Here is a 64,696-nt window from a genome sequence, read left to right as displayed (position 1 = left end):
CAGAGGCAAAAGGGACAAGGTGACCAGAGTAAGCATCCTGGAGGCCACTCGGGGCAGTGGTCAGCCTCCAGGAGGTAATTTTACCTCAGCAGGTCCCCAACCTGCCCTGTCCCCGCACCTGCTCTTCTGTCCCCACACCTGCTCTGTCCCCACAAATGTCGGAAGCCCCAGAGTCAGCTCTTGGTCCTACAGCCCATGCGTGCTTATCAGCACGTGTGCCTCTGGTGCTCTGTGTTCCCACCTAGATTTCCCTGTTTCTGTCTGTGGTCATTTTCCCAAAGACCTCCCTTTTGTTTGTTCTCAAAGGAATTTTCCTCTGATGAGATCTCTCCATTTCTTAGACTTGGGGTCAGGGTGAAAATGTTTTTGTTTTGTCTTTTCCTTTCCCTGCTCTAAGGGTCTAAGTGGGCAGGTGCTGCCTTTTTTGTCTTTTCCTTTCCCTGCTCTAAGTGTCTAAGTGGGCAGGTGCTGTCTTTGGCACTTAGGAAACACCCTTCCATTGTCTTCCAGGCCTCTTTGCTTTTGTGCAGGAATCAAAGGATTCCCGTGTGCCTCTGAGGCAGAGTCTTGTCTCCCGACTATTTTAGACGTTCCCTTTGTTATTCATTTTTCAGTGGCTTCACTCCAGAGTGCTCAGGAATGGATTCGTATTTATCTGTGCCTGGAGTCATGAAACTCCTTAGCGTGTCCTGGTTTGTCTGTCTGTCGTCAGTTTTAGAGGAGCCTCGCCGGCGCCTCGCGGCTCGGCCTGCCCCGTCCCAGCCTCGCTCTCTCGGACTCTGTGCGTCTGTAAGGCCTTTGCGCCGCGTCCTGTGTCGCGCGCCTTTTTCTGTCCTGTGCCGCGCGCCTTTTTCTGTCCTGTGCGTCTTTTCTTTCCTGGCTTCAGTCTTTCATTTCTGCTGCCCTAAGTCACAGTTCAGGTATCCCAGGTGGCACCAGTGGTAAAGAACCCACCTGCCAGTGGAGGAGGCAAGACACATGGGCTCCACCCCTGGCTCGGGAAGGTCTGGAGGAGGGAATGGCAACCCACTCGTGTTCTTGCCTGGAGAATCCCATGGACGGAGGAGCCTGGTGGGCTACAGACCACAGGGTCACAGAGAGTCATATGACTGAAGTGACAGCACAGGTTCACCCAGTCCTCTCTTCATTTCTGTCCAGCAGCCCAGCTCTTGCAATATTTAGTTATTTTATTTTGCGTTCTAGAATTTCTAAGTAAAAATTCCTGACTTGCCATTTACTGTTCTGAACATGTTAGTCGTGTTTCTCTCAGAGGTTGTGTTCAATAGCTCCAGAATCTGGATCCCCTGCTTTTAAGCTTGGTTCTATTTCTTGATGTGCCTGGTGACTCTTGACATAAGGGAAATAAAATAATGAAATAAGTGGCAGATGTTGTGAGTGAAAAAGCAAGTGCAGAGGACTTCCCTTGTGGTCTAGCGGCTCCATGGTCCTAATGAAGCTTCGATCCCTGGTCGGGGAATTAGACCCCACACGCCACCAGGAAAGACCCTGTGTGCGGCCAGTAAGACTCAGTTCAGTCATGTAAATGTATTAATGAAAGTAAATAGGGACTTCCCTGGTGGGCCAGGTGTTGAGAGTCTGCCTGCCAATGCGGAGGATACTGATTTGATCCCCAGTCCGGGAAGACTCCACGCGCTGCGGGGCAACTAAGCCTGGATGCACAGCTACTGAAGCCCACGTGCCCTGGAGCCCGCGCACCGCACCTGGAGGGTGGTCCCCGCTCACAGCTAGAGAGCGCCCTCGTGCGGCAGCAAAGAACCTATGCACCACCGCAAACACCCAGCGCCGCCCAACTTGTTTTGTTAATTTAAAAATAAAGATTTTTTGAGGAAAGTGCAGACTCTAGACAATGCTATATATATATCATTGGTGAGGATCACCCTGCCCTCTGCTGGAGGGACTGGGCTGGCCTGAAGCTGGTTTGAGATGCCCTCGGGCTGGTCCACCTCCTGATGGCCGGTGGTTCTGGGCTCAGCCCTCCTGGGATCCCAGGGGACAGTCAGGTGGGCTGACCAGCTTTCTCCTCCTCTGACAAAGATTCCGAACTCAGCTTTGTCTTCCTGGAACCATAATATTACTGTGCTTGGTTCAACTTTCCATCCACTCCATGCTCAGCCTCTGAGCCCTGTCAGCAAATGCCCCAAGAGGACACTGCACAGAGCGCCGGCTCTCTCTCCAGCTCCCCCTGCTCCTATGAGCCTTGGCCCGACAAGCCCCGGCGGCCCTGGCAGGCCTGAAGGCTCGTGCCCCTCCGCCTGCCAGTTTGGGGAGTTTGCCCAGACCCAGCCTGTCCACGCTGAGTCTTTGCAGCCACCCTCGCCCAACTGCTCCGCCTCTGCCTCACAGCTTCGTCTCTGCCAACTGGGAAGCCCAGAAGTGCTGCTGAAGATAAAATGAAAATTAGACACGACGCTGAGATAAGAAGACAGAACGGGGAGCCCCGTGCACCAGAAGGTAGGCGGGAAACGAAGCGCAGAGCGGAGGAGGAAACGGATTGTGCGCCACTTCCACGGGCAGTTAAGGTCCAGAAAAACCGCTAATGTCGAGGCGGGTGATGTTTTCTGTCCATACAGAGTCAGAAGGTAAGGCTTGTGCCCGGTCAGAGGAGAGCTGATATTAAGACTCCTGTTCAGAGCTGGGTGTTCAAAAGTTTGTACACAGAGGGAAAGGGGCCAGAAAAACTCTCCCCATGGCCCCAGTGACAGGGCAAGGAGGCTTGTCTGTGCCCAGGTTCTGGGTGAGAGGGGGGAAAAGTCCGCAGTAAGAAACTGAGAACTTGGGGCAAGTTGACCAGGAGAAAAACAGCTGTAGAAATAAACAGTAAATGGGAAGGTTGATCACAGAATCAGCCAGATGCAGAAGAGGAGAAGGATCCATGTAGATGTAACAGGATTGTGAGGTGTGGAGGCTACAGTGTAAAGCTTCTGCATACAGTTAATCTGAGTTTCAGTGGAGGATAAAGAAAATGCAGAGCAGGGATATTCAAAGAGACAGTAGCTGAGACCTTTCCAGAAATGATCAAAGGCATAAATTCTCACAAGTCCCAAGAGGGGTGTATAAACGTTGGTGGCTTCCCTGGTGGTCTAGTGGTCAAGAATCTGCCTTCCAATGCAGGGGACATGGTTTGACCCCGGTCAGGGAAGATTCCACATTCCACGGGGCAACTAAGCCTGTGGGCCACAAATACTGAAGCCACACGCTGCAACGACCGAAGCTCGTGGGCCTGGAGCCTGTGCTCCACGGGAGAAGTCAGAGTCATGAGAAGCCCAAGCACTGCACCTGGAGAGAAGCCCCCTGCTCTCCACGACTAGAGAAAGCCCTTGAAGCAATGAAGGCCCAGTTAGTAAAAGATACGTGTATGTATTTAAAAAAAAAATTAAAGCCAACATATTCAAACTATTGAAAGAAAAGAATTGTCAGCCAACAAGTTTGTACCCAGAGAAACTACCCTGTGAGAGTGAGGAAGACGTGATTTCTGAGAATAAAGCTTGAAGCTCGATGACGCTTAGAGCCACAGCAAGAGGATGATTTAAGGATGATCGGGAAGAAAACACTGAGTCCAGAAGGAAGATGTGGCGTACAGGAAAGAAGAGCAAATAAACTGGCAAATACGCAGTAAATCTAAGTAATTGTTGACAGCTAAAAAATTAGTGATTGTGAGGGATTACCCTCAAAAAGACAAAACTAAAATACTAGAAAATAAGTAAAATAGAATCCTTGAAGAAATAGTTGGAAGAAAAAAAATCCCAATCTCATTTTCTTGTTCAAAAGGGTGGAGGGATCAATGAATTCTAGACTTTGGAGTCAAGTACCCTGTCACCCTGCTTATTTAACTTATACGCAGAGTACATCATGAGGAACGCTGGGCTGGAAGAAGCACAAGCTGGAATCAAGACTGCCGGGAGAAATATCAATAACCTCAGATATGCAGATGACACCACCCTAATGGCAGAAAGTGAAGAAGAACTAAAAAGCCTCTTGAGGAAAGTGAAAGAGCAGAGTGAAAAAGTTGGTTTGAAGCTCAACATTCAGAAAACAAAGATCATGGCATCTGGTCCCATAACTTCATGGGAAATAGATGGGGAAACGGTGGAAACAGTGTCAGACTTTATTTTGGGGGGCTCCAAAATCACTGTGGATACTGATTGCAGCCATGAAATTAAAAGACACTTACTCCTTGGAAGGAAAGTTATGACCAACCTAGATAGCATATTAAAAAGCAGAGACATAACTTTGCCAACCAAGGTCCGTCTAGTCAAGGCAATGGTTTTTCCAGTGGTCATGTATGGATGTGAGAGTTGGACTGTGAAGAAAGCTGATCGCCGAAGAATTGATGCTTTTGAACTGTGGTGCTGGAGAAGACTCTTGAGAGTCCCTTGGACTGCAAGGAGATCCAACCAGTCCATTCTAAAAGAGATCAATCCTGGGTGTTCATTGGAAGGACTGATGCTAAAGCTGAGACTCCAATACTTTGGCCACCTCATGCGACGAGTTGACTCACTGGAAAAGACTCTGATGCTGGGAAGGATTGGGGGCAGGAGGAGAAGGGGACGACAGAGAATGAGATGGCTGGATGGCATCACCGACTCTGTGGACATGAGTTTGAGTGAACTCCGGGAGTTGGTGATGGACACGGAGGCCTGGCGTGCTGTGATTCATGGGGTCACAGAGTCGGACACGACTGAGTGACTGAACTGAACTGAACTGAACTCTGAAATATTTAAGGTAACCACAAGAAGGATGGGGCTTCCCAGGTGGCGCTGGGGGTAAAGGACGTGCCTGCCATGCGGGAGATGCAGGAGACTCAGGCATGGTCTCTGGGCCGAAGACGCCCTGGAGGAGGCGTGACAGCCCACTCCAGTATTCTTGCGTGGAGAATCCCACGGACAGAGGAGCCTGGGGTTGCAAAGAGTCAGGCACGACTGAGTGTCTGAGCACGCACAGAAGGATAGGGCGGTAGGGAGTTTCTCTCTCAGCTCCTTGGTGGATTAAGAAAGTGGAAGCCAAGATGTTGGATCAATGACAACAAAAACATGTTTAAATATTTTGCTGCACGCCAAGGAACATACTCAGCTGGAGTTGGTCCAAGGTTTGATGACCTCTGGCCCAGGCCCTGGCCCACCCAAGTGGGGTGGGGGTGCACAAAGCTGGGCCCTCTGTAGGGCCTACGTGCTCTGTGTCAGGCTACAAAGGCAGAAATCCACCTGTCTTCAAAGTTGAAGAAACCTGTCTGTCTCTGCCCCAGCTTTGGATGGAAAAAAAAAGAGACCCCCCCAAACTCTCTTGTGCAAAGGGAGTCAGACAGAAAGTCTCAGGCCCTGCCTGGTACATGTGGATGATGGTGGAGAATGGGACAAACACATATAAGGAGGAACACGGCACCCCGTCCTGCAGGCACTCACAGACCTGTGGAGAGGTGAGCTCAGGTGAGCACTGCTGGGCTGGTGTGAGCCTGGGGAGGGTGTTAGCCACGCTTTGCTGTCTGTGAGTTGATGCTCTATCATCCCCTTGAGGGCCTATCAGCCATCTCTGAGCAAAGGAAGACTCACCTGTGGGTACCTGGGACCCTCACATGGGTTCAAAGTGTACACTCATCTCACTCTCATGAACCCGTTTCCGGGCTGGGCCCTTATGGACAGGACGGGCCTGAACCTCAGCCCTCCTTCCTGCAGAAGCTGCAGTCACGGCTGCTCCTCACAGTTCACCCTGCCCATGCCTGACCGGGTGCCTCCTGTGTGCCCTCTGCGCACGCCTTCCTTGCCCCAGGGAGCTGGGGGCATAGGTGCGAGCTGCCAGGTATAAAATGAGTAAGTTATGAGACTTCCTGGTGGTCCAGTAGTTAAGACCCAGCGCTCCCAACGCAGGCGGCCCAGGTTGAATCCCCGGTCAGAGACCTAGATCCCATACGCTGCAACTAAAAGTTCACAAGCCGCAAAGACCCGGCACAGCCAAAGAAATAGATGTTTCAACAGAAATATAATAAAATGAATAAGTTACAGGGAGGTTACTACAGCACAGAGAATTATGTTCCATTGTAGTGACTTCATATGGAGTGTAATCTATAAACTCACTGAGTCACTATGCCGTATGCCTAAAATTAAGGCAACATTGCAAGTCAGCCACACTTCAGCTGAAAGCTGACTTCAGCCGTGAAATTAAAAGACGCTGCTCCTTGGAAGAAAATCTATGACAAACCTAGACAATGTATTAAAAAGCAGAGACATTACTTTGCTGACAAAGGTCTGAAGAGTCAAAGCTATGGTTTTTCCAGTAGTCCTGTATGGATGTGAGAGCTGGGCCGTAAAAAAGGCTGAATGCAGAAGAACTGATGCCTTCAGACTGTGGTGCTGGAGAAGACTCTTGAGAGTCCCTTGGGCTGCAAGGAGATCCAACCAGTCCATCCTAACGGAGATCAGTCCTGGGTGTTCATTGGAAGGACTGATGCTGAGCTGAAACTCCAATACTTTGGCCACTTCATGGGAAGAGGTGACTCATTGGAAAACACCCTGATGCTGGGAAAGATTGAAGACAGGAAGAGAAGGGGATGACAGAGGATGAGATGGTTGGATGGCGTCACCGACTCAGTGGAGATGAGTTTGAGCAAGTCTGGGAGATGGTGAAGCCTGGAGCGCTGTCGCACATGGGGTTGCAAAGCGTCAGACACGACTGAGCGACTATATGAGTTGGGAATAATCAATAGGAACTTCCTTACAGAAGACTGGCAGGAATGATGTAGAAGGATAATAAAATCAGGAGACCAAAGGGTCTGAAGCCGTTTGACACCAGTTGAAGCATAAGAAAATTGTGGGGCACCCAAGTGTTTACCCTCAGGTTGCTCACCAAGCATGAGGAAGGAAATCCAGTTTGATAACCACCAGGCTTTGTGTCACTGACAGAGTGGGAGCTGGACCCCAAGGGGACCCTGAGCTCGGGGGCGTGCATCACGCAGCCCCTCCCGCTGGCATCCTCCCCAGGGCTCTGTCCGCCTGAGGCTGAAAGTGGGAGATGAGAAGTGACTTAATGAATAGGACACTTCTGCAGCTGACGAGCAGGAGGGCGAGAAGCGCCGTGCCCTGAGCTCTCACTGAGCTACAGTTTTATGATCAGAGGAGGAGCGCGGAGGGGAGAAGGCCGGCTTTGCCTGTTTGGGGTAGGCGCCGTGCTTCCGTCATTGGCTTTGCCTCCAGGTTGAGCAGGGCAGTTTTCCTGTCCCTACGTGGTCAAGCGAGGTCCACAAATTACCAGTTTTCACAGGTGGAGAGAGCACGTCCTAGGGCTCATTAACTTACTGGGCTCCCTGGCAGGATGTGGGCCTCATGCCACCTTGCTTTATTGTGTGAGGGCACCTCCCGGGCTTCTGCTGAATGGTTTTGCTGCTAAGCCAGCCTGCTTGGTTTTGTGGTTAAGCAACCCTGCTTTCTCAGTTATCATTAACTTACAGGGGTCTCTCAAATTTTCTGTTTACACTGCCCCAGTGGGAGTAACTATTCAATCACCCATTCTGTTCCTTCATTCTATCCCTGTCATAACCAGGCTTCACGGCTCACTTCTCGGTCCAGGAGCCCGGGCAAGAGGAACAGGGACCCCGTGAGCGGAAGGGGAGGCGGCGGAAGGGTGTCTCGGGGGGTGAGCGCGAGGAAGTGACTTAAGAGGCGTAAAAACCAAGCTCAGCGTGGGGGCCTCAGATGGATGCAATGACAAGTCAGCTGTAAACGACAACTTGGTGGGGGCCTCAGATGGATGCAATGACAAGTCAGCTGTAAACGACGACTTATGACAATTAGTGAAAGTGGGTGAAAGTTTCAACATCACTATAGACTGATGTCTAGTGTCCCCCCAAATTCTTATCTTTAAAACCTAACCCGCAACGTGATGCTATTAGGAAGTTGGGCCTTGGGGAGGTGATTAGGTCATGAGGCTGGAGCCCCTGGGAATGGGATTAGTGCCCTCACAAAGAAACCCCAGGTAGCTCCCGGGCCCCTCCCACCAGGAAGGAGGAAGACAGTGAGAAGGTCCAGTCGTGCACCATGATGCAGCCAGAACAAGACACCAAGTCGGCCAGTGTCTTGACATTGGACTTTTAGCCCCCAGAACTTTATAAGCCCCTCAATCTGTTACAGCAGCCGGGACAGATGAAGACAAGAATGCACCATGAAACTGACACAATTAAGGAATTGTTGATTTTGTTAGGAGTGATCCTGTAGGAAATTTGTTTATTTAGAAAGGCACACTGAAGTATTTAGAAGTGAAATGTTCCCCATGTCCTCTGTTCATTTATTTATTTTTTATTGAAGTATAGTTGATTTATAATACAATATTATATAAGTCGTGGGCTTCCCTGATAGCTCAGTTGGTAAAGAATCTGCCTGCAATGCAGGAGACACCAGTTCAATTCCTGGGTCAGGAAGATCTGATGGAAAAAGGAATACATTATTTTTAGGCTTCCCCTGAGAAGGAAATGGCAACCCACTCCAGTGTTCTTGCCTGGAGAATCCCAGGGTTGGCAAAGCCTGGTGGGCTGCCGTCTATGGGGTCGCAGAGTCGGACACGACTAAAGCGACTTAGCAGCAGCAGCAGCAGTGGCTCAGCTGGTAAAGAATCCACCTGCAGTGTGGGAGACCTGGGTTCGATCCCTGGGTTGGGAAGATCCCCTGGAGAAGGGAAAGGCTACCCACTCCAGTATTCTGGCCTGGAGAATGCCATGGACTGGATAGTCCATGAGGTCGCAAAGAGTCGGACACGACTGAGCGGGTTTCACTTTGTTACATGAGTTGCAGGTGAACAATACTCTGACTCACAGTTGATGGTTCTGCTCCACTTGCTGTTTTTATGAAAATCTGGCTACAGTCCCTGTGTTGTCTGCTGCTGCTGCTGCTAAGTCGCTTCAGTCGTGTCCAACTCTGTGCGACCCCATAGACGGCAGCCGACCAGGCTCCACTGTCCCTGGGATTCTCCAGGCAAGAGCACTGGAGTGGGTTGCCATTTTCTTCTCCGATGTGTGAAAGTGAAAAGTGAAAGTGAAGTCGCTCAGTCGTGTCCGACTCTGTGCGACCCCATGGACTGCAGCCGACCAGGCTCCTCTGTCCATGCGATTTTCCAGGCAAGAGCACTGGAGTGGCCTGCCACTGCGTCTAATTCCTCTTTAATTTAAAATTCCTTCCTGGGAGCTTCCCTGGTGGCTCAGTGGTAAAGAGTCTGCCCGCCAACACAGGAGACGTGGGTTTGATTCACGGGAGGATCCCACATGCCGTGGAGCAGCTTAGCCATGCTCCACAACTCCTGAGACCGTGCTCCAGAGCCTGGAGCTGCAGCCACCGAAGCCCGCACACCCGAGAGCCCCTGCTCCACAAGAAGAGAGGCCACGCACTGCAGCGCGAGGAGCCCCACTCGCTGCAGCTGGAGAAAGGCCCGGCACAGCCTCAAATAAAAAGTAAAAAACAAGCAAATAAAATGAAAACTCCTTCCTGAAGCACAGGCAGTGCATGTCAGCAGCTGTGGAGTCTAAGCTGCATGTGATGGCTGCTCGTTATGCTCTCCCCTGCAGTCTGCATGTCTGAGACTTTCTGCAGAGGAAACGTCTAATGAAGCAGCAGAGCAAGAGAAGATGCTGCTACACTTATAAAACTATGGCTTGGAAAATACGGCAAGCCCTTCAAACCTATGAGAAAAAGTCAACAAATCTTCACTAAAAACAGCAAAAATACAAACAGGGCTTCACAGAGGAGGCCCTGTGACCGGCAAGCATGCTTTGTCGTCAGGGGCCTGCAAGCTGCAGCCACACTTGACACGACTCTGTGTCTCCAGATGCAAAAATCACAGAGCATGATGGGAAAGTCTTCTGAAAATACCCAGCACGGTCTTGGAAAAATGAAGGAAAACGGGCCAGTAGACTCAGGTGTCCAGTGACCCTACCCGGGAGCATAGGCCATCTCGGCTGCGGTCTGGAGAGGAGGGCAGACCCCCAGGCTGAACTGGGACAGGGTGTCTGGAAGAAAGTGCAGGGGTCTGGGGGTAGCCAGTGGCATCTTCCCCTTTCACCTCTCAGCACACTCACACCAGCCCCAGGACTCTGCCTGGGAACCGATAACCTGTCCCTGGTCACCCGAAGGTCAGCACCCTGGACAGGGCCCCTGCAGCCCTGTCCTGCTGGGGTCTCGCAGGCAGGGCCTGGGAACACATCCTCTTTGAATGAAGGAGTGGGAAAGGGTCCTGTCCTCAGAGAGTCCCAGGCAGACAGGAGAGGGGGTGGGGCTAGGGAGGCAGAGACCCACACGGGGAACCCAGGCTGAGCAAATACAGCCAGCCTGCCTTTTCAGACAGCCCGGTGAGTGGCCGACCTGCATTCTCCAGGTCCCAGCTGCCTCCATTTCCCAGACTCCCTTGCAGCTAGATGCAACCATGTGACTAAGTTCTGAATCATGAGACATGAGTGGAAGTGCCCTGTGAGACTTTCAGGATGTCTTCCAGGATGTCTGCCCTTGTATCCTGTTCTGCTAGGAACAGGAGGCAATGACTGAGCTCCAGCAGTCATTGTGTGGCCATAAGGCTGCCAGTTAACCCTAGGGATTGGGAACTGAGAGTTGGACAGGCCTGGTTCCCAATGGTTGCAAAGCCAATACCATCCCTAGGTTGCCAGTATTATGGAGAAAAATAAACAGTGTTGCTCAAGATCTGGTTCTTTGAGTCTCGATGTATGCATGCATGCTAAGTCACTTCAGTCATGTCCAAGTCTGTGCAACCCATGGGCTGTAGCCTGCCAGACTCCTCTGTCCATAGGATTCTCCAGGCAAGAATACTGGAGTGGGTTGCCATTCCCTTCTCCAGGAGATCTTCCCGATCCAGGGATCAAACTCACATCTCTTAAGCCTCTGGCATCAGCAGGCAGAACATTAGCGCCACATGGTTTCACCAAACCTAACTCGGATGCACAGGCCTGTGACTTGGGGGTGGGGGTGGGGAGGGATTTTCTCTGGCCGTGAACGTTCTCAGCCCCACCCTCTGGAGGCTCACCCGGCCCCAGATGTCTGTCAAGGGTGCAGAGGGAGGTGCACAGGATGACGAGGAAGTGGCCAGAAGGGGAAGCAGCAGCTGCAGAGGGGAGGCAGGCGGTCACGATGATGGCCTGCAAGCTGAGGGCCTGCCCCTGTGGCGAAGCCAAGACGGATGCCACGGCGGGACCCTCGGAGGTAAGAGCCAGCGAGGCCAGGTGGGGGGGCCCTGGACTGAGGGTCCTGAGAAGGGGGCTTCGGTCCACTGCCTCCTGACCGGTGCTGCTAGCAGCCCTAGGCCCAAAGGGTCACGAAGCTCCAGTGGGGCCTGCGGACCATCCATTCCTCCGCTGGATGTGGAGCCAGGACCACAGGGCCTAGGGTCTCCTGGCGAGCTCAGCCTGGGGTGGGCAGCTGCACCCCAGGCCCTGCAGGACAGCAAGTCCCATCCTTTCAGCTGGGACCTGCCCAGCACAGGGTGGGGGGAGCTCGGAGCTGCCCCCCGGGGGCCTCCCAGCCCAACACAGCCTTGAGATGCTGGCGCTGGTGGGTCACCCTCTCCCAACAGCCAGTCCTACCCCTGGACACACAGGGTCCTCAGGGCTGAGCTTCCCAGAGCCCCCTGGCTGGTGGGCCTCCCCAGGCTCTTGTAGTTCACAAGGGAGTAGGTGGCCTGGCAGGCGCCTCAGCTGGGTGGCCCCCCTGGTGGGGCTGTGGGGGCAGGGCACTCCCACCCTCTCGTGAGCCTGGCCCAGGGCCCCGTGCAGGGCTGCACCCCAATCGCCTCTCCCAAGCATCAGTGAAGGGTCTGGGGAGCCCTCCCTGGGGCGGGGAGGGGATTGGCAGGCCCCCCAAACTCCCCTCTTCAGGATGTGGAACCCCTGTAGGGGCTCCTGGTGGGGAGGGGTGCCAGGCCTCGGGCTCTGAGTCCCCTCTCTCATTCTGGGGCTCCCCACCCCCCAGGCCCAGTTCCCATGGCTGCCCCTCCCCGATGGAGGCGGGCTGGGGGCCCTGCGGGAGGATACCCCCAGAGCCTGGGGCCTGTGCAACAGCCTGGCTCCCTGGGCCCCGGTGTCCAGCCGAGCTGCCTCACAGACAGGCAGTATGACCCCCAGGCCCAGGCTCTAGGCAGCGGCGGGCACTCGCTGTCAAGGCCAGGAGGGAGAGCTGCACCCGCCCCTCACAGCAGCCCCGGAAGGTGGCTGGTGGTGGGCGCGGGGGAGTGGGGCTGGGGAGACCATGCCACTGTGCACGGGCCCCGCCCTGCACTCCAGGGAGGGCAGCCTCAGCTCAGAGCTGGGGAGCATCCCGCTTGGGGTGGCATTTGAGGCTGCTTTGGGGAAGGGAACAACTCCAACTGGGATCCAGTCCGCCTGGCTTCCAGCTCCTCATGAGAGTGACCACTCTGAGGGGACAAGACCTCCGTCCCCAGCTGGCTACAGAGCCTTGGGGCAGAGGGAGACCCCCACCAGCATCAAGGGGTCCCGACTCAGCCCCTAGCCCCTGGCCCCCAGAAAACAACCCTCTCTCTGTGCCAGGTCCCCCATCCAGGACCAGGGTCACTGCCCAGCTCTCAGGAGGGGCCAGCACCAGGCCAGGATGGGGGGCCCAGCCCAGGGAGGGAAGCAGCTATTTATGAACCAGCATCGAGGGGACCCAGCCTGAAAGCAGAAATGGCGCAGACTTGCTGTGGCTGAAACAAGGAACTGAGATTCAGACACCCACACGGCCCTGGGGGGCGCCGAGGGGGAAACCAGCAGGTCATACGCGCCCTGGGCACACACAGGACACACACGCACACACACGCACACGTGCGCACACGCACATGCGCACACACAGACACGCGCACACACAGACACACACACACACGCACACGCAGACACACGCACACACATGCGCACACACACACGCAGGCACACGCGCGCACACGCACATGCGCACACACAGACACACACATGCGCACACACGCACACACAAGGCACACACATGCACACGCGCGCACACACAAACACATGCACACAGGCACACGCAGACACATGCACACACATGCAGGCACACGCACACACATGCGCACACACAGACACACGCGCACACGTGCACACGCGCACACACGCACATGCGCACACACAGACACGCACACGCACACACACGCAGGCACACGCACACACAGACACATGCGCACACATGCACACGCAGACACGCACACGCACACACACACACGCACACACGCACACACAAGGCACACACGCACACACATGCGCACACACAGACACATGCACACACACGCACACGCAGACACGTGCACACGCACACACACGCAGACACGTGCACACGCACACACACGCACACACACGCACACACGCAGACACATGCGCACACACAGACACACACACGCACACGCAGACACACGCACACACATGCGCACACACAAACACACACGCACACGTGCACACGCGCACACACACACATGCGCACACACAGACACATGCGCACACATGCACACGCAGACACGTGCGCACACACGCACACGCACACACGCACACACACAAGGCACACACGCACACACATGCGCACACGCAGACACATGCGCACACGCAGACACATGCGCACACACGCTCACGCAGACACGCACACGCACACACAAGGCACACACGCACACACATGCGCACACACAGACACACACGCACACGTGCACACACGCACACACACACATGCGCACACACAGACACGCACACACACGCAGGCACACGCACACACATGCGCACACACAGACACATGCGCACACATGCACACGCAGACACGTGCGCACACACGCACATGCACACACGCACACACACAAGGCACACACGCACACACATGCGCACACGCAGACACATGCGCACACACGCTCACGCAGACACGCACACGCACACACAAGGCACACACGCACACACATGCGCACACACAGACACATGCGCACACATGCACACGCAGACACGTGCGCACACACGCACACGCACACACGCACACACACAAGGCACACACGCACACACATGCGCACACGCAGACACATGCGCACACACGCTCACGCAGACACGCACACGCACACACAAGGCACACACGCACACACATGCGCACACACAGACACACACGCACACGTGCACACGCGCACACACACACATGCGCACACACAGACACGCACACACACGCAGGCACACGCACACACATGCGCACACACAGACACATGCACACACACGCACACGCAGACACGTGCACACGCACACACACGCACACACATGCGCACACGCAGACACATGCAGGCACGCAGGCACACACACACACGCAGGCACACGCACACACATGCGCACACACAGACACATGCACACACATGCACACGCAGACACGTGCGCACACACGCACACGCACACACGCACACACACAAGGCACACACGCACACACATGCGCACACGCAGACACATGTGCACACGCAGACACATGCGCACACACGCTCACGCAGACACGCACACGCACACACAAGGCACACACGCACACACATGCGCACACACAGACACATGCACACACACGCACACGCAGACACGTGCACACGCACACACATGCACACACATGCGCACACGCAGACACATGCAGGCACGCAGGCACACACACACACGCACATGCACACACACTCAGGCACACGCAGGCATAGGGCACACGTGTGCACACAGACGCATGCATGCACACACACACGTGCACACAAGGCACACGCGCACACACGCACACACAGGACACACGCACACACAGGACACATGCACTAATGGTGGGCAACGGACTCAACAGCTCCGGGCCAGGCCAGGGTGAGGGTCCACCTGGGCCAGGAATGGGGTCTGCAGGGTCCCCGCGACGTGGCCTCCCTGGTGCCCTGCTGCCCAGGAGCGTGGGGTCACAGCGCCCGGGCCCGGAGCTGCGGGTGATGCCTGTCACGCCACCCAGGGGCTGAGGCAGGGCCGGGCAGCCAGCACTGCAAGACTGGGGGCCCACAGGAGGGGCTGAGCCACCATAGAGCCCCTGGGCCAGAGCGCCTGGGGCAGAAGGAGCCACGAGGGGCCAGGACTCCCCGCCCAGGGGCTGCTGGCACCTGTCTGGAGGACCCAGAAACACGGCCAGTCCTCAGGCCATGGCCTCAGGCCTGCCCTGAGCAGCCCCACCTGGCGGCAGCAGAGTGGCCGGGACCTGCTCAGGAGAGTGTGGCCCCGAGGACCCGGGTGATGTCTTCCTCCAGGTGCAGGTGTGGGGGCCGCTCGTGCTGCTGTGCCTGGGTGCCGTGACCCTCACCTGCCTTCTGGGGCTGGGGTCCTCCCCTTCTGCCTGGAGCCAGGGCTGCCTTGAGGAAGGTCCCGCCAGACCCGGGGGCCTTGGCTCCCATGTGGACTGGGATCCTCCGGGAGGGGAGGCCCGGCGTTGGCATCAGCAGAACGACTCCTGCCGGTGAGCAAGCTATGGGCTCTGCGGGGCGGCGGCGGGCAGGCAAGCCCGCGAGGCTCTGCCCCAGGCGCCCCCTGCCTTCCCAGCCTGGGTCTCCCCAGAGAGACAAGCACCGCCCTTCGTCCCCTCCTCTGGGAAGAGGCAGGCTCCAGGAGGGTGGGCTGGAGGCAGGGGGAGTGGTCTGGGAGGGGGCGGCCCTCATTGTAAGGGCGGGATGGGGAGTGCTCTTGGCAGGAAACACAGGCTGTCACCTGGGACTTGGACTAGGGGGCCATCGCAGCCCAGGGCCCGCCCCTCACGCCCCCCGCAGGGTCGTGGAACCTCAGAACCCCCCAGCACACCCACTGACCAATCCTCTCCCTCTGGGTCAGCCTTGCCAACTCCAAGGGCCTCCACACCCGCAGATGCCCAGACCCAACAGCTCCAAGGGGAGCACACGGGGCTTGGGTGGGGGTGGGGACTGGCACCAGTCTCCCACTCGGGCAGGCCCCCCTGGGGCACTCCTGGTGTTAGGCCCACCCTGCCCCATTCAGCCTGCGGCCCGGCCCCCTCGGCCTGGGCTCTGCCTCCCGCTTTCTAACAGGGATGGAGCAGGTGACGCAAGGCTGGCCGGCCACTCCTACGCTCACACCTGGCGCCTCCTCTGCAGGCTCGTCCTCGTGGAGAGCATCCCCCAGGACCTGTGGTCTGCAGCAGGCAGCCCAGCTGCCCAGCCCCTGGCCCAGGCCTGGATGCAGCTGCTAGACACCGCCCGAGAGAGCATCCACGTGGCCTCCTTCTACTGGTCCCTCACGGGGCCCGACATCGGGGTCAACGACTCGTCTTCCCAGCCGGTGTGTGGCCCTCGCCCCGACTCGGAGCCTGCGGGCTGTGCCAGGGCCAGGCACACAGCAAGGCCAGCAGGCTGTCCGTCTGTCTGACTGAGCTGTGGGCAGTCGGGGACACCTTGGGGGAGATCTGGGCCCCTCCCCGTGGGATGGAGTGGTCTCTCTCTCACCCTGTCCTGCTGTCACAGGGCGAGGCCCTCCTGCAAAAGCTGCAGCAGCTGCTGGACAGAAATGTGTCCCTGGCCGTGGCCACCAGCGCCCCAACCCCGGCCAAGAACTCCACCGACCTGCAGGTCCTGGAAACCCGCGGTGGGTGCCCGCCGTCCTGGGCCCAGGGATCAGCAAGAGCTCTGGGGCTGCCTGGGGGGAAGCTGGGAGCCTGGGGCTGCAAGCAGCTCCAAGTGGGCTTCCCCGGAGGCTGGTTCCAGGGGCCGGACGTGTCGTTTCCCACGGGGCGGAGCACAGAGTGGCCTCAGGGGCCTACTGAGTCCAGCTGCTCTGAGCTGTGGGTGGAGGCTCAGCTGGGAGCCAGAGGCCACGGGGACAATCCCCACAGAGCCAGGCCGCCTGGGGGGACCCCGGGCCGACCAGTGCCTCTGTCTTCCCACCTGTGAAGTGGGGGTGAGGACGCCATCCGTGAGGAGGAAGGAACCGGGCTCAGCACAAGGTGGGCTCACCCCACCGCCCTGCGCCCTCGTCAGGTGCCCAGGTACGACACGTGCCCATGGGAAGGCTCACCAGCGGCGTTTTGCACTCCAAGTTCTGGGTGGTGGACGGGAGGCACATCTACGTGGGCAGTGCCAACATGGACTGGCGGTCCCTAACACAGGTGAGTCCCCGAGCCCCGGGAGCGGAGGCCCTCTGGAACTCGTCTGCCCTGGCACCCCTGACGTTCCCGAGTGGGCAGTCATCCCGGGGGACGCAGGCAGGTCTGTAACACCCCTGCGGTAGAAACACCTGGAGGCTGGTTACAGGACTCTAAAGGCACTGCTGTGGAAGGTCGCTTACCCGCCTGGAAACATGGTCAGGTCACCTTGTCCAAGGGGCCATGCGGACAAAGCAGGAACCCTTTCGGGAAAAGCAGCGCCTCAGCCATCAGTCAAAAGGCTGGCAGGGGTTGTCAATAGCAGTGAAGAACGAGTTGTTTTTCTGTAGGCGCTGATGCTTTCTATTGTTTCTCGGCAATGAACATTTATTGCCCTTGGATCATAATGTCTGAGAAAAGCAGGGACCCGCTGGGCTCCGCTCCCTGTAGCTCCCCCTGCACACGGGGTTTCCACGATGGTGCTGCAGACCGGCCACCCAGTGGGGGTGTGCACCTGCCGGGCAGCCTTGGCCCGTTTGTGGGGGTCCGCCCAGCCCCACAGAGGGCCCCTCCCGCAGCCCTGCCCGGGTGCCCACAGGTGAAGGAGCTCGGGGCCATCATCTACAACTGCAGCCGCCTGGCCCAGGACCTGGAGAAGACCTTCCAGACTTACTGGGTGCTGGGGGCGCCCAGGGCCGTCCTCCCCAAGCCCTGGCCTCGGAACTTCTCCTCCCACATCAACCGCTTCCAGCCGCTCCGGGATCGCTTTGACGGGGTGCCCACCACCGCCTACTTCTCGGTAAGGGCGGACAGGCCCGGAGGCCCTTCTGAGCCCCTGCTCTCTGGCCGGCCACGCCCACCGGAAGTCCCGCCCACCCCGGGCCTGCCCTGCAGACCACGGCATCTGCGAGGTCCGGGGCTGTGGTCCTGGGGTGACCCCAGCAGAGGACGTGGCCATCGACATCCACGGGAGACAGGCGGCCTGGGTGGCGGGGGATGCCCTGTGGCCCTGGGAACCTCCACGCACATCGCTGGGTGGGGTCTGACTCAGGACCAGGAAGGTCCGACGGGGAGGACCAGAGCACCAGCGCTGCTGTCGCTCCGCAGGAGAGGAGAGGGACCTGGGGGGCCGGCAGCCACAGCTACCAGCCAGGAACCTCCCTGGGGTACACGGCAGCTACCCCAGTACTCGGCTGCAGTGGAGACCTGGCCTCAGAGGCAGGGATGCGTCCCCAAATGTGGGAATCCGGCCGAGCTGCCCAGGGAGCTTCCTCCAGGGTCAGGCCAGCCCAGGGCCCCACCCCTGTGGGCCGCGCCTCCTGCCTTCTTCCTGGTTCCCAGGGCTGGAGGGTGGGTGTGTGGTGGGGTTGTGGGCCCAGTAACCGAGCGGTTCAGAACTAGGACCCTCAGGGACCTCTCTGGCCCACAGGCATCGCCGCCCGCTCTCTGCCCCCATGGCCGCACCCGTGACCTGGATGCACTGCTGGCAGTCATGGGGGCTGCCCGGGACTTCATCTACGCCTCGGTGATGGAGTACTTCCCCACCACGCGCTTCAGACACCCTGCCAGGTGGGCCAGCTGGGGGCCGGGCTGCCCTGTCTTCTCACCTGTAGGAACCCCCTCGGGGCAGTCCAGCAGGGCCCCGCCGGCCTGAGGGCCCTGACCCTGCCGTGCCCTTCCCCCAGGTACTGGCCAGTGCTGGACACGGCGCTACGGGTGGCGGCCTTCAGCAGGGGGGTGCGCGTGCGCCTGCTGGTCAGCTGCTGGCTCAACACAGACCCCAGTATGTTCCCCTTCCTGCGGTCCTTGCAGGAGCTCAGCAACCCCGCGGCCAATGTGTCGGTGGACGTGGTGAGAACCCGCCCCTGGGCCGGGCAGGGCAGCGGCCTCTCCGCCCCCTGACATGCCCTCTTTGTTTCCCCAAGAAAGTCTTCATCGTGCCCGTGGGGAACCATTCCAACATCCCCTTCAGCAGGGTGAACCACAGCAAGTTCATGGTCACGGAGAAGGCGGCCTACATAGGTGAGCCGGGCGGCAGCCTGCGTCCTCCAAGGCTCCATGCGAGGCCACCCCAGCCTGCATGAGGCTCATGTCCCCCAGGAAGGGGGCCTGCATGTGGAAGGGCTCAGGGCTCTCCATGGAGGTGGCCAGCCCGGTGGTCAGCTGGCCCCCTGGGCAGGTGGGTAATCCCCGCATGGAGCTCCCCGAGCCCCAAGTTTGCCGGTGGGCAGGGGTGGGGCCCCTCAGGTGAAGAGCTGGCTGCACTCCTCAGTGGCCGCAGAGGCCTCCGGGCTGGGCGGGGCAGCAGAGGGACCTGTGGGGCCCTGGCCCCAGCCTCCTGCACCCACCGCCCGCAGGCACGTCCAACTGGTCGGAAGATTACTTCAGCAGCACCTCGGGGGTGGGCCTGGTGGTCAGCCAGAGGGCCGCCGGCACCCAGCTGGGGGTGAGCAGTGTGCAGGAGCAGCTGCGGCAGATCTTCGAGCGAGACTGGAGCTCCCGCTACGCCGTGGGCCTGGATGGACAAGCCCAGGGCCAGGACTGTGTTTGGCAGGGCTGAGGTTCGGCCCTTCCTGGCAGTGGGGTGGGGCCTCCTTGCCTTGCCTGGCCCCCAGCCTGGACTCTAAGCAGCTTCACCTGCACAAGCCCTGGTCAGGGGCGAGACTGCCCAACGCAGGGCGGACACAACCCCCCCCCCCCGCCTCCTCCAGGGAGCCCTCCGGGATGCCCCTCCCTGACTCCCACAGAGCCGCCATTCCTGTCCACAAGTGGGGCCTCTAGAAAATGTGTGTGCCTCTCTGACTCTCGTGTGTGTCTGCTCTGAGGCCACGCCCGCTTTTGCTCAGCCTCGATCCACCTGCGAGGGGCCTGTGTCTATGAGGCCACACCAAGGCGAGGCTAGGCATCTACCGTGGGAGCCCTACTCTCTCTGGTGTCCAGTCCCGGGCCCACAGGAACCCGGGGACAGATCAGGGAACGGGTTCAGCAAGGAGAGGGGTCAGAGTCCTGTGGAGGCCACGCTGCTGTGGCAGCCTGTCCGGTGCGTGGGACCAGGAGCGGGGAGTGACACCAGGCAGGGTGCGGCCTGATGCAGCCCCACAGAGCTCACCCTCCCCGAGCCTCACCCGCACCTGCCCTGCAGAAGCGGGACCGGAATCCTGGCCCAATGACTCGTGTCTGCCCTTCTGCTAGAAGTGTGGGTCAGAGGCCTGTCTCAGCCCCGGCTCACCACCTCCTGGTTTGTGATCTTTGCTTCAGAGCCTGCCTGCCCTGGCAGAGGCCCCCAGGCCACCTGAGGCTAGAGCTCTGGGCTGGTTCAATGTCCAAGAGACCCTGGCAGCTGAGGGAGCCATTGAGTGGATGCCAGGTCCACCCCGAGCCGCCACCACTGGGTCCCAAGTCCTCGCAACCTCAGAGAGAGCCAGCGAAGCGGCTGTCAGACAGCTTGGATATGAGCATCCTTGCCTGCCAGGACAGTCCCCAAACCCCGCCAGACCCGTGGGGGTCAGGAGAGGATGCCACGGCTCCATGTGGGCCTCCCAGGCGTCCAGCGTGTCTGGGAGCTGGTCTGTGCGTGAGCTGCCCCCCGTGCCCACCCCCCTGCTGCCCCGCCCCAGCTGTGCCCCAGGAGCAGCGGAACCCTAGACCGCTCTGCTCCTCCGGCCGCTCGGCCACGGTCCAGCTGCGACAGGGAGATGGTGAGGGCCCACAGCCAGGGCAAGCCCTGCCCCACACGTGGTTGGTCTGGTGGCCAGCCGTGGAGGCCTGCTCCAAAGCAGAACACCCTGTCCCCCTTCTAGATGAGGCTCAAGAGGCCTGGTGGCTCCTTCTGGGGTGTGGGGGACAGAGCCTGCCCCCGAGGACCCTGGACCCAGGCCCTTGTGTGGACAGCTCCGCTGCCTGGACGGGGGGCACTGGCCGCCTCACTTGGGACGGGTGGGAGGAACAGGCGGTTAGTGGCACAGGGCTCACAGCTCTCGCCGGGGGCTGACCCCCGCTGCGGGACGCAGGAAGGTGCTGTGAGCTGTCCATCAGCCAAGCCCGAGGCAGGGCCCCTCGAGCAGCCTCCAGCCGGCAAGGAACTGACCACCGCCGGCAGCTCCATGAGTTTGGAGGCGGCTCCTTCCCAGGTTGTATCTGGAGATGAGACAGGGGCCTTCTGGGACGCGGCTGAGCCTGGACTCCCGACCCACAGGGACGGGCGTGGAGAGGTACACGGTGTGTAGCCCCTCACGTGTGGTAACATCACACAGCGCAGGCGACACGCACATGTAGTCACAGAACGGGGGCCACCTGGACAGCGGAGGGCGCCCCAGGGCCTCCAGCACCTCGGCCCCGATAAGTCAGACGTGACTCTGTGTGCAGAGGGGCGTGGAGCCCACGAACCAGGCTGACCCCGCTACGGTGTTCCCGGGGGGCTGGGCTCCCTGCTTCTCTCCCAGGGCCGGGAGAGGCTCCTGTAGCCTCCTGGACTGCAGGACCAAGTCCCCACTGAGTACCCGCCCCCAGCTTCCAGAGGGCTCCACATCCCTGACTGGGGGCCCCTTCCCCGCCAGCTCCCATGGGAGATGTGACCTCCCTCAGGAGGGAGGGCGGGGGAGGGGAGCGGGCTGCCCTCTGGGCCCAGAGTCCCCCAGCATCCCCGCCCTGCCCTTAGTGCTGAGAGCAGCTGCCTCTCTCTGAGCAGAAGGAGGCAGCTCCAGGAACCTTCCCCGGGCAGCAGGGAGGTGCCCAGGTCTCCAGGAAGCCTCTCCGGGCAGCAGGGAGGGGACCAGACTCCAGGAACCTTCCCCAGGCAGCAGGGAGGTGCCCAGGTCTCCAGAAACCTTCCCCAGGCAGCAGGTATGGGGCCAGGCTCCAAGAACCTTCCCTGAGCAGGAGGGAGGGGGCCAGGCTCCAGAAACTTTCCCAGGGCAGCAGGGAGGGGACCAGCCTCCAGGTTCCCCCATGGAGAGTTGCACGCCTACAGGCCCAGAAAGGGCATCTGAAGGCCACGGGGAGGAGTTGTGATCCTGAAGGGCTCTAGGACACTCACTTGACCTTGTTCTGAGTCTGCTCCCATGGGCAGCTGGCGAGAATGGCCACCATGGTGCAGGGAACCCTGAGCTGGGCCGCTGTGGTGGGCGAAGACCCAGCAAAGCCTCCGGGCCAGGGCCCTCCGCCCTCTGGGCCGGCCACGGGCTGCCCCCAGCCCCTGTGCTGCCCACAGCCCTCGCCTGGAGCAGCCTCCCACTCAGGGCCACCTGTCCCTGGCCTCGCGGTGGAGCCCTGGGCCCGCAGCTTCCTCCTCGGGCTCTCACAGCTGCGGGTGGGGAGAAGGGCCCAAGCAGACAGACAGGTGGGGGAGTTCCCCCGACTCTGCTCGGCAGACCAACCTAGCAGTGCTTAGGGGGTTGTGTGCGGGGAGCAGAGATGGGCTCCACCCAGAACAAAACACCTTGCAGCCGTCACGGGAGGGGGGCAGCGCTTTATTTATCGTCCGTTCGGTGTCCAGGGAGCAGCCAAGTGGGTCCCGTCTTCAGGCACACAGAGGGGCTGGGGGCCATGCACGCCGGAGAGGGCAAGTGGACGCCCACGGATGTCCGGTGGGAGCTCATGGATGGACGCCTGGACCACCTCGGTGGCCTGCTACCCCCAGCCCAGCGTGGGCAGCATCACTCAAAGCATCCCAGGGCTTGCCTCGATGAGATGGCCCGGAAGAGTGGACTGGTTCTAAGCGGGCAGGGAGAGGGTCTCCTGGACTGTGGCAGACGCTGCCAGAAACAGGGAAACAGCCTTCACCAGGAAGCAGCAGTCATGTCCTTGAGGGGCTCGTGGGCAGGGGTCTCAAGTAACATGTGTCCAGTAAAGACCCTCAGGATTCCGGGACCCTCCTGAAGCTTTGGGAAGCAGCACACTGGGGGTCCCGCTTCAGCAGGGGCAGGGGCCCCTCTGCTCGCAGCCAGCTCCTCTTCGTCCTGGCTCTGGGGGTCATGGTGGACACTTGCATCCACATGCGGGGCTTGGGGCACAGCCTCCACTTCCTTCCGTCCTCACTGGGCAGCGGGCCCGGGCGCAGGGTTGTCCAGGGCCCCTGGGGCCCCCGGGTCTGGCTCCAGCAGGATGAGCTCCGTCCTGGCCGTGGACGTGACCATGGCCCTGGCACCCGGCACCGCCTCCTCCCTGTCCTCGGGGGAGAAGCTCTCGCGGGCGTCAAAGAAGGTGGCGGCTTCTTCTTGCAGCTTTTGCTCTGCAGGAGCCGCCTCATCCTCCGAGCCCTTGCTTTTCTTGGTGGGGGAGGAGGAGAACCCTAATTTGGGAAATCGGAACCAGCCTGCCTTCTCAGGTTTCTTGGGCTGCTCTGCCTCAGGCTGCGAACCCAGTGGGGTCTGGACAGGGGCCGGCCCGTGGGCTTCATCTTTGGAGTCGGCACGTGTCTCTTCGGAGGAAGAAGAGAAACCGATGCTGGGAAGCCAAAACCGGAACAGACCGGAAGACCTCTTACCTTCCGGCTTCTCTTTCGGGGCCTGGCCTACTTCGGCCAGGCCCACGGCTGCCTCCTCGCCGTCCTCTTCTGGGGGAAATTCGAGGATTTCTGCGGGCTCCTCATCAGAGCAGCTCTCCGTACCCGGGTGGCCAGAGCGCAGGTCGGTGGTGAGTGCTGGACCTCTGGGTACGCTGACGCTGGACGAGATCACTTCAAACGGTTCTCCGGTGTCTGGCTGCAGGTCTCCAGAAACGGTGTCTGCTCCAGGGGCAGTGTCTTCGGGAGCCTCCTGCAAGCCCCCTGTTGGCTGGGAGTCTTGGACCCTCCCCTGCGTGGGGGGCTCAAGGATCTTCACTTTCAGCAACGAAAATCCATAGGAAGCCGTTTGGATCTCGGACGCAGGGATCTCTGATTCCCGCACAATCTGGGTGGAAATGGCCTCAGGTCCCGTGCGGTTGGCCGGCTCTGCCGTCACCCTGCCGTGTATGTCGACCCCGGCACCCTCTCCCTGAGCACCGTGAATGTGCACTCGGACCCTGGAAGCTTCCGGGGAGAGGTCAAAGGCCACAGGCTGCTCCCCGGGGGTCCCAGCGCCGGCCTTCAGGATGCTGGCAGCCCAGGCTCCTCCGCTCTCTGTGCGCAAGGCGTCGTCCAGGCTGCTCCCGGCACACTGCACCTCCCGCACGGCGGGGATGAAGACGTCAGCCTCAGATCCAGGGTCAGGGAAGGCGAACCTCGGCATGCTCAGCCTCGGCAGTTTGACAGTTACCACGGAGCCCTCCCAGGGCTGACCCACGCTGACCACGGAAACCTGGGACGGCCCGTCGGTCCTGGATACCTTCAGTTTCACGGGGCCTTCGGGCTGGCAGGACCATTTCTCCGACCTCCCCTCTCCCCCGGCGAGGTGCAGGCCTACAGGCCTAGCAGGAGGAGCTTCCATTTCTGAAGGTGCTCCGCTGGGCATCCGAAGTGGAAGGGAGCCTTCGCCCGGGCGGACCCTGACCTCGGAAGTGGACAGGCCCACAGGTGGTGCCTCCAGAGGAGGCGGGTGCGGTGTCGAGCCTCTGCCGTCTATGTTTATCGTTAGCACGCCCGCACGAAACACACTCTTCTCAGCTGCCTCCAGGGGCTCAGGTGCCTCCACCTCTGACCCCAGAGGCCCCGGAACCTTGACGGGAGCTGGCCCTTCTTCCCCCAATGCAGGCGTGGCACTCAGCGCCGCAGGCATCCCCTTCTCCCTGGCGGGGTGCCGGATGATGGGCAGGTGTAGGGCGGGCATCCTGAACCAGCCCCCTGGAGCAGCTGTGCTCCCTTCCGTCGGGGCGTCCACACCTGGAGCTCTGCACAATGGCTGGAGGGGGTCTCCTAGTGACTGGGCCGTCCCCTCGCCATGAGGCTGGCTGGCTGAGACATCCCCAGACCCGTGCCCTTGGCTGCTGTCCCCCAGGGGCAGGTCGCGTGCAGAGTCCAGCCCCTGAGCATCGCTGGGCGGGCACAGGGCAGGGGGTCGCACTGTGGCCCCAGCCTCCACCGCAGGATCTGCTGCTTCGGGGCTAGAAAACCCGAACTTTGGTCGATGAAACTTAGGAAAAGTCACCGGAACAGAAGATGCAAGGAATAGGGGGCCCACGGGGCTGGCAGGACTAACAGGTGGGTATGGAATGCTCTCGTGGGGGTGCAAAATGGCAGGACTTTCTCTATCCTCCTGAGAACACACCGGGATTTCTGGAGGGAACTGTGTGGCGCTGGGAACAGCCACCTGGTACCTGAGGAGAGTGACAGCCTCCGAAGAGACGGACGAGGACGCAACGTGAAAACGGCTGACGTCAAGGCTGCCAGAGGAAACACCAGGCAAACCCACGCGGTGACACGGTAGGGACAGTTCATGACGGGAAATATCCGGCAAGGCAGGATCCACAACAGAAACACCTGGGGGCGGAGAAGGGTGAGCATCACCTTCAACCATGGTAGAACCTCTCGAAGATTTCCCTGGTGAGGAAAACAACTTCGGGAACTTAAAATAGGGCTTCCTGACGGGGATCTTCACATCTTCGTCACTCCTCAGTGTGCAGTCCTTGGAAGAAACCTCCTTGTCCCCCAGGGACAGGTCGCCCTCTAGCTTGGCGCCCACAGCATGGGTGTCCAGCTCCACGCTGGGCAGCGACACCTCCACCTCGGGGGCGGCCACCTCGGCCTTGGCGCCCTTCAGGTCCAGCTTGGGCCCCTTGATGTCCACCTTGGGCAGCATGACGCTGGGCATCTGCACCTTGGGCAGGTGGCCCTTGATTCCGACTCCCGCCGCCCCTTCCTTGAGCTCGGCTTCGGGAAGCTGGCCCTCCGGCAGCTTGATGCCCGCCTCGGTGGCCTTGACCTCCAGCTCGGCCGAGGGCAGCTCCACGCGGACCTCACTGGTCTTGACGTCGGCCTGCACTGAGGGCACGGACACCTCGGCCTGGGCCTTGGGCAGGGACACGTCCACGGCAGCCTCGATGGCCTTGCTGGGCGCCGACACGCCGAAGGACGGCATCTTGAACTTGGGCATTTTGAACTTGCTGTCTCTGGCGGCCACCTCCTTGTCCCCCAGGGACAGGTCACCCTCCAGCTTGGCGCCCGCGGCCTGGGTGTCCAGCTCCACGCTGGGCAGTGACACCTCCACCTCGGGGGCGGCCACCTCGGCCTTGGCGCCCTTCAGGTCCAGCTTGGGCCCCTTGATGTCCACCTTGGGCAGCTTGACGCTGGGCATCTGCACCTTGGGCAGGTGGCCCTTGATTCCGACTCCCGCCGCCCCTTCCTTGAGCTCGGCTTCGGGCAGCTGGCCCTCCGGCAGCTTGACGCCCGCCTCGGCGGCCTTGACCTCCAGCTCGGCCGAGGGCAGCTCCACGCGGACCTCACTGGTCTTGACGTCGGCCTGCACCGAGGGCACGGACACCTCGGCCTGGGCCTTGGGCAGGGACACGTCCACGGCGGCCTCGATGGCCTTGCTGGGCGCCGACACGCCGAAGGACGGCATCTTGAACTTGGGCATTTTGAACTTGCTGTCTCTGGCGGCCACCTCCTTGACCCCCAGGGACAGGTCGCCCTCCAGCTTGGCGCCCGCGGCCTGGGTGTCCAGCTCCACGCTGGGCAGTGACACCTCCACCTCGGGGGCGGCCACCTCGGCCTTGGCGCCCTTCAGGTCCAGCTTGGCCCCCTTGATGTCCACCTGCGGGGCCTTGATGTCCACCTTGGGCAGCTTGACGCTGGGCATCTGCACCTTGGGCAGGTGGCCCTTGATTCCGACTCCCGCCGCCCCTTCCTTGAGCTCGGCTTCGGGAAGCTGGCCCTCGGCAGCTTGAGCCCCCTGGCGGCTTGACCTCCAGCTCGGCCGAGGGCAGCTCCACGCGGACCTCACTGGTCTTGACGTCGGCCTGCACCGAGGGCAGGACACCTCGGCCTGGGCCTTGGGCAGGGACACGTCCACGGCGGCCTCGATGGCCTTGCTGGGCGCCGACACGCCGAAGGACGGCATCTTGAACTTGGGCATTTTGAACTTGCTGTCTCTGGCGGCCACCTCCTTGTCCCCCAGGGACAGGTCGCCCTCCAGCTTGGGCCCGCGGCCTGGGGTCCAGCTCCACGTGGGCAGTGACACCTCCACCCGGGGGCGGCCACCTCGGCCTTGGGCCCTTCAGGTCCAGCTTGGCCCCCTTGATGTCCACCTGCGGGGCCTTGATGTCCACCTTGGGCAGCTTGACGCTGGGCATCTGCACCTTGGGCAGGTGGCCCTTGATTCCGACTCCCGCCCCTTCTTGAGCTCGGCTTCGGGAGCTGGCCCTCCGGCAGCTTGAGCCCGCCTCGGCGGCCTTGACCTCCAGCTCGGCGAGGGCAGCTCCACGCGGACCTCACTGGTCTTGACGTCGGCCTGCACCGAGGGCAAAGACACCTCGGCCTGGGCCTTGGGAGGGACACGTCCACGGGGCCTCGATGGCCTTGCTGGGCGCCGACACGCCGAAGGACGGCATCTTGAACTTGGGCATTTTGAACTTGCTGTCTCTGGCGGCCACCTCCTTGTCCCCCAGGGACAGGTCGCCCTCCAGCTTGGCGCCCGCGGCCTGGGTGTCCAGCTCCACCTGGGCAGGACACCTCCACCTGGGGGCGGCCACCTCGGCCTTGGCGCCCTTCAGGTCCAGCTTGGGCCCCTTGATGTCCACCTTGGGCAGCTTGACGCTGGGCATCTGCACCTTGGGCAGGTGGCCCTTGATTCCGACTCCCGCCCCCCTTCCTTGAGCTCGGCTTCGGGCAGCTGGCCCTCCGGCAGCTTGACGCCCCCTCGGCGGCCTTGACCTCCAGCTCGGCCGAGGGCAGCTCCACGCGGACCTCACTGGTCTTGACGTCGGCCTGCACCGAGGGCAGACACCTCGGCCTGGGCCTTGGGCAGGGACACGTCCACGGCGGCCTCGATGGCCTTGCTGGGGCGACACGCCGAAGGACGGCATCTTGAACTTGGGCATTTTGAACTTGCTGTCTCTGGCGGCCACCTCCTTGCCCCCAGGGACAGGTCGCCCTCCAGCTTGGCGCCCGCGGCCTGGGTGTCCAGCTCCACGCTGGGCAGTGACACCTCCACCTCGGGGGCGGCCACCTCGGCCTTGGCGCCCTTCAGGTCCAGCTTGGCCCCCTTGATGTCCACCTGCGGGGCCTTGATGTCCACCTTGGGCAGCTTGACGCTGGGCATCTGCACCTTGGGCAGGTGGCCCTTGATTCCGACTCCCGCCCCCTTCCTTGAGCTCGGCTTCGGGCAGCTGGCCCTCCGGCAGCTTGACGCCCGCCTCGGCGGCCTTGACCTCCAGCTCGGCCGAGGGCAGCTCCACGCGGACCTCACTGGTCTTGACTCGGCCTGCACGAGGGCAGACACCTCGGCCTGGGCCTTGGGCAGGGACACGTCCACGGGGCCTCGATGGCCTTGCTGGGGCGACACGCCGAAGGAGGCATCTTGAACTTGGGCATTTTGAACTTGCTGTCTCTGCGGCCACCTCCTTGCCCCAGGGACAGGTCGCCCTCCAGCTTGGCGCCCGCGGCCTGTGTCCAGCTCCACGCTGGCAGCGACACCTCCACCTCGGGGCGCCACCTCGGCCTTGGCGCCCTTCAGGTCCAGTTGCCCTTGATGTCCACCTTGGGCAGCTTGACGCTGGGCATCTGCACCTTGGGCAGGTGGCCCTTGATTCCGACTCCCGCCGCCCCTTCCTTGAGCTCGGCTTCGGGAGCTGGCCCTCCGGCAGCTTGAGCCCCCTCGGCGGACTGACCTCCAGCTCGGCCGAGGGCAGCTCCACGCGGACCTCACTGGTCTTGACGTCGGCCTGCACCGAGGGCACGGACACCTCGGCCTGGGCCTTGGGCAGGGACACGTCCACGGCGGCTCGATGGCCTTGCTGGGCGCCGACACGCCGAAGGACGGCATCTTGAACTTGGGCATTTTGAACTTGCTGTCTCTGGCGGCCACCTCCTTGTCCCCCAGGACAGGTCGCCCTCCAGCTTGGCGCCCGCGGCCTGGGTGTCCAGCTCCACGCTGGGCAGTGACACCTCCACCTCGGGGGCGCCACCTCGGCCTTGGCGCCCTTCAGGTCCAGCTTGGCCCCCTTGATGTCCACCTGCGGGGCCTTGATGTCCACCTTGGGCAGCTTGACGCTGCCTGGGCTGCGGCCTCCGGCGGCCTCGGGCCTTGCGGGTCGACCCCAGGCGGCCGAGGGCATTTTAACTGCGTCCTGGCGGACCTCTGCCCCCAGGGACAGGCCCTCGCTTGGGCCCGCGGCCTTGTCCAGTCCACGCTGGGCAGCGACACCTCCACCTCGAGGGCGCACCTGGCCTTGGCGCCTTCAGTCCTTGGCCCCTTGATGCCACCTGCGGGGCCTTGATGTCCCCTGGCAGCTTGACGCTGGGCATCTGCACCTTGGGCAGGGCCCTGACACTCCCCCGCCCCTTCCAGCTCGGCTTGGCAGCCCCTCGGCAGCTTGACGCCCGCCTCGGCGGCCTTGACCTCCAGCTCGGCCAGGGCAGCTCACGCGGACCTCACTGGTTTGACTCGGCCGCACCGAGGCAGACACCTCGGCGGCTGGGCGGGACCGTCACGGCGGCCTCGGGGCCTTGCGGCTGCCGCGGAGCCCGACCTGGCTTGACTTGGCTGCCTGGGCCACCCTCGCCGGGCCTGGGCGGCCTCCACGGCGGCCCGTGGCTTCGGGCCCACGCCGAAGGACGCACTGACTGGGCATTTGACTTGCGCCTTCGGCCACCTTGCCCCCGGGCAGGGCCCTCCACTTGGGCCCGCGCCGTGCCACTCCACCTGGGCAGTGCCCTCACCCGCGGGCGCCCCTCCCTTGGCCCCTTCGGCAGCTGGCCCCCTGTGCCCCTCGGGGCCTTGATCCACCTGGGCCGAGGGCACTCACGGCAGGGGCCCTTGTTGACTCCGCCCCTGCTGAGGGCTGGCACTGGCCTCGGCCTTGAGGCCCGCCCGGCGGCCTTGCCTCGCTGGCGGGGGGCACCCAGCGGACCTACTGGTTTGACTGCTGCCCGGGGCCACCTCCTGGGCCTGGGCAGGGCCCTCCACGGGCCCGGGCCTGGGGCGCCGCACGCGAAGGACGGCATCTTAACTTGGGCATTTTGAACTTGCGCCTGCGGCCACCTCCTTGTCCCCCGGGCGGCCCCTCCACTTGGCGCCCGCGCCTGGGCACTCCACCTGGGCAGTGCCCTCCACCCGGGCGCCCCTCCCTTGGCCCCTTCGGCAGCTGGCCCCCTTGATGCCCCTCGGGGCCTTGATCCACCTTGGGCCGAGGGCACTCACCGGGCTCCTTGTTGACTCCGCCCCCTCTTGGCCGGCTTCGGCCTGGCCCTCCGGCAGTGACGCCCGCCTCGGGGCCTTGCCTCCGCCGGCGAGGAGCCACGACCTTGGTTTGACTGCTGCCCGGGGCACCCCTCGCCGGGCCTGGGCGGCCTCCACGGCGCCCGGGCCTTGTGGGGCTCACGCGAAGGACGCACTTGAACTTGGGCATTTTGACTTGCGCCTGCGGCCACCTTTGTCCCCCAGGGCAGTCGCCCCCTTGGTGCCCCGGCCTGCTGCCGTCCACCTGGGCAGGCCCTCACCGAGGCGCCACCCGCCTTGGCCCCTTCGGCAGTGGCCCCTTGAGCCACCTCGGGGCTTGATCCACTTGGCCGAGGGCACTCACCGGAGTCCCTGTTCCGACTCCCCCCCCCTCCTGACTCGGCCGGGCCTGGCCCGGCAGTTACGCCCGCCTCGGGGCCTTGCCCCACCGCCGAGGACCCACGACCTTGGTTTGACTGCTGCCCGGGGCACCCCTCGCCGGGCCTGGGCGGCCTCCACGGCGCCCGGGCCTGGGGTGCTCACGCCGAAGGACGCACTTGTGGGCATTTTGACTTGCGCCTTCGGCCACCTTTGCCCCCAGGGACAGGTCGCCCTCCAGCTTGGCCCCGGGCCTGGGTGTCAGCTCCACCGTACTGTGACGGCAGTTTGTTGTTTTTTATCTGCTTCCTGGATCTGTGTCACTTTGTCTGCTTTCCCTTCCTTGGCTGGTGAGCCGCCGAATGAGCGCAGCTGGAACGTCAGGGTTCTGGCCCTCCATTCTGTGTGCTCCGCGTCCTGTCCGCCCTCCCTGCTGTGCTCTGCTGTCTTCCCGTCCGAGGCCTCCTCTGCTGCTCCGTCCCGTTTCGTCTGCTCCGTTGCTCGTGGGGCCATCTTCTGTGACTCTGTGTCACCTTCCTCGTCTCCCTTGGCCCCGGCATTGTCGGCCGAGGCCTGAGTCCACGAGGGTCCCCCGTGCACCGGGGCCGTGCCGTCTGTATCCTCCAGTACTGTTTCCTTGGCAACCCTGAACGTGGGTGTCTTTAAGCTGGGGATGTGGATGCGGAATTCTGGTTGGCCATTCTGGTAGCCGCCCTGGTCTGCGGAACCCTGCAGAGACACCCTGGCAGTGCCTACCTGCGGCCCCTGAGTGTCCTCCGTGGCTCCCTCCCTGGTCTGGCCCGGCAATGTCCCCGCCTCTGTGTGTTCCTCCGCCAGAGTCTTCTGCGGTCCCCTGGCCTGTGTTTTCTTCCTCCACAGTCTGGGTGCGGGGCCCGCCCCATCCCTTGCGGGTCCCTCGCCGGGCAGAGAGGGCTCTGCGGGGGCCTCGGCCTCCTCGGGCAGTCCTGCGCTCACGTCCTCTCTCTCGCCACGTCCGGCCACCCTGACGGCTTCATGTTCGGCCTCCGAGGGCCCTGTCTCCTCCAGCAGCTCTGCTGGGCCCGCCCTGCCACGGTCGCCCCTGCCCGACGGGCTCTTCCCTGAGCCCACCCTGAACCTCAGGCTGGGGAACCGTCTCCTCCACTGGCTGCCCGGCTCCTCCCCCCGGGCCGGCTCCTCTGCGGGGAGCGGGGCCTCTGTGTCTGTGCTCGTGGGCGACAGGTCGGGCCCCCGTCCCCGCTCGCAGGCCTCCGAGGAGCTGTGCGACCTCCGGGGCCCTGGCTTGCCCTTCAAGGCTTGGAACTTGGGCCAGGAAAGCCGCTCCCGCTGGGCACGCCGGCGCCTGCCCGCCCTGGGCTCGGGGAGGAGCCTCTGCTGGTCCGCATCCCCCTGCAGCGTCTTCGTGGGGGTCTCCGTGCACCCGTCAGCGACGTCCTGGTCCTGGAACAGGGAGAGCGAACCTGTTGGTCCCGAACAGGGAGGCGGAGGCCCTGGGCTCTGGGGACTGGAAGGGGCGGGCAGGAGCCAGCAGGGGCCCTGCAGGCCGGGGCGCTCACCTGCTCCTCGCCGACCCTCGGGCTGGGCTCAGCACTGCCAGGTGCATCGTCCTTGGCAGCTCCGGCAGGAAGCTTCCGTCTGATTTTGAACTGAACCTTGTAGGGCTCTGAGTACTGAAGGATTTTGAGAGCATCTTCGTACTTAATGTTGTCAAAGAATATGGTTGCGCTGAGCAGTTGATCCCCTGGACAAAGACAGAGTGGCCTGGCGCCTTAGTGGCCCCGCCCTCCGGGGCCTCGTGGGAGGGGCCCACATGGGGTGTGAGTGGAAGGCTGCCCGCCCCTTCCGTTTACCGAGCCCCGGGTGGATAGGAGCCCCTCATTTTCAGGCAGAGCGCTCAGCACAGAGAGTGGCCCCAGCCTGGACACGAATGAGAGGTCTCCAGGGGTCACCCTGCGTCCACGGGGGCCTGTCCCAGTGGGGAGGGACCATGGGGAACTGCGGACGGGCCCGTGGTACCTTCTCTCAGGCTGAAGAGCTTGGCAGCTGACGAGTCCTTCAGCACTTGCTTGACAAAGATCCCCTGGTCCCCACCGCCCGTGACACTGTAGCCGCTGGCTCCAGCCTCCACCTCCGTCTTCAAGGTCACTTCTGTCACATCCTGCGTGGACTGAGCAAAAGCACAGCAGGGCCTTAGTGAGCATGCGCCTGTCCCACCACGGGTGTAGGTGCTGGGGGCTGCCTACCCTGAAGCCCGGGGACCCCAGACAACACCTGGGCCACAGTGCCCGGCTCTGGAGGAGGCCAGTGGCTGCCACCTCTGCTGATAGCAGCCTCCCCTGGTCCCTGTCCCCGCCTGCCAGGGCTCAGGAGCACCTGCCCCGGCTGTCCAGGCCCAGCAGGGCTTGCTGTGCAGAGGAAGAGGCTACGCTCGCACATGGCCAAGCCTTTCTCCATGGGCTCCTGGTTCATCATCACCCTCATTCCCAGTACCAATCACTTACAGGTGATACTCAGCGGGTACTCAGACCAAGGAGGGTCATTTGTTGTTGCTGATCAATCGCTCAGTCCTGTCCGACTCTGCGACCCCATGGACTGCAGCACACCAGGCCTCCCTGTCCATCACCAACTCCCCGAGCTTGCTCAAACTAATGTCCATCGAGGCAGTGATGCCATCCAGCCATCTCATCCTCTGTCGTCCCCTTCTCCTGCCTTCAATCTTTCCCAGCATTAGGGTTTTTTCAGATGAGTCAATTCTTTGCATCTGGTGGCCAAAGTATTGGAGTTTCAGCTTCAGCATCAGTCCTTCCAATGAATATTCAGGACTGATTTCCTTTAGGATGGACTGGTTGGATCTCCTTGCAGTCCAAGGGACTCTCAAGAGTCTTCTCCAACACCAGAGTTCAAGAGCATCCATTCTTCAGTGGTCAACCTTTTTTATTGTCCAGCTCGCACATCCATCCATGACTATTGGAAAAACCATAGCTTTGACTATACAGACTTTGTTGGCAAAGGAATATCTCTGCTTTTTAATATGCCGTCTAGGTTAGTCATAGCTTTTCTTCTAAGGAGCAAGCGTCTTTTAATTTCACGGCTGCAGTCACCATCTGCAGTGATTTTGGAGCCCCCCAAAATAAAGCAGCCACTGTTTCCATTGTTTCCCCACATATTTGTCATGAAGTGATGGGACTGGAAGCCATGATCTTTGTTTTTAGAACGTTGAGTTTTAAGCCAGCTTTTTCACTGTCCTCTTTCAATTTCATCAAGAGGCTCTTTAGTTCTTCTTTGCTTTCTGCCATTAAGGGGGGCATCATCTGCATATCTGAGGTTATTGATATTTCTCCCCACAATCTAAGTTAAATAAGCAGGGCGACAATATACAGCCTTGATGTACTCCTTTCCCAATTTGAAACCCGTTCATAATTCCATGCCTGGTTCTAACCGTTGCTTCTTGACCTGCATACAGGTTTCTCAGGAGGCACATAAGAAGGTCTGGTATTCCCATCGCTTTAAAATTTTCCACAGTTTGTTGTGGTCCACGTGGTCAAAGGCTTTGGCATAGTCAATAAAGCAGAAGTAGATAGTTTTCTGGAGTTTTCTTGCTTTTTCGCTGCTCCAACAGATGTTGACAATTTGAACTCTGGTTCCTCTGCCTTTTCTAAATCCAGCTTGAACATCTGGAGGTTCTCAGTTAACACATGCTGTTGAAGCCTGGCTTGGAGAATTTTGAGCATTACTTTGCTAGCGTGTGAGATGAGTGCAATTGTGCAGTAGTTTGAGCATTCTTTGGCATTGCCCTTGTTTGGGATTGGAATGAAGACTGACCTTTTCCAGTCCTGTGGCCACTGCTGAGTTTTCCAAATTTGCTGGCATATTGAGTGCCAGCATCATCTTTTAGGATTTGCAATAACTCAACCGGAATACCATCACCTCCACTAGTTTGCTCATAATAATGCTTCCTAAGGTCCACCTGACCTCACACTCCAGGATGTCTGGCTCTAGATGAGTGATCACACCACAGTCATTATCTGGGTCTTTAAGATCTTTTTTGTATAGTTCTTCTGTGTATTTTTGCCACCTCTTCTTAATATCCTCTGCTTCTGTTAGGTCCATACCATTTTTGTCCTTCATTGTGCCTATCTTGGCATGAAATATTCCCTTGGTATCTCTAATTTTCTTGAAGAGATCTCTAGTCTTTCCCATTCTATTGCTTTCCTCTATTTTTTTGCATTGTTCGCTTAAAAAGGCTTTCTTATCTCTCCTTGCTATTCTTTGGAACTCTGCATTCAGATGGGTGTATCTTTCCTTTTCTCCTTTGCCTTTAGCTTCTTCTTTACTCAGCTATTTATAAGGCCTCCTCAAGCAACCATTTTGCTTTTTTGCGTTTCTTTTTTGGGGATGGTTTTGATCACCAGCTCCTGTACAATGCCCATGAGAATGCCAAAAAAGGCATGACTGGCCTGAGCTCAGACATGATGGATCCTTGGGGTCTGGGAGAGCCCTGGGATTGCTGGCCTTGGGGAGGGCACTGTCAGTGACAGAACAGGCTGCCAGGCGGTGTTTGCCTGGCTCCCCAGGAGCCGATAGAACCCAGCTCCTCCTGTGGCCTTGGCTGCAGCAGGCAGTGGCCAGAGCCCCTGCACAGGTGGGAACACAGGGTCTACCTGGTCAGTGGTCTGGACCCTGCCTCCCAAGTTTTGGGAGGCCTGGACCAGCATCCCGGAGCACCGCCCCCTGGCCTGATGAAGGAGGTGGCACACCCTTCCCCAAAGCACGGGGGCCTCTTCCAGCTTTCCTGTTCCTCGACATCTCGCTCTAGCCCTGGCTTCCCAGACTGGAGCCTCTGTCAGGGGCCAGCCCACGCCCACCCCAATGTCCACTCCCGCATGCCCACCTCCAGGTGGCTCATCCTGGAAAGTGTCCGCGAGTCCCCTGAGTCCCGCTTCCACCAGGACCTCCGCCTCCTCGGCGCGTCTTCCTGCAGCAGCAACAAACAGCGGGGTGACCTACCCTGCCCCAGCCCAGGGGACAGGAGGCACTCGGGGAGGCCCAGACACCCGAACCTGCCTAGAACCTGCAGGGTGCAGCTGTGTGCAAGCAGAGCCAGGCTCCTCTGGGGGGAAGGCGGCTCTGGGCCTCGACGCTTCCCACAGGGCCCAGCCCCGATGTCCACAGGTAGAGGGGACAGAAAAGAAGCAGCACCAGAGCAAAGCCTTTTAGGGAACCCACCACTGCTGGCTCTCCGCAGCCATCTCCAGAGGGGGCCGCAGAGACCGTGTCTGTGTCTCCTCGCCAGAGAGCCGTGTGTGCACATGTCCTGTGCCCCATCGCACACGGGGGCATGAGATCTCTTCCCCACCTGTACACGTGTGCCATCTCTACTGTGTCTTGGCTGGCTGAAGGGAGGGCCCCAGGGCAAGGCAGAGGAGTCAGAGGAGACAGCTGAGCAGACACAGCTGTCCACACGGGGCGATCCAGAGGCGATGTGGCCACCGGTGCCTCTCCCAGCTGAGCCCTCCCTCTGCCTGTGCGTGTCCGTCCAGGGGTCTTACCGGGAGTCTGAAGCCAGCACCCTCAGTCACACACTCGTAGACGGGCGAGGAGCCCTGTGGCCGGGGACGGATGAGCTCGGGCCCTGGCCCCGTAGTCACCTGGTGGGAGGAGAGAAGCTCAGGCTACCCTCAGCCACTCGGCTCTGCTCAAGTCCAGGAAGGGACCGGGGTGCGGGGGATGCTGGAGCGCGCACGTGCCCTCCCAGACCTCACTTACCGAGCGCTCCTCCTCGGATTCTGCATCTGGCTCTCCAGGCTGTAACTGCCGACCGGACACTGCAGAGAGAGGGCTGAGTCAGTGGTGCCTTGCTGGTGGGTGGAGCAGATGGTGGGGCTGGGGGCAGGGGCCCAGGAGAGGCTGTGGACACACGGGGGGGAAGCCCTGGACTCTGGGTCTGGGAGCACAGGCCAAGGTCAGGGGAGGACCCACAGCCACTGAGCTGAGGGCCGCAAGACGGGGTCTAACAGCGGTGAGCCGGGACGGGGTGCACGGATCCAGCAGGTGAACCTCAGACTCAACAAAGCAAGTTACTAAACACACACACAAAACAGTGATGGCAACCCTGACAAGGAATCAGAACCCAGAGTTACTACAATATGGAAAGAACAGTGTCCAGCACTCAACACAAACGTATATGACGTGCGATGAGACAAGAAAGTACGACCCTCAGTGAGGAACAAAACAGCTCACGGAACCTGTCTTTGAACGCCCTCAGATGCTGCATTTGGCACAGGCTCAAAGCAAGATTCACAAATTTGTTCAGAGAAGTAAAGCAGAACATGTGGGAAGAATTAAGGAAAAATATGATGACCATGGCTTGATGGAGAATGTCATAAAGAAACAGAAACTTTTTTTGTTTAAATTGGAATTTCTGGAGTTGAAAATTTATTGGAGAGACTCCATAGCAGAGCTGAGATGATAGAGGAAGAAAAAACCTGGTAGATTAGGGGAACCCCCGGGTGGTCCAGTGATCAGGACTCGGCACTTTCACCGCTAGGGCCCAGGTTCAAACCCTGGTCAGGGAACTAAGATCCTGCAAGCTCTGTGGTGCAGTCAGAAAAAACAACCACAACAAAAACACTTGTATATTAATAGAAATTAGTCAATTTAACCACTCTAATGGCAGAAAGGGAAGAAGAACTAAAGAAGCTCATGATAGGGGTGAAAGAGGAGAGTCAAAGCTGGCTTAAAACTCAACATTAAAAAAACTAAGATCACGGCATCTGGTCCCATCACTTCATGGCAAAACAAGGGGGAACAGTACAAGCAGTGATAGATTTTATTTTCCTGGGCTTCAGAATCACTGCAGACGGTGACCACATCCATGAAATAAAAGACACTTGCTCCTTGAAAGAAGAACCATGACAACCCTAAATAGTGTATTGAAAAGCAGAGACATCACTTTGCTGACAAAGGTCCGTACAGTCAAAGCTATGGTTTTTCCAGTAGTCGTGTACAGATGTGAGAGTTGGACCATAAAGAAGGCTGACAGCCAAAGAATTGATGCTTTTGAACTGTGATGCAGGAGAAGGCTGTTAAGAGTCCTTGGACAGCAAGGAGATCCAACAAGTCCATCCTAAAGAAAATCAACCCTGAATATTCATTGGAAGGATTAATGCCAAGGCTGAAGCTCCAATACTTTGGCCACCTGGCGCGAAGAGCCAGCTCAAAGGAAAAGACCCTGACGCTGGGGAAGACTGACGACAGAAAGGAGAAGGGGGCGACAGAGGGTGAGACGGTTGGACGGCATCAGAGACTCAATGGACACGGGTTTGAACAAACTCCGAGAAACAGTGGAGGACAGGTTATGGCCTGCGCACCAAATCCGTCCTGCCGCTCGTTTTGCAACTGGAGTTTTGCTGGATCACAGTCATGCTCACTCATTTACGTGTTGTCTACAGCTCCTGCTGAGCCACAGCCACGGAGCTGCAAGAAAGATCACATGGCCTGCGAAGCTGGCGTGCTGCTGTCCATGGGATCACAAGGTGTTGGACATGACTTGGCGACTGAACAGCAAAAACCAGTGTAAATAACAAGGGGGTAAGGATTGAAGGAAAATGAACAGAGCCTCAGAGACCCACGGGATGACATTACGAACGCCAATTATGCGTAGCTGAAGTCTCAGAAGGAAAAAGAGAGGCAGAAAAAGATTTTTGAGAGAATAATGGCTGAAAACAATCTACAGATCTCAGAAGCTCAACAAACCCGAGTAGGATAAACAGAAAGGGATCCAGACCTAGACAATCACATCAAAATGTTCAGAAGAAAGACACAATTTTGAAAACAAGGAAAAGTGGCCCATCATATTTAACGGTACAACAATGCAATTACCATCCGAGACCATGGAAGCCAGGAAAAAGCGGAATAGACTCAAATTGCTAAAAGAGAAATGCTGTCAGACATGAACTGTATCTCCAGTGAAGCATCCTTCAAAAATAAAGCCATCTGCAAAGGGACAAAGACAAAGGGAGTTCACAGCAAGTCTTCCTGGAAGAGATGCTGAAGGAACCGGCATTGGATACTCCCCATTTCTACAGAAAGAAATGAAGAATGCAGAAAATGGTCACTGTGTGGGCAAATGTAACAGACTCAGCAGAGATATCTTTCCAGTGAGTCGCCTGTAAATACACCTCACTCGTCTTTCGACTTCTTTAAAAGATATAAGATCACATAAAGCAGGCTTTGCAGACTTCTCTTGGGGCAGGTCACACAGCACATATTTCAGGCTGCGCAGGCCATGTGATCTTTCTTGCAGCTCCGTGGCTGTGGCTCAGCAGGAGCTGTAGACAACACGTAAATGAATGGGCATGACTGTGATCCAACAAAACTCCAGCTGGAAAACGAGCGGCAGGACGGACTTGGTGCGCAGGCCATAATCCGGCAACATCCCATATAAGGTGGCAATTATACAGTCATATTGTTGGGATCATGATACATATAGATGTAATATACGTGGCAATAACAGCAAAACAGAAGGGGAGGGATAGATGTTGGATCAGTGTCTATATTTTAGCAGAATTGAGTAACTGCGAGGGACTACCAGTGGGAGTAGGCTCGGGCTACAGACAGGCTCCAGAGAACTGGGGGTGATTGGAATGCTCTAGAACTGGACAGGGTGATAGCTGCACAGCTCTGCATAGTTACTGAAACGACTGAATCATGCATTTCCAATGGGTGAGGTTTATGGTATGCAAATTACACCTTAGCAGACCTGTAAAAGGTAATTAACTGTATAAAACAAAACATAGAACATATGTAGGAGTAACGCATATGACAGCTATAATATGAAGGAAGGAGTGGGGGTAATGGAAGTTCTTACTGTAAAGTTCTCACATCATACATGAGGAAGTTTAATGTAATTGGAAGACACGCTGTGATAATAAAAAATACGTGGTATAAACCACGAAGCAGCCATTAAGATGAAAAAGATGTGCAGCTAATGAGCCAACAGCAGAAATGAAATACAAGACTAAAAATATGTTTGCAAAATACACATTAATATAAATGACAAAATAATAGAATATACATATATGTATGCACAATGCATATGAGTGTATTGCTGTATATACACACGTAGAATAATTTGCATATACAGGAATGTATATAATTGTATGTATAATGTGTATAATTTACATTAATTACATTAATATAATCATACATGTGTGTGTATAATTTACATGAATATTTGTCTAGTATATAATTAATTATACACATTTAACTTGGACTGCAAGGAGACCCAACCAGTCCATTCAAAAGGAGATCAGTCCTGGGTGTTCATCGGAAGGACTGATGCTAAAGCTGAAACTCCAATACTTTGGCCACCGCATGCGACGAGTTGACTCACTGGAAAAGACTCTGATGCTGGGAGGGATTGGAGGGTGGGAGGAGACGGGGACAACAGAGAATGAGATGGCTGGATGGCATCACCAACTCGATGGACATGAGTTTGAGTGAACTCCGGGAGCTGGTGATGGACAGGGAGGCCTGCCGTGCTGTGATTCATGGGGTCGCGGAGAGTCGGACACGACTGAACGACTGAACTGAACTGAATGTATAAATATATATCAATTTATAAATATAAACTTTATGCTTATATACGTAATGTATCTTATTAAGCAATTATATACATGTGTATGTGTGCATGCTAAGTTGCTTCAGTCGTGTCTGACTCAAACCGTATGGACTACAGCCCACCAGGCTCCTCTGTCCATGGGATTCTCCAGGCAAGAACACTGGAGCAGGTTGCTGCACCCTCCTCCAGGGGATCTTCCCGACCCAGGGATCGAACCCAGGTCTCTTACGTCTAGCCTGCATTGGCAGGTTCTACCACTAGTGCCACCTGGGAAGCTATGTGTATATATTTAAGTAACTCTAAAACATGGTAAGGGATGAAGGGGAGAGGAGCAAAGGATGGATTGAATAAAATTAGAAGGCAACTAGCAAGATGGCAGGATTCAAGCCGCCCATATTGACAATATATTAAATATAAAGGGACTTAAAATTCCAATCAAAAAGGTAGAGATTGTCAGATGAAATTTAAAAACCAACCCTGAAAACAGACAGAGAGAGGCATTTGTTCAGAGAAGCTGGACCGTTTAGGAGGTTGGAGGAAGAGGAACCAGCTGCTTGCTATGGAGTCCTCAGAATCCATTTGGCTTCACCTACTCCTCCAATTTAGGGTTTTGATTGGCCTGCCTAGCGCTTGGATTGGCTGTGAGTGAGATCCCGAGAAAGGCTCCCAGTGACTGAGCTGTTGAGCATGGAGCCCCTGGAGTCGGTGACATTTGAAGATGTAGCCGTTGACTTCACCCAGGAAGAGTGGAGCCTGCTAGACAAGTCCCAGAAAAACCTGTTCAGAAATGTGATGCTGGAAACTGTCACCCACCTGGTCTCTGTAGGCTATCAGATCAGCAAATCAGATGTGATTTTCCAATTGGAACAAGGGAAAGAGCTGTGGACTGAAGCAGCAGGAGACCTCCAAGGTCAGAGTCCAGGCAGTGAAAGTCTCTTTAGATAACAAGAAATGATATTAATGCAAAGTGTCTACTGGAAGCACACATTCCCAACCAGGACAATGCAGGTTTCTCACCCACAAGGGGATCCTACTGGATGCACTGATTTGAGAGATGAAGTTACTCCTACATCTTCACTTCAATATTCAATAGTTCCCTTCAGAAGCAAAAATAATGTCAGCAAACAGCATGGAAAATCACTTAGTCAAGGGTCATTCCTCAATGGACAGGGTCACATTCACACTAGACGTAAATCGTGTGAATGTGCTCTGTGTGGGAAAGTTTTTAATAGATGCTCTAGCCTTAGCAGACATAAGATGATTCACACTGGAGAGAAATCATTCAAATGTCAATTGTGTGGGAAAGTCTTCAATCAAAGATTCTCCCTGAAAGTACATGAGAAAACTCACACAGGAGAGAAGCCCTATGAATGTCATCAGTGTGGAAAAGCCTTTAGTAGATGTGCTAGCCTCAGGAGACACAGCATGATTCACACTGGAGAGAAACCATTCAAATGTCATCTGTGTGGGAAAGTCTTCAATCAAAATTCCTCCTTGAAACAATATGAGAGAACTCACACAGGATAGAAGAGATATGAATGTCATCAGTGCGGCAAAGCCTTTCTTCAAAGCTCTGGCCTTAGTTCACATGAGAAAGTCCACACTGGAGAGAAGCCACATGTATGTCTTGAGTGTGGGAAGGCCTTTACTCATAGTTCGGGGCTTCACGTGCACAAAAGAATCCACATTAGAGAGAAACCACATGTATGCTGTGTGTGTAGGAAGGCCTTCAATAAATATGCTAAGCTGAGGGAACATGAGAGAACCCACAGTGGAGAGAAGCCCTATGAATGTCAGCTCTGTGGAGAACACTTCACTCGTGCCTCTTCCCTTAGACGACACGAGAGAACCCAGCACAGGAAAGAAAACCAGGAGGACCCTCAGTAGACGTTCTAATCTGAGGTGATATAATCAATATGGAGGTTCCTTCAAGCATTGCACTGTGCAGTCCAGACAGGCACTGCCTGTGGATGTGGATCCACATGGGTGCTATCTCTGTGACTAAGCCTTTAGTCATTAGTCTGACCTTGCGTAACTTAACAAAACTCACTCTACAAACACAATATGGGTGTTTCCAGCAACAGCCCCCAACTCTAAAGACCTCAGAGGACATGAGCAGAGGACAAACAACCCCTACTGCTTCTTTGATAACTATTGATCAATGTGAACCAACTCCACTGAAACTGTGCTAACTGTTGACAACCACTCAGCTGATGTGCACAAGAAACCTGGAGAAAAACGTAAACACAAGAACAAAGATGAAGACTCTTGAAAGATACCAAAGTAGGTTGAGCAACACCAAAGCATACTTTTAAATAATTCATCCTAGAGAAGTTATTTCATGGAAAGGTATGAGAAATTCTTTCTCCATAGAGCAACCCCTGTGGCTCACACATGCTCAGCCTTTAGAACACACTCTCAGGGTCATGACAGAGGGAAGACTTCAGGGATCACTTTCATTTCTCAGTCAACATTAAATTCTCACACTGAGGATGCAGGAATCCTCAAATCAAACGTGAATCTACAGCTAGATTTCATATCAGAAAAAAAAAAATGATACCGTGTGGGAGGGGGAATCCTAAAAGGATCCTGTAACACAGACAGGCAGTTTGTGACTGGGGGAAATACCTCTTCATGAAAATGTGGTATCAAACGGAGAGTGAAGTGACCCAGCAACATGCAATGTAGGGTTTTGTAAAATTAAAGTCTGTCCAAAAAAGTCATAGTTGAAAATATTCAAACAATAAAGTCTGTGGCTAAAGGAAAAAATAAATAAATAAAAATAAAAACCAACCCTGATTACATGCTATCTAGGCAAAATGGACTATAAATAACAAGTGAAGTGAAAGTCGCTCAATCGTGTCTGACCCTTTGCAACCCCACGGACTATACAGTCCATGGAATTCTCCAGGCCAGAATACTGGAGTGGTTAGCCTTTCCCTTCTCCAGGAGATCTTCCCAACCCAGGGATTCAACCCAGGTCTCCCGTATTGCAGGCAGATTCTTTACCAGCTGGGCCACCAGGGAAGCCAACTATATTGGAGTGGGTAGCCTATCCCTGCTCCAGCGGATCTTCCCGACCCAGGAATCAACCCAGGGTCTCCTGCATTGCAGGCAGATTCTTTACCAGCTGAGCTGTCAGGGAAGCCCTTAAATGGAGAAGACAAGACAAGGGGTGTGCAGCGTGCGTGGTCGGTCACTTCAGGCATTTCTGACTCTTTGAGACCCCATGGACTGTAGCCCACCAGGCTTCTCTATCCATGGGGGTCCTCCAGCCAAGAACACTGCAGTGAGTTACCATTTCCTTCTCCAGGGCATCTTCCCAACCCAGGGATGGAACAGATGTCTCCTGCATTGGCAGGCAGGTTCTTTACCAATAGTACCACAAGACAAGAAAAGAAAAATATCTAATCATTTCAAAATAATAATCATGTTTTAAAACTAATCATTTCATAATAATAATAAAGGGCACAATTCATCAAAAAAAAAATTTTCGTCTGCATACACCTAATAACAGAGGCAAAAACACTGAAGTGAAAACTGGCAAAACTGAAAGGAGAAATAAACCGATCCACACCGAAGACAGAGCTGCAGCACTCTGCTCAGCGCTCGACGGCCTCACAAAAAGAAACAGGAGAGAACTGGCCCGCCCGTCACCCAGCAGGCCGCAGGGACACCAACGGGGGCAGAGCACACGCCCCTCTTCACTGAGGCGGACCATACGCCGGGCCATTTAAATGTCTCAATGGATTTACAATAATTTAAGCCATTTAAAGCCAGCTAGGTATTTTCTCTGACCCCCAACAGAGCCAAGTCGGTATGATACAAACACAAATATCAATGGAAAAGAATGGAAAGTCTACAAGGGTCCCACGCTTTGTAAGATCAATTGATTTTTGACAAAGCAGCCAAAATATTCCAATAGAAAGTTAACAGTCTTTTCAACAGCAGTGCTGGGACAAGTGGATATGTATTTGGGGGGAAAAAAATACCTGGACGCTCACTTCATAGCATGTGTGAAAATTAAGTCAAAATGAATCACAGAGGTAAATGTAAAACTTACAACTGCCAGGCACCAGCGATGGAATTCCTCTGGGAGGGGGCAGACCAGCTGGGGAGAGGCCTCAGGAGGGGGTTAGGAGTGATGGTTACATCGTGTGTCCACTTTGGGAGAAGGCATTTAGCTACACACGGACGACTCGTACCTTTCCCCAAAATATGTTTCAATTCTACATAAAATTGAAATGAGAAAATTATAAACTGTATGCCAATAAACTTGAAACTGCAGTGGGATTGGACATATTCCTGGAGACACACGGGCCAGCATCACTCAGGAGAAACTGGCTATGCAAAGTCGTGTGATGATTCAGCGATCAAAACCCCTCCTTAAAACCGGTTCACCAGCGCCTACAGGCCCAGCGCCCCATGAATTGTATTCAAGATTCCAGGAGAAGCGGCCCTGGATCTTATGGACTCTGGCCGGGCTCAGAGAACCCTCCCTGGTTGAGCCCGCACTGCTGGTGAGGAGGTGACACCTGCCAACCCGAGTTCCCACCGACCCCCGCCAGCAGGGCTTGGAGCAGGCGGGGACTCCTGTCCCACGGGCCAGTCCCCAGCGGGTCCCTGTCCCCATGGAGCCCGCGGGGGAAGCCCAGGCCTGCGGGGACTGCGGCTGTGGCGGCTCTTCTCTGGCCAACTTGCCGTGTGACCTGAGCAAGCCTGTCCCACACAGCCTTGACTTCCCCGGATGTCAGAGAGCTACTATGCCCACGGAGAACAAGAGCTATGTGGAGGTGGGGGCGCGGCGGGGAGGTGCAGAGCCAGTCCCGGCGGATTCCGGCCACCCGCGGGAAGGGGACACCCGGGTCTGCTCCCCGCCGAGCCCGCTGCCCTGCGAAGCCAGGGGCGAGGGTGGCGGACCCCGCACCGTCCAGCCACAGTCTCCCTTCCCGTCCTGCCCATCCCCAAAGTGGGTGCGCTGGGTGAGCGCCCGGGAATCGGAGGCCGGGGGAGGAGGAGCCACTGGCCGAGGCGCTCAGCCCGCGGACCGCGTGGGGGCCGGACGCGGCGGGGGAAGGCCAAGGGTGGCCGCACCCCGGCCCCGGCCTGTACGGGGGCGGCCTCCCGCTCCCCGTGCCCGGCGCTCCAGGCTGGGGCGCCGGCTGAGAGGCTGGGAGCTGCGCGGACCCGCCCAGGAAAGCAGCCCAGCCGCCCCCAGCCCGCATCCTTCTCTGAGTCACAGCAAAACAAGGCCGGGACCGCCCTCCGTGCCGGGCTGGCAGGCGTGTCCCTGGGGGCGTGGGCAGCGGCCCGCCCAGACCAGGATCGCGGCAGCGGGAGGTGGGGGACCCCAGGCGGTGTGCAGCCAGGCCATGGGCTGGGCACGGTGGTGCAAGGCCCTGAAGTCAGGTGGGGATCCCCCAGGCCCCGAGAAGCTGTACCCCCAGACCTGCTCCCAGGGAGGCTGGAGGCTGAAAGGAAAGGCCAGGGAGAACCTGAGGGCCTGGGAACCTGGGGGCAGGGAGGCTCAGCCCGCCCAGCTTGGGCTGGACCAGCACCCCTCCTGCTGCTGAGGCCCCAGCCGGCCCAGTCCCACCCTCACAATAACCCTTCGGGTGCCAGAGCCTTATACCTAAGGTAGGAACCAAAAGTGGGGGCTCAGGGAGGCAAGCACAGGCCGAGCCCAAGGTCAGGCCGGTGGGAAGGTGCAGGGCTGTGGTTGTAAGCTCTGGGTCCCTCTGCACCCCTTAAGGCAGAACCCCAGGCTGGCTGGAGCCCAACCCAGAGACAAAACAGGAAGGAGGAAATCCTGCCTGCCCCAGGGCCAGGCGGCCAGCAGCCCTGCCAGCCTCGGACGTGCCCCCACGGAGGGAAGAGGAGGCCTCCTTGTAGCCCTAAGCTCTGTCCTGCCAGTCCCCGTGTTCTGTGGGCCCCCCGCACCCTGAGTGCACGCGAGGAGTCCCGGCAGCCAGCCTGACCCAGCCGTGGCCCTGCAGAAAGCCCAGACCCAGGAGTTGCCTGGAATAACGACTGATAACATAAAGTCACCAAAGCCCACTTTGCAGAGGAGGATGTGGAGGTGATTCGCTGAGCCAGGCCCAGCTGGTCCGGCTGCTGGCACCTGCTGCCTCGCCCAACGCCCGTCCCCTCCTCCCCAGGGCTCAGGCCCGGCCATGGCCCCAGCACCCCGGTCGGGCTACATACGCACCCTAACTAGTCCACGGCCTCAAACGCTACCTACTGGGGGACTTGGGGGGTAGGGGGTGGACACCACATCATCAGAAAAGCTTCGCTCCCAAGAATGGCAGTCCTCTGGGGTGGGGCCTCCAGGAAGCATCTGCGGAGCCGGCAGAGCCAAGGAGCAGCCCAAAGCTGGCTGGGGGACAGCTGCAGAAAGGCGGCGCTCACCCGGATGACTTCCCCACACTCACCTTGTCCTTGGGGCCCCGGACTAACCTGGGGACTCTCCTGCCAGCCCCAGCCAGGGGGCGTTCTTAGGGGGCCCAGCGTAGGACCACTCACGAGCGCAGCAGGTTTGCCTAAACAGAACCCAGGTGTGCATGTGACTGACCGCCCCGGGAGCCCAGCTCCAGCCTCCAGGTGGGCCGGGTATGGGGCGAGTTTACTCCGGCAGCAGTCAGACCGGAGACTGTCAGTGCAAGGGGAAGGAGAGTAGCCAGCAGCAGGGCCCTTGAGAGTGGCCTGAGTGTCCACCCCGGGATGCCTGTGTGTGTTCACAAGCCTGGGGGCGTGTGTTCATGGGGTCTTCATGCTCGTGTCGGGGGTGTGTGTGGACAGTGTGCACAGCCCCAGATGAGCCCCCGGCCAACCCAGGCTCCCTCCACGGGAGGCGCTGCCCTCGGGCTGGGGGCCCAGTGCCCACAGGGGTGCCTGGGACACCCCGCCTCACCCCACCCCGGAACGTCAGGAGGAAAGGGCCGAGCGCGGCTGACTAGTCATGAGACCTCCAGACTTTCTGAAGCAACGCCCACATGTGGCTGAGGGCCCACCCTGCCTCCCCGGTATTTCTCAAGAGAAGTCTGCTGCCCGGGACGGCAGCCTGGGCTTCGTCTCTGTCTGCAGGAAGGCCCCAGTCCCCCTGGCCCACGGCCACCTCCACTGCAGCCCCGGCTGTCTGCCTGGCCCACCAACACCGGCACCCTCCCCAGACCTTCGGAGCTGGGCTCCAGACCAGCCCTCTCTCCCAGCCTCTGCCCTTTTCATAGGCAGCTTCCTCTGCCATCTCACCATCCAGCTTGGCCACCTTGTCATCATCCCTGGCCAGTGCCTGGTCCCTGGAACATTCCCACCAACACTGGCATGCAGTAGGTGCATAATAAATGCTAGAGCGGGACTAGGTGGGTATAGGAAGGCACAGTGGGTCCCGCCCAGCCTGAGGGTACGGCGGGACCTCAGGGGCAGCAAGTGAGCACAGTGCGTCTCCTGCTGCACCTGGACACTCGGAGGCCTGCAGGCGGCTCCCAGGCCACCAGCTGCACGGGCCTGGCAGCAGAAAGCAGTGTCCTGACCCTCCCGTCCACCCCAGCAGGCCCAGCAGGCCCGTGTCTGTGTCCAGGCTGAAGGGCCAGCACCTGGATGCCCGGCGCTGTGTGACCCTGGGACGCTGCTGCAGGCCCCCATGGCCCGCCCAGCACCTGCAGATAAGCTTGGCTGAAGCACCCTTCCCTCCCCCAAGCCCCTAGTGCATCAAAGCAGGGTCACCTGAAGGACCCGCCCTCGGCCACACAGCCCAGCTGGGGGCCTGCCTTTTCTGGGACTGAAACGGCCATGCTGACCACGGTGATCCTTGGCCACCAGGACCTGACCAGCCTGCCCCTCCAGCATCAGCTGGGCTGGAGGAGGGCAGACTCAGGGAGATGGCAATGGAGATGCCCAGCCCAGCTCTGCCACCCCCACCAGAATTCCCCCCTCCACCCTGCAGGGGTGGCGGGGCACCCCAGGACTGAGCCCAGGAAGAAGGCAGGGGGCAGAGGGTGGGTACCGAAGACAGCTCAGCTGCTTACCGAGGCCGACGTCCTCTCAACTTGCCCCGAAGTGAAGATCCAGACTCCCAGCTCCCTGGATCTGTCCTCCCAGCTCCTCCCCTGCACACCACGCCCTCAGGCCCCGCCCTCAGGCCCCCTTCCCAGGCCGACCCAGAGTCAGCCAAGACCCCTCCCTGACCAGAGGGGCTGGGCGGAACCCCTCACAGGCCCCCACAGCTGGGCCAGGCCCCTCCCGCTCAGTTTCAGGAGCAGGGGGGCCCCCTGCCCCTCCCCCAGAGTGCCCCCCCAGTCAGAGCAGCTGACTGGGGGAGGAAACACCAGCCCGCTCAGGGATGCGGTGAGTCATTGCCACCGCCCTGCCCAGGCCTGGCCCAGCCCAGTCCAGTCCTGCTGTGTGGACAGACAGGCAGGTGGACAGACTTGCTGTCACACAGGACCATCCAGGCAGGCTGGGCACCGGCCTGGGCCAGAGGCTGGGGGGCTGGCAGGCTGCAGTGCCAGGGAGGGACGTGTAGGCACAGCCTGCAGGGTGGACGGAGGCCCTTCCGGGACGGACTAGGATGGCTCCTTCTTGGCAGGGCAGCGCCTCACGGCCCCTCAGGCTCTGATGAGAACCCCCACCCAGGGCACAGCCAGCCTCTTCCACAACCAAGGCCACAAAGGTGAGAGCAGGGCCAGACAGAGCCTGTCCATGGCCTGGGTCAGTGACCTTGGGGAAGGTGGCCTTGGCCACTGCCCCCCGCCCAAGCCCCTCAAGGGCAGCCTGACCCTGGCCACCTTCTAGCCCTTTCAGCCAAAACCCAGCGCCCAAAGTTCCAGGGCACCTGACAAGCTAGCAGGGCGTGGTGGTCCCTGGAACCAGCAATTGTCCCCAGCCCTCCACAGCCGTTGGACTTAAGCGGCTGAGCAGCACCTGCGGAAGCCCACCCGCTCCCTGGAGCCCGCCTGCCCGGCCGGCCAGCTCCTACTGCCTCAGCTTCCGCCCCCCATGACTCCCTGCCCCCGGGGACCCCTGAGGGGGCGGGAGGACGGGACTTTAGCTGCCAAGCCCCGCCCTGAGCCGGGGCAGACCTAGCAGGCCCCGGCAGGCCTGCAGACTGTACTACCTGCTGGGCCCCAGGGCCGCCCCGCCCTGCGCCCCACAGTCCTGGGGGCGGGGCCCCACTGGCTGCGGGCACCTGCACCCCACAAGCAGGCTGGAGCAGGCCGGCACCGCTGAGGGGTCCAGCCAGGGGTTCAAGGGCAGTGAGGGGTCAGGCCCAGTCCTAGGAGGGGTCAGCCTGCTGAGGGGGTGATGGCAGGGATGGCCCCGGCCGCTGAGAAGGCTCCAGCCAGCTTGAGGCAGCTGGCACTGCCCGGGACATGGGTGAGAGGCCGCAAGGGGGACCGGCACGCAGGCCGCTCCTGCCCGCCCCTCACCCCACAAAAACCTAGCGGTCGTAAACGACACTGGTTGCGGGAGAGGAAAAGCAGCTCGGATTGCGGGCCCGCGAGCACACCTAGTCCACCGGCCCACACGGTTCTCACTGGCGGACGCTTTGTTTCCTGCCTGGCGCCCCACCAGGCTGCTGCTTCCCCTACACCGGGCAGGGCCAGGTGGGCTGACTCAGCTGGAAGGAGGGCCGGGTGCTGGCACAGAGCAGTGCACCCCGCTGCCTCCCTGCCAGAGCCGGGGTGCCCCATGCCAGTCAAGCCACCCCCACCACCTGCCCTGCCCTGGACCATCGTGAAAGTGTGGCCAGCCTCCCCGCCAGAGCAGCCTGAGCCCCTCTGCAGTGCCGTCTGCAGGCTGGGCCTCCTCCAGCCTCACTGTCCTGCCCTCACGAAAGGCCCTCCCAGACTCCAGCATGGGCACTTGCTGCTTGCTTGGCCCCAGCCCCCTTCCAGCGTGGACCCTGGTCTGTCCCCCAGTGGCCAGCGCCCGCTGCCCCTGGGAGGTGGGCGCCAGCTGGAGTGCTGGAAGCAAAGGGAGGGAGCTATCTGGAGGGGCAGGGCCCTGAGTCAGCACTGCTGTAACCCAGTCGGAGCGAGGGTCCAGGGGCTGCCCTGCACCCCGCCTCTGGACTGGCATCCATTCCGAGGTGTGTGCCTGGCCCCCCAGCAGACAAGCACGCTGAGTGGGGACCTGCCATCACCTTGGCGCCCAGGGACCCTGCCTGCCAGTCCCCTGGCTCCAGGTGGCCAGGCAGACACAGGGCCAGCGGAAGGGCCCGTGGGCACCTCCAGGCCTGGATGCAGGCTGCCTGGCACGTGTCCGCAGACCCCTGCCACCCAGACTCCGAGCTTTTCCTCGGAGGCCCCGTGGGAAGGGGTGGGGCAGGGCCAGGATCAGCTGAGAGCGAGTCAGCTGGTGAGGAGGTTGAGTGCGAGTGTGCCCTCCGGGGGGCGTGTCACAGAGGAGCCCGCGGGTGGGCCTGCCTCCCAGGAGCGAGGCCTGCCCTGGGTTGCGGGGAGCTGCCCCGAGGGGGGCCGCAGCCAAGCGCCCAGTGGGAGGCCATCTCCTTCCCGCCTGAACTGGGCCTGGCAAGGTTGGTGGCTCCTGGGCACAAGGGCATCAGCCAGGGTCAAGGGCGGTGTGGAGGAGGCCACTGGGACCAGTGCGGGCGGCCCACCATCAGCTTGCGGTGGGAGGCCACTCAGGGCTTGAGCCCCAACCACAGAAGCCTTGCCCTGGCCCACCGGGGCCTGACCTCCAAGGCCGCCTACCCGCACCCAGCGTGGACGGTGGGGCTGAGCCGCCGTGACGGGGGCCCAGACGCAGACACCCACCGCAGGCGTCCCGGCCCCGGCCCGCCCCGCTCTGTGCTCCGGCCGTCCTCTTGGCGGTGGGCACCCACCAGTGCTATGTCCAGGCAGGAGCCCAGCTGGGATCCTTCCCAACCATCTAAGGCACTGGGGAGCTAGCCTCTGCCGGCGGCACCAGGGGGCCCACCCTGGGCGTGATGCCCCAGCCCAGTCCCTCCCACAGGGCTCTCGGGGGAGGGGGCCCAGCACGGCCCCTCGCCCTCCTGTGCACACACGGGGGACCCTCCAGCCCCCCAGGCAAGCAGTGGGCTCGGGAGTGCCACCGCCCCACCCCTCCCCGCCCTGGGCCCTCAGGCCTCCTGGGCCCGGCTCCATCTTTCCATTTTAGAAAGTGCTTCTGACTATTAAATATTTACCCCAGTGAGGTGGACCTTTAGCTCCAGCAGCCTGTGCCCCAAAATAAGAAACACCAGGGAAACTGGAGGGAGGGGGCCTGGCGATGCCCCTGAGGCTCCTGGAGCGACCAGGCCTGGCCAAGAGTGGGGAGGGGCTCTGCGAGGGTGTCCCGTGCACAGCCTCTCCTCTGCCCTCAGCTCCTCCTGCACCCTGCTGGGCCTCATCCCTTCCCATGGGACCTACCCTGAAACCCTCTGGGGCTCCTAGCGGCCCTTGGAACACGGCCCTTCCTCCTAACAGCCTTAATCCCTGCCCCACCCCAGACCCACCCCGTTAAGCTGCTTGCTGCTCCCCATCGACATGCTCTCCAGGCTCTCCCCATCAGGCAGCCCTTCCTCCTGGAAACCCTCCCTGACTTCCCTGTGGGCTGAGGGTGCTCTGGTGGCAGAAGTCCTACCTGTCTCCTCTTTGCTCAATAAACACCCCTGCTCCCCAACCTGTGGACACCTGAGGCCCGGGGCCCCTGGGATGCACAGAGGGATGGACGGAGCAGTCCTGAGAACAGGGCTGCCCCCTCCTGGCCCTGCAGTGCAGGAGGTGCGGGTTTGATCCCTGCGTCAGGAAGATCCCCTGGAGGAGGAAATGGCGACCCGCTCCTGGAGGCTTGCCTGGAGAACCTCATGGACAGAGGAGGCTGGGGGGCTACAGTCCAGGAGGCTTGCCTGGAGAACCTCAGGGACAGAGGAGGCTGGGGGGCTACAGTCCACGATGTTTCAAAAATCGGACACGATTTAGCGACTACACCACCACCTCCTGCTCCCAACCAGGCAGAGGACCAAGCCAGGGAAATCTGGGCTTTTCACCCCTGAAGTGGGTGGTGAGGGCCCCAGATGGCCCAGGCCCCACTCCCCTGTCTGGGGTTCTCCTCCCTGGCACCTCCATTTCCCCATCCCCAGGCAAACCAGCCCCAGGCTGGACCTAAAACACAGAGCCTTTCAGCAAAGCAGTCACAGAAGATCCAGAGACGGTCAGAGTCTGAAGGAGAACAATCCAGGGGGCTTCCTGGAAGAGGCAGCTCCTGGCTGGGCCCGAATGGAAGCGCTTAGCCAGAGGGAAGAAGGGCATCACCGCATTCCTGCCACAGGCCCAGCCACGGTGAGCCCCAGGTGGAGCGGGTGCATAGCGGGAAGCAGGTGGGTTGGGGGCACTGGACCCTCCTGTCCACACCTGGGCCCTGCCCCACTTCCTGAGGGGCCTTGGGGCAGGAACCAGGCTGTCCAGCTTGTCTCCCCACAAGAGGTAGGGGTGTCGTCAGGGACACACACACAGGCCATCACCAGGGGTGGCTTTCAGAATCTCATTAAAGTGCCAGGAGGGTCCAGACCCCCACCCAGGATGACCGCCCCCGTCTCCATCTCGGTGCCTGTCCCTGTGTGCCCCTGCCTGGGGGCGCAGAGCAGCACCAGAGCCTGGGGCACGGCTGCTCTGGCCCCGTAGAGGCCACAGAGGCTCCCCGCTGGCCTCGCTGCTCTGAGACCCCGTGGGCCCGTTTCCACCGGTGCGGAGAACCAGGCAAAGCTGCCCATTCAGACTGCTCACGGGGGCAGCCCTGAGCCTTCCTGGCCAGACCTCTCTACCCTGCCTGGGCCTGAGCAGCCGTGGTCACTCCCGTTCACAGATCTGAGACGCAGCCCAGACCCCAGAGCCCAGGGCTGTGCAGGGGCCATCAGAAGGGACGCCTGACACCACACGGCACTCCCAAAGGCCCCTGGTCTTTTTGCACCTGGGGCTCTCTGGTCCTTGTGGGGGCTTCTAAGGGGGGCTGTGGGAGGGGCCACAAACCAAGCCAGGGGTTGAAGGGCAGAGGCCCAGCCCGGGAGCTGGGGCTTCCCAGGTGGCTCAGTGGTAAAGAATCCACCCGACAACTCAGGAGCTGTAGGAGACCTAGGTTTGATCCCTGGGTTGGGAAGATACCCTGGAGGAGGAAATGGCAATCCACTCCAGTATTCTCGCTTGGAGAATCCCATGGACAGAGGAGTCTGGTGGGCTTCAGCCCATAGCGTTGCAGAGTGGGACGCGACTGAGCATGCCGGCACGTCGGTGGTCTAGCTGCCCAGGACCCAGCTCTGCCTCAGGAAGGAACCAGCTATCCCTGGGAGAGGAAGGCGGGGAGGTGGGGGGAGCACCCCAGTGACGTGGTTGGTGCCTGCAGAAAGGCAGTGCACCCAGGAGGAGCAGGGGGGTCCCCAGGAAGACAGTAGTGGGGCAGGGGTGTGTGAGTGAAAGTCACTCAGCCACATCCAACTCTTAGGGGCCCCATGGACTGTAGCCCGCCAGGCTCCTCTGTCCATGGGATTCTCCAGGCAAGGATACTGGAGTGAGTGAGTGTTACTGGCCGTGCTCACAGTAAAGCTGGGCGGATCCCGGTGCTTGTGTGTTCCCAACACAGCCACCAGAGGGCAGCCTCCGCGTGCAGGTTGGGCCTGACACAGCTCCCATCCCCTGGCTGGGGCACAGGCTCTGAGACGGGCCTTCAGAGAACCTGGAGAGGCTGATCCAGGAGGGAAGCTTTGGAATGGGCAGAAAGACAAGGGACGGGGAGGGTCTGCCCGCCTCTGGACTGCTAGGGGGGAACTGCAGCAGGACGATGCCTGCACTGAAGCGCTAAGCGTGCGTGTTCTCAGGCCTCCTCCGAAGCATGGAGAGGGTCTGAGAATCTGCACATTGGACACAACTCGCAGGGCCTCTGAGCCAGCAAGTCTTGCTCCCTAAGAGGGGTTGGTTTTTCCGGCTGTACACAAGGAGGAACTGCCCCAGAGGCCAAAGAAGCACAGGTCAAAGTAAGAATGAGGGCCTCAGCTGGGGAGGGGCTCTCAGCACAGGCCTCTGTGAGACAGGAGGGTGGATGAGATGGCCGGAGACCCTGCAGCTTAGGCGTCCCCAGGCAGCCCGTGAGCGAGGAGGAGGCCTGTGGGAGGCAGAGCAATGGCCCCGTGTCCTTTGGGCCTTCTGTCCCTGTGATGCAGAGGAGTTCCAGAGGTGTGGGCTGGGCCCACTGCCATCAGGAGGAGGGGGCTGGGAGCCCGTCATCCTCCCGTTGGCCATCCAGGGAGAACTGGCGTGGGATTCTCGCCTGGGCAAGGGAAACCCACATAGGAGGTGAGCTGGGCTTCAGTGCCAGCCAGACCAATGGACAATAGGAGGGACCACGGCGACTCCTGTTGCAGCTGCAGGGGTACCCCACCCTCTCAGCATTAGCACTGCCATCATCACCACCATCAAGCTTGCCTCCCCAGGGAGTGGGGTTTCGCCTGTGCTGATGCAGTGTGGCCCCAGCCCTCTTTGCCGCAGCTGGCCAGGTGTCCTGGGTGTGGCCAGGCTGCAGCATGACTGACCCTGAGCTGGAAGGACTGTTCCTGCCCCACCCCACCGTGCCCTCCATGCTGCTGAGACACCCAGGCCCTGAAACTAGGCCCAGCGCAGGGACAGACAGAAGACAGACAGACTGAGCACCCGGTTCTCATCCTGTGGCCAGAGGCACAGAGGGAGGCCCTATCCCTTGCCCAGCACTGGGGGACCCTGTGCCTGAGCTCTGATCTCACTCAGGCCCCTCACCAAGTCCCAGACCTCAGCCACCACCTAGTGACCCAGCACACAACAGCCACATGCTGGACCCGGCCCAGCCTGGCCCCACAGTTCTGGACTGAAGCCAGGAACCTTAACTCCTGGTCAACCTAGGCTGGTCTCCCCAAAACAGATCAGAGGGCAGTCCTGGAGGCGGTTCCCCGCCATCTGGTGATTCAAGGCAGTCTCACTCCACACACACGTGGAGCCCTCCCCAGGCGGCTGCCTCCAGGGACAGCACGAAGTCCCAGAGGGCTACAGCACGGGCACAGCGCAGAGAGGGAGGGGCAGACAGGACAGTGAGGTTCAGAGAGGCGAGGAGCGACAGAAGAGTAGGGAAGAGTCGGCGACCCGGGGAACAAAGTGAGCAGCAGGGACAGACAGGGGAGGCCGACGGACAGGGACAGGTAAGAGGGGACGCGCAGGAGCAGAGAGGCAGCGGTCCGAGCAGCCCCCGAGGCGCAGAGACTCGCTCGAGACCGCGGGCTGGTCCCAGAGGCGCCCCCACCCCGGCCGGCGCCGCAGCCCGCCCGCACTGCGTGCCCCAGGGCCCTCCCGGCGCGCGCCCGGCGGGGAGCCCACCCGCCCCGAGGGGAGCGGGCTGCAGGCAGGGAGGAGGCGCACCGCTGCCGGGGGCTCCGGGCCAGGTGGGCAGCATCACGTGGAAGCAGTCGCACATCTTGGCGGCCGGGCGGTGCGGGCCCGCGGCAGCCCGTCGCGTCCAGTCGCAGGTCCCGGCTCCGGCGCGCGGGAGGCCCGGGGCCCGGGCGAGGGCCGCGCTCTGCCTCCGCAGCCCCGCGCCGCAGCTGGCGGCCGGCAGCAGACTGCGGGAAGAGCAGGCGCCCCCAGCCCCGCCACCGCCCGGGCCCCGCCCCGGCCCGCCCAGCCCGAGCACGGCCGCCGGGGAGCGAGCGCGGGTGGGGCCGCCGTCCTCATTCAGCCCATTGGCTGCGGCCCGCGAGGCCCCGCCCCCTTGGCGACAACGGCCCGCCCCCGCCCGGCGGGGAGCCAGTCCGAGCCAGGCCCCGCCCCCCAAGGCCCCGCCCCGCCCGGCCCCGGCCGGCCCCGCCCCCAGGTCCGGCCCTGCGGGTTTCCCACCTCCAGCCCGACACCCCGCGCCGGCCCCGCCCCGCGCCCTCAGAGGACCTTTCAGGGTGTTGACTTTGGGCTTCTGCCAGCCAGGGGTCCCGGGACGCTGCGCCAGACTCTTGGACTGGACCTGCTCGCCGCATTCTTGTCTCTCAGTCTGGGGATTGACACTGCAGTCGCACACTGGGGAGCGGGGCACCCTGGACGAGGGCCTAGGGGTAGTGGGGGTCCAGGGAGGCCATGGCCTGCGACCTGACCCCACTAGACCTGCCCTGGGGGCTCCCGGTCTGGAGGTGTGCGCTGGCAGAGGTAGCATGGTGCAACGGTGTAAGTGGGCGGGGAGCGGGCCTGGAAAGCTCCGCGCGGACAGCCTAAGCTCAGACTTCAGGAGCAGGGCAGAGGGTTCTGGACTGAAGCGGCCCTGGAGTGTGTGTGCCGAGAATGAGTAAGAGGGCAGATGCTGGCTCACACTGCCCAAGCCGAGGCTCAGCGCGCCTAGGGGCAGGGGCAGCAGGAAGATTACCAGGTGGCCAGGGGTTGTCCCATGGGGTGCACTGCTGGAAGGCAGGGGCCCTGAAGGAGGGTGGGGGCTGGACCGGGGTGGGGGTGTGATGAGGGAGAAGGATCCTTAAGCGGGCAGAGGGGACCCGGTGAAGACTCGCTTGGGTGGCATGTCTTGGGGCAAGGGCAGGGGGTGGGGAGGCCCAGGAAAGATGTTTCCGTGGAAGTAGGGATTAGCTGAGGCTCAGCCTTGTGCAGACCCAGGAAAGGCCCCTTGGGGCATGTGGGTCTCCTGGGGTGGGGGCGTGGAGCCTGGGCCTGAGCAGACCCAGGAGAGCACGGCCACGTTCCCAGGGGCCGCCCTGGCCTGGGGCCAGCGGGGCCAGGACAGGTGAGACACACGGCAACTTTTCCTGAGGCAGAACGAGGCCAGGCTGAAACGGGAGACCCAACTGCACAGACACACAGACTTGATATAGGCACACAAACACACAGAGACAAACATAGGCTACAGACACACAGACCCTCGCAGGTGGGATGACACACACTTACAGCAGTACCCAGACACAGGCCTGCTGGATCTATCCTCATGCACTCGGAGACAGGCACCACCCGCCACCGCACCCTGCACACACACAGATGCTTGGGAGCGCGCCCAAAGACACGCACGCACTCGGGACCCCATGCCCAGATGAGCACGACAGGAGCAGACACACGCAGGGGCATGCACACACAGGCCACACGATGCAGTGCTGGGCTCACTTGGGGGGCACACAGCCTGCCAGGCCCAGGTGAGATGCCTCGTGGGATGACTCATGCCTGGTGTTCCCGTTAGCCAGGCTGCAGCCGGGCAGCCTTCCAGCAGTGGGTCAGATGGACGCGATCATCATTGCCGGGAAGAGGCCTTGGCAGCTTCCAGCCTCTTGAGCCTGTGGCACGATGGGGCACTGCCGTGTCCTTCAGGTGGGGACACTGGGGCTTGGGCCTCACCCCTTCTGCCCTGATGTCTTCTCTTGGGTCAGCAGCACTCCCCGGGGGCCAGAGACCCTGCCCTGCTGTGTCCAGATGGGAATCAGTCACTCGTGGGCACAGGGAGAGAGCTGTGTGTTCCTGGGTGTGCTTGGCGCCTGCTTGGGCCTGTCGGGGGTCTCAGCCGGCCTGTCCTCTGTGTGTTTGACTCTGGCCTTGGGGGCCCGGGAACAAGCAGCCATCTGCAATCAGCGTGTGCTCTCTGTCCCTCTGCCCCTCGGATAAGTCATGATCCTAGGACCGCGTCCAGCTGCAATGGCCTCGGCCCGTGTGACACATCCTGATGGTCTAGCATGCTGCACACAGGGCTGTGGGGGGGGAGGTTGGAGCCTTGGGTGGGGAGGCCGGGGGGCTCCCCACGAAAGCAGAGGCCAGGGGGAGGGGGTCTCATGTGGCTACTGAAGGAGAGTGGAGGTGGGCACCGCTGGCCTCTGCCAGGGCAGTCCCTGTGCATTTGGGTGCCCCCTGGGAATCCTGAATGTTCATTGGAAGGACTGATGCTGAGGCTGAAGCTCCGGTATTTTCACCCGATGTGAAAAGCTGACTCATTGTGAAAGACCCTGATGCTGGGAAAGATGAAGGCAGGAGGAGAAGGGGACGACAGAGGACGAGATGGTTGGATGGCTTCACCGATTTGATGGACACGAGTTTGAGCAAACTCTGGGAGGGACAGGGAAGCCTGGTGTGCTGCAGCCCATGGGGTCGCAAAGAGTCGGACACAGCTGAGCAACTGAACTGACGGAATCCTGGCTGGCCGAGGCCTGGGAGGAGCTGCAGCAGGGACCCTCCCTGGGACCACTTCTGCCCTTGGCCTTGGTGAGGGCTGAGCAGCCTGACATTGTCCTGCTGGGGGCTGGCTGGCTCTGCAGCCAGGGAGGTGGCTGAGCACTGGCTCAGGGCCCCAGATTCAGGATGAAGGTAGGCAGGGGCCCCCAGCCTGAGGGGCTGCCCCCACTGTGCTGCCTGCTCTGAGGCAGAGGGCTGGCATCACCTGCTGCGCTCATCCTCCTGTACCACCGTGGTCCCTGCACGCCCATTTCATTTCTGGAAGGGTGTGGCCCCTCGGGCAGTGGACCCCACAGGTGGCAGCCTGCAGCTGCACAGAGGGAGATGCCCCCCAAGTTGGCCCCGGGGCAGGCAGGCTGGGCCCTACCTCCCCCCACCCATCCCTCCTCCCACCTGCAGAGGCCTTGGATGCCCCGGCCTCGCCCCTGGGCCACAGAGCTGGACAGGTGGGACCTATGAGGCCCACCTGAACCCTACTTCTGCCCTCCCTACAGCCTGGCCACAGCTTGGCCAGGCCCCTGCTGTGGAGCCCTGGCAGCCAGGAGCTCCCGTCGTCAGGCTTCGCTCCAGCCCCGTCCTGCGGTGTCCCTCTGGGCACAGACACCCCGCTGGGGAAGGCCATAGCAGCTAGGCATGGCTCAGGAATAGCTGCCCCCGCATCACACCCCTCAGGGCATGGAGACACGGGCTGACCCACAGCCGCGCTGGCACTCACAAGGCCCCGCACCACTTCTGAGGGTCACCCTACGGGGACCGGCAGTGGCCGTCGTGTGGCAGTCACCGGCTCACTTTCTCCCTAGGACCACTGCACGGATGAGCTGGGGCCACATCCCAGCGCTGGGCCGCCGGTCAGGGGTCTCAGACTGGGTCCCGAGGTACTGGGGCTAGCGAGGCAGGGCACTGTTGGGGCCGAGGGTGAGGAGCCAGGGCTGCCAGCCAGAGGCCCCTAGGCCCCAGGTCCTCAGCAGAGCCCACAGCCTGCCCCACCCGCCTGGCTAGCTGCTCTCCGTGCCTCTCCAGGCAGGCAGGGATGTCCAGAACATCAATGATTGATGCCTCCTTGCAGCCACCGCAGCAGCATAATCAAAAATAGCTCGGCCGGTGTCCCTGCCCTAGCCCAGCTGAAGAGGCATAGCTGCATGGTGTGGGCCCTGGAACTTCCACCATCGCCGTCTGCCCTCCCACCCAGCTCTCGCGCAGAGGTCGGGGAGGGCTCCAGGCCTCTCACTGCAGGCTGAGTGCCCGCTCCAGGCCTGGGGAGGGGTGTCGTCCTTGACTCAACCCAAGGACTCAGGGTGCTTCCTGAAGCAAGAGACCCTTCCCCATGGCTGATCAGGTGATGCTCAGAGATGCTAGGATCCTATGGGGCTCCAGGCAGAGTAGAGGCTGGCCCCTTCTTCCTGGGGCTGGGTCGTGGGAGGTTTGGCTGGGCAATGGCAGAAGAGAAGCTCCCCCCACCCCAGTCTGCACCGTTCAACAGGGCTGGGGCTCAGGGATGGGCCAAGAAGCCCATGTGGGCTTTCTCCTGCACACTGCGCCCAGCCTCCACAGCACCGTGGGGCATCCTGGCTTGTGTCCCCATTACTCTCACTTTTATGGAGACCTGGCCCTTCTGACCAGTGTACTCCAGCATACGAAAGCATTTAAACTTCAACAGCTGCCTGCCCTGCCCTGCCCATTCATCTGGAGGGCTGGCTCTCAGCTCTTGCCCCAGGTCATGCCCAGAGCCTCAGATGCTGGCCTGAGGAGTTGGGGGCCACCTGTCAGCTACTTGGGCTTCCCCCACCCCCTCCTGCATCCAGGGCCGGGCACCAATGTCAAGGTCACGCCGGCTGCCTCTCTGAGTCTTGGCTCCCCCAACACAGCACCTCCTGAACAGGGTAGCCAGGGGTCAGCCAGGTATATTAGCTTCCTATGGCTGCTGAACAAATAAACACACACTCACGTAGTTCAGTTCAGTCGCTCAGTCGTGTCCAGCTCTTTGCGATCCCGTGAACCGCAGCACACCAGGCCTCCCTGTCCATCACTAACTCCCGGAGTTCACCCAAACCCACGTCCATCGAGTTGGTGATGCCATCCAACCATCTCATCCTCTGTCGTCCCCCTCTCCCCCTGCCCTCAATCTTTCCCAGCATCAGGGTCTTTTCAAATGAGTCAGTTCTTCGCATCAGGTGGCCAAAGTATTGGAGTTTCAGCTTCAACATCAGTCCTTCCAATGAACACCCAGGACTGATCTTTAGGATGGACTGGTTGGATCTCCTTGCAGTCCAAGGGACTCTCAAGAATCTTCTCCAACACCACAGTTCAAAAGCATCAATTCTAGTGGCTTACACCAATTCTCATTTATTTCTTACAGTCACAAGTGTCGGCAGACTTGCATTCCTTCTAGAGGTCTGTTCTGAGGCAGATCCATGTCCTGGCTTTTTTCAGCTCCAAAGGCCATCTGCATTCCTTGGTTCATAGGCCTGCATCCCTCTGACCTTTGCTTCCATCTTGCCACCTTCTCTTTCAGACTCTGACCCTCCTCCCTCCCTCGTGTAAGGACGCTTGTCCTTTACAACAATGTAACCTAGGGCCATCTCCCCATCATGAGAGGCGTAACATAATGTCTGTAAAATTCCTTCTGGGGCTTCCCGGGTGACTCAACGGTCAAGAACCTACCTGCCAATGCAGGAGACTCGTGTTTGATCCCTGGGTCGGGAAGATGCCCTGGAGAAGGAAATGGCAACCCACCCCAGTGTTCTTGCCTGGGGAAATCCCACAGACAGAGGAGCCTGGCGACAACAGTCCACAGGGTCGCAAAGAATCAGACACGACTTAGCAACTAAAGAACAGAAGTTGCTTCTGCTTTGTAAGGGGTCATATTCAAGGTTCTGGGGTCAGGAGGGGCTCCTCCGGGAGGCATTATCCAGCTGCCGCACCACGTAATGTAGGACAACCCTCCCTTGGCCCTGTGTCGCGCCTGGGTCACCTCCTTCTGTCCCCTGAGGGTCACAGGGTCACCCTCACTCTTCACATGGGGGTTGCTGAGGGTCAGAAGAGCTGGTTCCGCCCCAGCAACACCTCCTACTTGGGCTTTTGTGCCTGGGCATCACCTTCCTCACCTGACGGGGGTACGACACTCCCCCTACCCCTTTCCAGCTCCTGGACTGTGCAGATGGCATGGACAGTGGATGAGGGGGGTCCAAGCAGTGGGTGGACAACAGGGGACAGCTCGCCCCGGGTGCTGTCGGGGCAGGAGAGGGCTGGTGTCTGGTCACCTTCCTGAAGGTCATCCCGGTGACTGCCCAGCACCGGGCAGTCTGCCTGCATCGCTCCAACGCTGCATCTCTGGCCGCCGTGGCCCTCAGGAAGCAGAGAATGATCTCATCTAGTCATTTTTAAAATTGGAATTTTCTGTAGCTTGGCTGAGAAGGACCAGGGGAAGAACCGATGATTCACGCAAACTGGATAGGGCCCAGGGAGATCCCTAGGTCACAGGGTGGAGAAATCTGAGCATAAAAAAGTAAACCAGGAGACCCGGCCTGGATCAGGGCTTCCGCGGGGGCATGATGGTCGAGTCTGCAGAAGGCTGACTTCATGAGACTGGGTAAGATGGGGAAAGGCCCAGAATGCCTGGAAGGGGAGCTGGCAGGAGGGTGAGGCCGGCCGACAATGCCCGCCTTGCCCTCGGGCCGGTGGCCGCAGGAGGGTCTGATGGCTCACGGCCCAGGCTGTCCCTGCTCTGCCGTGGGGCCGGCTGGTGACCACGCTGAGAACCAGGGCACTCCACGGGACCCTGGGGTTCCGGATTGGGCATCACACAGCTAGGCACCCTCGCTGCGGCGGGGCCGCGGAGCGAGCGGCGGCGGCGGGCAGCCTGCTCGGGAGGACTGCCGGTGCGGGCAGCGGGCGCCTGCTCCGCCCGGCCGCGCGGGGCGCGCTGCAAGGGGGCGGTCGAGCGAGGGGCGCATCTGACTAAAGGAGAGCCCCTGCACGCGGCGGCCGAGGGGCGCAAGGTGACGGCGCCCACCCAGGCCTGTCCCGCTCCACCGCCCACGAGGCTCGGCCGGCACAGCGCGCGGAGCCGGCTCCGCCGACGCGGGGCGGGGCCTGGCGCTGCCACGCCCCGCGCGGCGCCGGCGCGCTGACGTCAGGGCGGCAGACGCCGGAAGCGGGGCTGGCGCGCGTCGTTGCTGGGCAACGGGCCGGCGCCGGCCTAGGGACGCCCGGCATCCCCGCTGCGCCGGCGGGAGGAGGCGGAGAGGCAGCCGAGGTGGGTGCGGGCCGGGGCGGATAGCCGCCGGGGCCCCAGCGCGCCCTGAGACCGCCTCTCAGGAGCCCCAGGCCAGGCCCGATCGGGGTCCTCAGCGGCCGCCTCGGATCTCCGCCCCGCCCCGGAGAGGGAAGTACCCGAGCCCCCGGCCCAACTCTCGGGGCCCTCTGGGCACTGCCCTCCCGCGGGCGCCCCGACTCTCCGCTACCCTGCCAGGCTGTGCTGACCCCCAGGACCTGTCTGGTCTCTAGGACACGCCCCTGTGCTGGACCGGTCGCCCAGGCGCGCGGAGGAGAAAACCGGGCAGCGGCTCCGGTCACTTTTCCTGGGTGACCAGGCAGTCTGTGTCCCTTCCACAGCGACAGTGGACTCACACCCGGCCATCTGTACTCCTGAGGAAGCCGTGGGCAGCTGCCGGGCCGTGGGCGAGCAGGTGACGCCCTCCGGCGCCGTCCCCTCGGGGCTGCTCCCGCACAGCAGTATGGATGTCTCCTGAGCGTCTTCCCATCGCGTCTGTGCGGCCGGGGGCACCAACATGCAAGACCAGCCGGAGCTGGGGGGCGCACCTGGCCAGGGGCTGCCTCTCTGCGCCTTTCTGAGTGACCTCCCAGAGCGAGCAGGCGGGGTTTCCCTCCGCCAGGTTTCTAAAGACGGCGGTGTGCCTGGGAGGCAGAGTGGTCACGCTGTGGAGTGCGGGAGGCCCCGCTCCGCCCTTCCCTCGCTGGGCGGGGAAGCCGGGATCTCTGGGGGCAGCTGCGAGGGCTTGTGTACCAGCACCTCCAGGGGTCCAGACCCAGGGGAACACAGCGGCGCCTGGGGGGAGTTTGAAGTCTTTCAAGAATCCTCAGCCAGCTCTGAACAATTCTCTCAGTCCTTTGAGCTCCGGGAGAGGCCCGCAGCCTCTCAGCCATGGAGAACCGCTTCTGCCCAAAAGGAGCACAGTTCTAGCCAGCCTCACCAAGGTGGAGTGACAGGAACCAGCGCCATCGCCCCTTCTGAGGTATTTCTAAAGTCTTGGCCACGTTGCACAGGAAGTGTCTCCTTCCCTGTGGTGGACTGGTCAGGGAGGGGGTCCACTTGTCTCTGGGCCTTCATCCTGGCCCCCTCCGCTTTCTGTTCCCTCCCCCTTCCCATCTGCCCACTCTCCATCAGCTGGGCTGTGTTTTCCTGGGCCCAGTTCTGGGCATGTGGGGGAAGAGCATTTTGTTTGAGTCCGTAATCTCCTTACTTAGAAAACCTTGCCAGATCACACGTCAGTGTGTGTGAGTGACGGGGCGCTGGAGGTGGCCTGGAGAGCCCAGCACGCGCCCCTCGTCCCTCCGGTGCTGTCCTGCCCGCCAGCATCTCCCTTCTCTGTGAGTGCCTCTCACCCTCCCCTCTCTCTGCCTTCTCTTCCCCCGTGGTTCACCCCTAACACCAAAAGCGAAACAGGGAAGGGAGGACAGGGAAAGGTCTGCTGGTTCTAGGGTAGACCACTTGCTGTCCACGCCCGGCGGTGTCTCCCCGGACCTCTGACAAGACCCACCCCGTTCAGTTAGCTCTGCGCCGACGCTTGTTTCGAAGGCAGGACTGTCTCCCAGTGCAGTTGCTGTATCGGGAAACAACGTGAGCGAAATGTGAGCTTTGCCGGAAACACAGGGCGAGTGCAGAGAACCACAGCTGCCGAGCTGAGGCCCTCGAGAATGCACACCACACACCTGCCCACCTCTCCCCGCCACCTCGGTCTGCCACACCCATCCCCCGCCCAACCCCCGCCCTCAGACGGCTCACCTTCAGGACTTAACACTTCTCACAGCCCACAAGCCTCTCTTCCGGGAAGTTTTTACTGCAGTTGGGACAGATTTCTCAACCAAGTCACACATGCGAAACAGCAC

General features: G+C 60.1%; 3 protein-coding genes and 1 pseudogene across 3 annotated transcripts in view; 3 read left to right on the top strand and 1 right to left on the bottom strand.

Annotated features, from left to right (window-relative positions):
• Positions 1-11,057: 11,057 nt before the first annotated feature.
• On the top strand, positions 11,058-19,901 carry PLD4 (phospholipase D family member 4). Its single transcript, XM_055417652.2, has 10 exons — positions 11,058-11,204; positions 15,265-15,470; positions 16,117-16,300; positions 16,483-16,603; positions 16,996-17,123; positions 17,698-17,898; positions 18,529-18,668; positions 18,785-18,950; positions 19,025-19,121; positions 19,457-19,901. Exons 1-10 carry the CDS (start codon positions 11,073-11,075, stop codon positions 19,657-19,659), a joined length of 1,578 nt encoding a protein of 525 aa, XP_055273627.2. The 5' UTR covers positions 11,058-11,072; the 3' UTR covers positions 19,660-19,901.
• Positions 19,902-22,551: 2,650 nt separating this feature from the next.
• AHNAK2 (AHNAK nucleoprotein 2) lies at positions 22,552-55,944 on the bottom strand. The gene is given in 21 exon segments (XM_088829864.1): positions 22,552-26,911; positions 26,913-26,989; positions 26,992-27,227; positions 27,229-27,354; positions 27,356-27,392; positions 27,395-27,424; positions 27,427-27,503; positions 27,505-27,671; positions 28,145-28,415; positions 28,875-29,153; positions 29,208-29,592; positions 29,640-29,959; positions 30,088-30,603; positions 30,756-30,980; positions 31,041-32,209; positions 32,326-32,510; positions 32,786-32,936; positions 35,661-35,744; positions 36,319-36,417; positions 36,536-36,594; positions 55,787-55,944. Coding segments are annotated over 21 exon segments (8,328 nt in total). The 5' UTR covers positions 55,842-55,944; the 3' UTR covers positions 22,552-23,131.
• LOC148774463 (uncharacterized) lies at positions 41,079-42,278 on the top strand (annotated as a pseudogene).
• Positions 55,945-62,722: 6,778 nt separating the features above from the next.
• The window catches only part of CLBA1 (clathrin binding box of aftiphilin containing 1), a 5,830-nt gene continuing 3,856 nt past the window's right edge, over positions 62,723-64,696 (top strand). The window contains 4 exon segments of the mRNA XM_088829816.1: positions 62,723-63,345; positions 63,347-63,377; positions 63,379-63,822; positions 64,055-64,177. Of these exon segments, the coding sequence (XP_088685942.1) occupies positions 63,308-63,345; positions 63,347-63,377; positions 63,379-63,822; positions 64,055-64,177 (636 nt within the window). The 5' untranslated portion in view covers positions 62,723-63,307.

This window comes from Moschus berezovskii, chromosome 21 (genome assembly GCF_049115385.1).
Source record: "Moschus berezovskii isolate FMDL1 chromosome 21, NW_MosBer_1.0, whole genome shotgun sequence".
In the NCBI taxonomy this organism is placed as follows: domain Eukaryota; kingdom Metazoa; phylum Chordata; class Mammalia; order Artiodactyla; family Moschidae; genus Moschus; species Moschus berezovskii.
This window is presented reverse-complemented; position numbering and strand designations above follow the sequence as displayed.

Coding starts and splice junctions, on each gene's coding strand:
- PLD4 (XM_055417652.2), top strand. CDS start 11,073: ATGACGAGGAAGTGGCCAGAAGGGGAAGCAGCAGCTGCAGAGGGGAGG. Junction 11,205..15,264: donor CCACGGCGGGACCCTCGGAG/GTAAGAGCCAGC, acceptor GTCTTCCTCCAG/GTGCAGGTGTGGGGGCCGCT. Junction 16,301..16,482: donor ACGACTCGTCTTCCCAGCCG/GTGTGTGGCCCT, acceptor CTGCTGTCACAG/GGCGAGGCCCTCCTGCAAAA.